The 66799-nt window shown below is 52.6% G+C and overlaps 7 protein-coding genes across 17 annotated transcripts in view; 5 read left to right on the top strand and 2 right to left on the bottom strand.

Annotated features, from left to right (window-relative positions):
• Positions 1-2897, top strand: part of SLC12A9 (solute carrier family 12 member 9) — a 9360-nt gene extending 6463 nt beyond the window's left edge. For 3 of the 4 annotated variants that reach the window (XM_027612567.2, XM_027612566.2, XM_027612565.2), the window contains one exon: positions 1599-2491. In XM_027612567.2, the coding sequence (XP_027468368.2) occupies positions 1599-2491 (893 nt within the window). Of the gene's footprint in view, positions 1-1598 lie in introns of all 4 variants that reach the window. The other variant, XM_027612564.2, reaches the window with a different exon arrangement.
• A 107-nt stretch (positions 2898-3004) lies between these two features.
• On the top strand, positions 3005-7595 carry TRIP6 (thyroid hormone receptor interactor 6). Its single transcript, XM_027612577.2, has 9 exons — positions 3005-3449; positions 3703-3830; positions 3915-4040; positions 4341-4718; positions 5022-5115; positions 5229-5398; positions 5872-6050; positions 6323-6443; positions 6555-7595. Exons 1-9 carry the CDS (start codon positions 3341-3343, stop codon positions 6684-6686), a joined length of 1437 nt encoding a protein of 478 aa, XP_027468378.2. The 5' UTR covers positions 3005-3340; the 3' UTR covers positions 6687-7595.
• Positions 7596-7760: 165 nt separating this feature from the next.
• Positions 7761-20697, top strand: SRRT (serrate, RNA effector molecule). Of its 7 annotated transcripts, none has more exons than XM_027612574.2 (20): positions 7761-8019; positions 8292-8431; positions 13121-13249; positions 13504-13650; positions 13912-14100; positions 15960-16129; positions 16255-16439; positions 16647-16745; positions 16830-16947; positions 17089-17243; positions 17591-17652; positions 17765-17843; positions 18098-18286; positions 18610-18783; positions 18876-19029; positions 19336-19529; positions 19695-19851; positions 20070-20159; positions 20277-20403; positions 20504-20697. In XM_027612574.2, exons 2-20 carry the CDS (start codon positions 8310-8312, stop codon positions 20577-20579), a joined length of 2616 nt encoding a protein of 871 aa, XP_027468375.1. In that variant the 5' UTR covers positions 7761-8019; positions 8292-8309; the 3' UTR covers positions 20580-20697. The 7 variants fall into 7 exon arrangements, with proteins under 7 accessions (XP_027468375.1, XP_027468370.1, XP_027468373.1 ...); XM_027612569.2 differs by having other exon boundaries at positions 13888-14100; positions 20058-20159; XM_027612572.2 differs by having other exon boundaries at positions 7762-8019; positions 20058-20159.
• Positions 20698-20749: 52 nt separating this feature from the next.
• UFSP1 (UFM1 specific peptidase 1 (inactive)) lies at positions 20750-21723 on the bottom strand. The gene has a single exon (XM_027612579.2). It carries the CDS (start codon positions 21291-21293, stop codon positions 20865-20867), a length of 429 nt encoding a protein of 142 aa, XP_027468380.1. The 5' UTR covers positions 21294-21723; the 3' UTR covers positions 20750-20864.
• A 203-nt stretch (positions 21724-21926) lies between these two features.
• On the bottom strand, positions 21927-27726 carry ACHE (acetylcholinesterase (Cartwright blood group)). Of its 2 annotated transcripts, none has more exons than XM_027612575.1 (5): positions 27610-27726; positions 24926-26006; positions 24078-24562; positions 23147-23316; positions 21927-22276 (listed from the first exon to the last, which is right to left on the bottom strand). In XM_027612575.1, the coding sequence occupies exons 2-5, from the start codon at positions 25982-25984 to the stop codon at positions 22155-22157; spliced, it is 1836 nt and encodes a 611-aa protein (XP_027468376.1). In that variant the 5' UTR covers positions 25985-26006; positions 27610-27726; the 3' UTR covers positions 21927-22154. The 2 variants fall into 2 exon arrangements, with proteins under 2 accessions (XP_027468376.1, XP_027468377.1); XM_027612576.1 differs by having other exon boundaries at positions 24926-26009; positions 27610-27679.
• Positions 27727-53831: 26105 nt separating this feature from the next.
• LOC113932081 (mucin-3B-like) lies at positions 53832-55586 on the top strand. Its single transcript, XM_027610522.2, has 2 exons — positions 53832-54701; positions 55506-55586. Exons 1-2 carry the CDS (start codon positions 53832-53834, stop codon positions 55584-55586), a joined length of 951 nt encoding a protein of 316 aa, XP_027466323.2.
• A 1822-nt stretch (positions 55587-57408) lies between these two features.
• Positions 57409-62904, top strand: LOC113932082 (mucin-3B; the record flags this gene model as incomplete). The annotated part of the gene is given in 11 exon segments (XM_035722235.1): positions 57409-57655; positions 58682-58797; positions 58911-58969; positions 59598-59746; positions 60141-60206; positions 60558-60626; positions 60629-60719; positions 60913-61047; positions 61095-61249; positions 61536-61588; positions 61763-62904. Coding segments are annotated over 11 exon segments (1221 nt in total), but the record flags the coding sequence as incomplete, so codon positions are not given.
• Positions 62905-66799: the final 3895 nt, after the last annotated feature.

Raw genomic sequence — 66799 nt, 5'->3', positions numbered from 1 at the left:
GCTTGGAAGGGGCGGAGAAGGAAGGGGTGGTGTGACATTGGCCTCCAGAGACTTCAGAGGATGCAGAGGGTGTGTGGGGCTGATGCTTTCTGAGTGAGTGTTCGATTCCCTGCTTTGTTACCCTGCCTTAGTGCCGAGGCCTCCAGCCTCGCACCCCAGCTTCCTGCAAACCCGTGCTGAGCTGCCATCTTTTCTCAATCCCAGGCGGGTGTCAGCCCCCTCCCTGAGTGCATACTCCCTTCTCCACTTAGCTCTGGCTCAGGTTCAAGTGTTGGACAATATCCTGTTCAGTGTAAATCAGAACCCTGGATGATGCTCAGGAAGGGGTGACTAGTTTCATTTGCAAGATCGGCTGGAGTTCACACCTGCACAGGTGTTTTGGGCTGTTGTCAAGCATTGTTAGAGAGCTTGGTGTCTCCTCAGCCCCACCCTCTGTGGGGGAAACCATGCCGGGAGACCACTACTTTCTGCCACATTTATCCTCAGAAAAATGATTCAAATGAAGGGAAAGGATTTCCTCCAAATAGTAAGTCCTCCTGGAGTGCAGAACTTGATTTACTGGTGGATTTTGAGCAACCCGTCTGTTTCACGAGAAATAAGCCTTAGACACGATCTCAGAGTTTTTCTGTAAATTCAGCCCTGTTAAAGTGGGCATGGGGGGGAGGCTATTCAATTTCACATTGGTTGTTCAAAAATTTAAAAGCCAGGAACTGTCAGCAGGGACTTGGGGCATTGTGTTTGCTACACGCGCGCGCACACACACACACACACACACACACACACACACACACACATGGGTCAGAGGCTCAGAGAATAGGCTCTGGTGCTGGGTACCTTGTGTTTACCTGCGGACCCCAGTATCTTCTGACTGTGAGCCTTGGGGCAAGTGACTTCACTGCTTTGTGCCTCAGGTTGCTTATCTGTGAAAAGGATGAGTAAAGAGTCCCTACCTCATAGTGTTGCTTCAAGAATCAGATGAGTTAAAACACAAAGTGTTTTCAACAGGACCTCGCCCTTGGTTAGTGTGTGCAGATGGTAGCTGTTTCTTCCCCGGGGACCAGGCTTTGGACCTGCCATCATTAGGGCCCTGCAGTGGTAGGAACAGATCAGGCCAGTTCTCATCCTCCCCCAGCAGAGGCTGGGGTGCCCTTTCCCTGGGGATTGAGGCCATGAGCTTGACTGTTGCCTACTCAGGGGGTCTGGTCTGCCAGTGCAGTCAGACCCTCATCTCCATCACGAAAAAGGTGTGCAGCTAGGAGCTTGGAGCGGAGGCATCCTACTGCCGTGGACAGGAAGTGCTCATTAGTTAAGAAGAATCGCTGCTGAGGCGAACTTTCGCCTTGTATTTAAGTGGGGGAGATTAGTCATGTAGATGCAACAAATAAATGCATGCAAAAGCATTTGGGAAAACTAAAAGTCATTATGCAAACGTGCGAAACGTTGCCGGGAGAGCCCAAGCATGGTGCGAAGGCCATACCTGATGGCTGACGTGTGTCGCTGTCAGCGTGTCTGAGTGGGTGCATATTAGCGTGGGGTAAACTTGGCCTGCGAGTCTGATTCCTGTTGGTTCCTTCCCACCTCCCCCTCTCTGCCCCCAGGTGGCATGAAGCCCAACACGTTGGTCCTGGGTTTCTACGATGATGCTGCACCCCAGGACCACTTCCTGACAGACCCGGCTTTCTCTGAGGCTGCTGATGGCATCCAGGAGGGCGGGTCCCCAGCCCTGAGCTCCCTGTTTCCTCCACCCCGGGCTCCTGGGAGCCCCCGGGCTCTGAGTCCCCAGGACTATGTGGCCACGGTGGCAGATGCCCTCAAGATGAACAAGAATGTGGTCCTGGCCCGGGCTTGTGGAGCGCTGCCCCCTGAGCGGCTGAGCCGGGGGTCTGGGGGCACCTCTCCGCCACATCATGTGGACGTTTGGCCCCTCAACCTGCTGCGGCCCCGGGGTGGGCCTGGCTATGTGGATGTGTGTGGCCTTTTCCTGCTGCAGATGGCAACCATCTTGGGCATGGTGCCTGCTTGGCATAGCGCCCGGCTCCGGATCTTCTTGTGCCTGGGGCCTCGAGAGGCCCCCGGGGCGGCTGAGGGGCGGCTTCGGGCACTGCTGAGCCAGCTGAGGATCAGGGCCGAAGTGCAGGAGGTGGTGTGGGGCGAGGGGGCTGGGTCTGGGGAGCCCGAGGAGGAGGAGGAGGAAGGGGACTTTGTGAACGGCAGGCGGGGAGAGGCCGAGGCAGAGGCCCTGGCGAGCAGTGCCAACGCCCTGGTTCGGGCCCAGCAGGGGTGCAGCCGAGGAGGAGGGCCTGGGGGGCCTGAGGGTGGGGATGGCGAGGGTGGGCCTGCCACGGCCCTCACTTTCCTGTACCTGCCTCGGCCGCCAGCCGATGCTGCCCGCTATACTCGCTACCTGGCGCTGCTGGAGACTCTGACCCGTGATCTGGGCCCCACGCTGCTCATTCATGGTGTCACCCCCGTCACTTGCACTGATCTCTGATGCCCGGGGCCTGAAGCAGAGGGTGCCTGGGTCTAGGGACCCACCTTGATTAGTGGATGTGGAAGGGAAGGGCAGCCTCCCGCCTGCGCTGCATGTGGGGTGTGGAGCCTGGTGGAAGGACTAGGGGATCCTGGGCTGGGCATCCATCTGTCCCTGGGAGAGGGGCTTCAGGGCACTCATGCAGGACAGCGGTCCCGTCCCCACCACGCTGGGGGAGGAAGCCAGCAGCCCTCCCCACTGGCCTCCCTCCCTTCACTGGTGCCTTGATGGAGGCTGGGTCTCTGCTTTGACTCTCAGCTACCTCAGTCTCCCCTCGCCCAACAGATTCGCAGACCCCTGAGGTTGTGATGTTTTTGTTGTTTTATTTTTCTAACCGCTGAACGTGAATAAAAGACCGAAACACTAAGGGCTGACTGAGCACTGCTGGCGGGGAGGGGTAGGTGGGGCAGGAAGAGGGAGAGACCTTGTATGGGGGAGTGTGGGAAGGAGCGGAGCTGGAGCGTCCCAGCGGCGAGGTGGCCATGTGCAGGACTTGGGGCGCCAGTCTGGGGGGACGGGTAGAAACGGAGGCGGCCGTGGAAAGCACTCCCTGCTCGGTAGGAGGGGGCTGACTGGGGGAGGGACGGCGGTTTAGGGCCTAGGGGGCCACGTGACCCTCCCCCAGGAATGCGGTGACGTCACCGGGGGCGTGGCTGTCCCCAAAATTGGGGAGGAAGGGGAAAAAAAAAAGCCAGAAAAAGTTTCTTTCCCGGAGTTCCAAACGAGGTGTGGGGCGGAAGAAGGGGTCAAGACTACAGGCTTGGGGCTACACGGGGCCTGACCGCTGTCTGGAGACCCCTGTTCCAGGCCATGTCGGGGCCCACTTGGCTCCCCCCAAGGCAGCTGGAGCCTGCAAGAGCCCCTCAGGGGAGAGCACTCCCTCGAGGCGCCCCGGGGCCGCCGCCAGCCCACGGAGCAGGTAAGGCAGCCCCAGTGCCGCCAAGGAGGCCACTGGCCATTCTGCGCTCACCTCTGCCTTCTGGCTCCTGCCTCCCGCCTGTCCCTGCCACCCCTTCCCTGAAGCCCTTCTGGCTTCCTGCCCCTCCTGCTCTGTTCTCGGACCCCAGGTGTGTGGGGGGGGGGAGAAGAGGGACCCAAGAGGGCAGCCTCCACACGTGCCACCCTCCTCTCCTTCCCCATCCCCACCTTGGCTCTCTCTTCCCTCACCTCAGCACTTCAGCCCCACCCCAGGGTCAATTTTTGCCCCCTCCCATCTGAGCAGTGTTACCAGGCCCCCGGGGGACCGGATGATCGGGGGCTCGCCTGGGTGGGGTGCCATGGAGCACCCCAGCGCTCACAGGTAAGAACTGGAATTGGGGGGGTGGGAGGTGGGGGCACCCGGGGCAAGTGATTTGAATTCTCCCTGCTTTTGCTTCATCCCCAGGGGCTCCCCCCAGATAGGGGGGCCTTGCGTCCAGGGAGCCTGGATGCTGAGATAGACTCACTGACCAGCATGCTGGCTGAGCTGGATGGAGGTCGTGGGCATGCCCCACGGCGGTCGGACCGGCAGGTGACGCCATCCCCCCCCCCCCCCCGCCCCCGCTCCTTATCTCCTGCTCTCCTCCCTACTCCCCAGCCTGGTCCCTCTCTAGATTCTCAACCTAGGCCCCCCACCCCCACCCCCAGTGGGAGTGACACACACAGGAGCATGGAAGAAGCTGGACCACCAGAGCTTACTAGGTTGTCAGCCTCTTGAGTGTGAGCCCTTGTCAAAGACCAGCGCTTACTTTGGGGTCACACACACGGGGGGTTCCCACAGGTGTGTGTCCTGGAATGGGCCTGCTCACTCCTGATCTGTGTTTCTCCCCAGGCTTATGAGCCCCCTCAGCCCCATGCCTACCGCACGGGCTCAGGCTCCCTGAAGCCGAATGGAGGGGGTGTTCCTATTCCTCCCCAACAGCTCTCAGCATCCCCCTATGGGGGCCCCACTCCGGCCTCCTATGCTACAGCCAGCACCCCTGCTGGCCCTGCCTTCCCTGTGCAAGTGAAAGTGGCACAACCAGTGAGAGGCTGCGGCCCTCCCAGGCGGGGGGCCTCTCAGGCCCCCGGGGCCCTCCCGGGCGCCCACTTCCCTCTCCCAGGCCGAGGTGACGTCTGGGGGGCTGGCTATAGGAGCCACCGTGAGCCAGGGCCAGGGGGTAAAGAGGAGGCTGCAGGAGGAGGAAGAGAACGCGGGTACGGGCCCCAGGTAAGCCCAGGTACTGGGATTTGGGGGTCCTCACAGACACTGATTGGGTGGGGCAGGGGTGGTGTTCAGTGTCCTGGTTGTCAGAGGCCTGGGGTGTTGGAGCTCTGGATTCCCCCAGGGATGTGTCAGGAGATACAAGAGGGAGGTGTTGGAGCTGTATGGGCTCCTGGCGGTGCGCCCCTGGGCCCTGGGCTGAGACCTCCTCAATCAATCTTTCCGGGTGGAACTGCCTGGTCCCCTTCAGGAAGTTTGACAGCACAGGCAGCTAGAGGTAGGACCGACCCCCTGATTCCACCCTCACAGGTCCCCCTGAGCCAGCCTCCTGAGGAGGAGCTGGAGAGGCTGACCAAGAAGCTGGTGCACGACATGAACCACCCTCCCACCGGGGAGTACTTCGGTGAGCTGACCTGAGGTGGGAAGAGGTGGCAGGGACAGGGGACTGGAGAGTCAGTGGGACCGCGACTCCGTCCTCCTGATCTGCGCCGATTGACCCTGTCCATCCGTCCCCAGGGCGCTGTGGGGGCTGCGGAGAAGACGTGGTTGGGGACGGGGCTGGCGTTGTGGCCCTGGACCGCGTCTTTCACGTTGGATGCTTTGTGTGCTCTACATGCCGGGCCCAGCTTCGGGGCCAGCATTTCTATGCCGTGGAGAGGAGAGCGTACTGTGAGAGCTGTTACGTGGTGAGTGGACGTGCTTGGAGGGGGGGTGCTGGAATCAGCAGCCGGAGGCAGGGGGCTTCCAGCTGAGGTGGGGACTAGATGTCCAAGCCCCAAAGAGGAGCGGAGCTCTACGCCGGGGGACTAAACTGAAAGGAAGGAAGGGAGGAAGGTAGCTAAATGACCGGCTGCCGGAGGGAAAGGACAATAGTCCCTTACAAACGTGAGATGTTTATTTCAGAGTTAAGGGGATATATGTTAAATTCCCACACTGCCACCCCTGTGAAGCAGCTATTCCTACTGAAGGAAACCGAAGCTCAGACACTAAATCACTTCCCTAGGAAGCTGTGGTGCTGGGACTCATACTCAGATCTGTTCAAGGCCACTTTTCACTGAATCCCTTGCAGGGAGCTACAAAAACAGATGGGTGGGCCAGCAGGGTGTCTGCCTGGCCTGGGCTGCTTGAGCCCCGAACTTCCCACCCTCCTTTCTAATAGGCCACTCTGGAGAAGTGCTCCACGTGCTCCCAACCCATCCTGGACCGGATCCTGCGGGCTATGGGGAAGGCCTACCATCCTAGCTGCTTCACCTGTGTGGTGTGTCACCGTGGCCTCGATGGCATCCCTTTCACAGTGGATGCCACCAGCCAGATCCACTGCATCGAGGACTTCCACAGGTCGGGCCGAGTCTCCCATCTTTGTCTCAGGATGTCTGACCCTCCCCAATTTCCTCATTTCTCCTTCATACCCCAGTACCAACCTCTCCAGTTTCCCACCCCTGGCTTTGTCTCTTTCTTGTTACCCATCACTCTCCCTTCTAAGATCCAAGACCATACCTCTGGCCTCTCCTGTTCCCTCGAATATCTCACCTTCTCTGGGCTCCATTGTTAGTCTCCTCCAACTCGGGTTTGACAACCTCCTTGGTTCCCTTCTGCCCCCCCCCCCCCAGGAAGTTTGCCCCACGATGCTCAGTGTGCGGTGGGGCCATCATGCCTGAGCCAGGTCAGGAGGAGACTGTACGAATCGTTGCTCTGGATCGCAGTTTTCACATTGGCTGTTATAAGTGCGAGGTCAGGGGGCCTGGGCAAGGGGAAGGGGAGGTTCTTGGGGTCTGGGGTGCTGGGTATGGTAGAACCCAGGGCTCCGCGCCTGATAGAAATTTGTTGCTTCCGTCTTAACAGGAGTGTGGGCTGCTGCTCTCCTCTGAGGGCGAGTGTCAGGGCTGCTACCCACTGGATGGGCACATCTTGTGCAAGGCGTGCAGTGCCTGGCGCATCCAGGAGCTCTCTGCCACCGTCACCACCGACTGCTGAGTCTTCCCAGAAGCACCTGTTACATTCCCCCTTCCCATCAGCTACCCTCCCTGACAGCCACCTTTACAACTTTGTCACCAAATGCTGTCTCCTCTTCCTCCAATCATGAAATAATAACCCCTTAGGAGTATACAAAAACACTTTCAAGTGTATTGTTTCATCTGATTCTCACAGCAGCCTCACGCAAGCACAACTGTTGCGACTGTCTGCGTTTTTGTAGGAGAAGTGATCTCAGATTGCATGCTTCCCAAATGGCAGTACCAAGATCAGAACCTGGCTGGGTCTTCTTAGACCTAGTTTTTTGTAACTCCACTATATACTCTTGCAAACGTAGTTTGGTGTAAAGACACCCCTCCTCTCCGTGCTTGGAGTAAAGCTGCAGCATGCTTCAAGGAGGCAGCGTTTCCTATTAAGCCTTCACACCCCACTCCCTGAACAAGGACTTGGGTGTTATCTCCGGGGTGGTGGTGCATTTAATCCGGCACAAGCCAGACTCCGCCTGTTGATCAAGACCTCAACCTGTAACAGCCCGACCAAGTACTGGTTGGGGATAAGACAGATTTGCCGGTTTCGCCTACAAGACGGGGCGCCTCTGTTGAAGGACAGCAGTAACGGGTTTGCAGGTGGTAAATACTGAGGCGGCAATAAAGCCTGGCTCTCTGGTGCAGCACAAAATGGTGGGAGATACTTTAAAATGGTTGCTCTATCCTGCTAAAGGCCTGCATTCCCCAACTCCGTGCCCTGCGCCAGAAAGGGAAAACAGCCCTGGATGAGGGCAGGAGGCTCCCCGAGCAGGGTGGTTGGGGGTCAACAACTGGACACGAACTGGTTCAGGCCCCGGACACATCCGAGGGGCCGCGACCTTCGACCTCAGCCAGACGAAACTCTCCTTCGCGCCCAGAGGGCCCTACCACCCTCCCGAGGCCTGGCTCGGTCCACCTCGGCTCCCGTAATTCCCCTCGTCCGTGCAGTTCTCGTCCCGGAAAGCGCGCGAGACTTCCGGGTTCCCGCCCCTTCCCATCATCCCCGGGGGCTCCCAGCCTCTGTCTCTGTGCTTTAAGTTCCAGTTAAGGCCGCGGGGGAGTACTTTGTGGCCGGGGCCCCGTTCCGTCGGTGACGCAGGCGCAGCGCGAGGGGCGCGCGCCGACCGCCCATTCCCGGCTGTCCCACTTTCTCTTCGTCTCCTTGGCCCCCTCGCTTAGAGCCCCGCGTCTCCTTCTCATCGTCCGCGTCGTCCTCGTCGCGCGCCCGAAGCAAGAGGCGGGCCCAGGTCTCCCGGAAAACTAGCCCGCCGGAGCGCGAGGCTAACGGCCGCGACCGCGACCGCTCCCAGGTGGGGGAGGGGCGGGGCCTGGAGAGCCGGGGCTGCGGTGGGCGGGAGCGGGTTCGGGCGGCCGGCGGCCGGCGGCCATGGGCAGGGAGACCCACTGGGGCCCGCACAGTGTAGGAGCCGTCCACCTGCGCGGGGAGAGGGCTTAGGATGGCGGGGACCGCGGAAGGCTGGCCTTTGCGGAGGGAGGCGGGCGTGCTGCTCCGGGGCAGCTCTGGAGCCTTTCCTCCCCTCGTCGTTGTTTTGCACCCTGACCACCCCTGTCCGGGCTCCAGGCCCCCTCAGACCGCGCCATGGGTGACAGCGATGACGAGTATGACCGAAGGCGCAGGGACAAGTTCAGAAGGGAGCGCAGCGACTATGACCGTTCCCGGGAAAGAGATGAAAGACGTCGAGGGGACGATTGGAATGACCGGTAAGACTTCTTTTCCTCATTTTTGTCCCCCTGCCTCATTCTGTGGCACTCCGCCCTCATTGCATTGCTTTTATTTATTAGTTTTATAGGGTGAACCACAGGAAGTCGCTTATACTTGACCGTTTCTGGTCGGGAAACCTATTCGCTGTTGGCCAGAGATTTTTTTTCCGCTATGGCTCGATTTTTGACATGTCCACATGGTCAAAGCAATAGACCTAAGAGAGTTTGAGAAGGAAGACGTAATATTTATGCACGTACCTTAAGATGCATGAGTTTTATTGTTTGTAAGTTACTCCTGAAAAATTTGATTCACAGAAAGTAATGTTTTAGAATTGAGTCAACTGGAGAGCTTGTCAGACCAGACCTGTTCCCAAAGAGAATATGGTTAAATTTCTTGTAGTTGTCTTCCCTAAAATCAGAAAGAGTGCTTTGGACAGTGAGGGTTAGGTTAATTGATTAGGTTTGACTCAGCTAGTCATTAGCATTTTGGGATGTCCTTGAGTTAAATATCATTAAGGTGTTTCCATTGAGAGAAATATGTCGTTTCCAATAAACTAATCAAGAGAAATGATTTTTTTAAATCTAAAGGACATCACAAAACATTATGGGAGGGTGTTTGAGGTGACTTACTGTAATAGCATTTATTCATTCAGTGTTATTTTTTTATTTTTTTTTTAAAGATTTTATTTATTTGACAGAGACACGGTGAAAGAGGGAACATAAGCAGGGGGAGTGGGAGAGGGAGAAGCAGGCTTCCCGCGGAGGAGGGAGCCTGATGTGGGGCTCAGTCCCAGGACTCTGGGATCATGACCTGAGCCGAAGGCAGACGCTTACCGACTGAGCCACCCAGGCGCCCGCATTCAGTGTTATTTTGAAAAATGAGCTTAAGTAAAGCCATTAGTCTGTAGTCAGTGTATTTCTTCAGTGGGGAGACCATATGGCGCTTTTTTCCGTTAGTGTTTTGTAAGAAAAGAAAACCAAAGGTGTTCTGAATTCTGGAAATGGGTAAGAAGTAGTTACTGTGATTAAGTAATTTATAGTCTGGGGCTTGGAGTGGAGGACAAAATGGCCTTGGGTGAGTATATATGAGAAATCATCATAAAGATGGTGAAGTGTTGAAGGAGCAGATCTAAGGTAGGGTAGTAGTGGTGGAGGTGATAATGTTGGAGAGAAGCACAGGAAAGTGACACATAGCAGGACTTGGAAAGATGAATGGGAATTCCTGAGGCACAGGTGGAGTCAACAGTTTGGACTTGGGGACATAAAATTGTATGTAGAAAAGAGCCCATATTCTAGTTTGTTTTTTTTTTAAGTAGTGGTTGTCAGGGGTGCCTGGGTGGCTCAGTTGGTTAAGCGTCAGACTATTGATTTCAGCTCAGGTCATGATCTCACGGTGTCGAGATCTGTCCTGCACTGGGCTCCTTGCTGGACATGGAGCCTGCTTAAGAATCTCTCTCCCTCTCCCGCTGCCCCTCCCCTCCTCTAAAAAAACAGTAATAAAGTAGTGGTTCTCAGAGTGTGGTCCGCACACCCTAGGGATCTAGGGATCTGTGGTGTTAGAAGTATTTTTATAGCAACTTTAAGGTAGGATTGTCCTTTTCACTGTATTGATGTTTGCATTGTTGGTGCTATAGCATTGGTGGGAAAACTGCTGGTGTCTTAGTGCAAATCAAGGCAGTGGCACCAAGTAGTTTAAAAAAAAAAAAAAGCCAGTTTCACTTAATGTCCTTAATGAAGCAGCAAAATTTTTTAAATTTTATTAAGTTGGATTCTTGTCTATACATCTTTGTAATAGGCATGATGAGTGGGAAGTATGCATAAAGCACTTATATTGCATATAGGAGTACAGTGGTTATCTTTTTTTGTTTTTTAAGATTTTATTTATTTATTTGACAGAGAGACAGCGAGAGAGGGAACACAAGCAGGGGGAGTGGGAGAGGGAGAAACAGGCTTCCTACCAAGCAGGGAGCCCGATGCGGGGCTCGATCCCAGGACCCTGGGATCATGACCTGAGCCGAAGGCAGTCACTTAACCGACTGAGCCACCCAGGCGCCCCAGTACAGTGGTTATCTTAAGAGTGTGGGATTGAATTTTGAGTTGAGCTAACAGGGTTGTTTTTTTTTGTTTGTTTGTTTGTTTTTTTGGTGGGATGCCATTTTTACCTGAATGAAAGATTGTCAAACGGTAGTTAATCCTACTTGGGTATTTGATACTGTCTTGAAAACAGACTAAGAATCTATTACATCAAGGAAAATTGTTAGCTTTGTTGCTAGTGAGGAAGTGGAACTTTCCAGTAAAAACTAAAATTTTGGAAAACTTGTACTACTAGTGTGAGTTTGACAGTTTCCCATTTAAGATTTCTCTGACGAGATAGGTAGTGATGCTAATGAATGTGATATTTTGATATTGTATAATGAGATATGTCAAGATCCACTCAGATTGAGGTAGAACAATGGATTTAAATGTAGCAGAGTATAAAATGTTCATTAATATGGTTTCAGATTCAATGCTGCAACTTAGCTTTAAGACACTCTCTCTTGTCAGGTTTTGGGTAGTATCAAAGAATATCCCCAGTTACCTGAAAAGACTACTTATTAAAGTATTTCTTTTTCCAACTACGTATCTGTGAGGCTAGATTTTCTTCATATTTTTCAACCAAACGACATATACAACAGATTGAATGTAGCAGTAAATATGAGGCGGTGCCTGGGTGGCTCAGTCAGTTAAGTGTCTGTCTTCATCTCAGGTCATGATCCCAGGGTGCTGGGATCTGGCCCTGCCAGGCTCCCTGCTCAGTTGGGAGTCTGCTTCTCCCTCTCTCTCTGCTCGTTCCGCCCCCCCACACCTCGTGTGCACTCTGTCTCTCAAAAAAATAAAAGTAAAAAATAAATAAATATGAGACTCTAGCTATCTGGATTAGCCAGGCCTTGAAAAGATTTGTTAGGGGCACCTAGGTGGTGCAGTCGTTAGACCAAGCCTTTGGCTTGGGTCATGATCCCAGGGTCCTGGGATCAAGCCCCACATCGGGCTCCCTGCTCAGCGGAAAGCCTGCTTCTCCCTCTCCCACTCTCCTTGCTTGTGTTCTCTCTCTCCCTGTGTCTCTCTCTGTCAAATAAATAAAAATCTTAAAAAAAAAAAAAAGATTTGTTACATGCAAAAATAAAGGCACTTTTTTTTTTTACTTTTTTTTTTTAAGGATTTTATTTATTTATTTGTCAGAGCATGCGCACAAGCAGGGGGAGTGGCAGGCAGAGGGAGAAGCAGGTTTCCCCACTGAGCAGGGAGCCTGATGTGGGGCTTGATCCCAGGACCCTGAGATCATGACCTGAACCGAAGGCAGACGCTTAACCAACTGAGCCACCCAGGCACCCCAATGACACTTTTCTCATTAAAGATTTTTTTTTTGAAAATAGCTATTTTTTTTTTTTTAAAGATTTTATTTATTTATTTGAGAGAGAGAATGAAAGGGGGCAGGGTCAGAGGGAGAAGCAGACTCCCGGCTGAGCAGGGAGCCTGATGCGGGGACTTGATCTTGGGACTCCGGGATCATGACCTGAGCCAAAGGCAGTCGCTGAGCCAACTGAGCCACCCAGGTGCCCAAAAATAGCTATTTTTCATAAAAATGCAAGTTATGTTTATGTATCAAAATTAATAGATATTGTTTCTGTTTTGAGTATAGTAAGTATTGATGTCATCCACATAAGCAAAAACTCTTTAATCTGCTATAATTTTATTTTTTAAAAAATTCACTTATTTTGAAGATCTTATTTGAGAGAGAGCATACGCACTTGCATGTTTGCGAATGAGCGGGGAGGGGGGTGGGACACAGAGGAAGAAGCAGACTCCCCACTGAACAGGGAGCCAGATCCCAGCACCCTGGGATCATGACCTGAGCTGAAGGCAGATGCTTAACTGAGCCACCGAGGCGCCCTGCAGTAATTTTAGAGTGTGAGGTGGGGGTGGCGGTCCCAAGACCGAAAGTTTGAAAACCACTGGGCTAGATAGAGCAAAGGATGTTGTTACTTGGTTAAGGTTGGGATGGAGGTGGCTGGTAACTGGTGGAGAGACTGGAATGACAGCAGGAACCAAGGTTTTGAACAGTGTTGTGTACTGGTATTTAGTAAGGAAGGGCATGGCATGGTCGCATTTGTGTTTGAGAAAGATCACGTTGACAGGAGAGAAGTGGGCGGGACCAGAGATCGGTACACCGGATGCTGCAGTTACGGGAAATGATCAGGGTCAGGGCACATGGACAGGGGCAAGGAAGAGGCAGCTTTGATAGGCTCTGAGGCAGAGGATTAGCAAGCCAGTAGCTCGAGTGAGCAGTGAGGGTGACACTTGATAAGTTGGATACCTGCTGATGGTTGATATCCCCGCTCTCGGGGAAACAGGAGGAGGGAAGCAAGCATGGTCTTGAAGTGGTAGAAATAACAGCTCAGTTCTGACATGTCACATTTGAGGTGGCCATGGCCATCTAGTCGGGGATTGTTAATGCTGGTCTGGAGGAACAGTTGGAGAGCCATCTGCTTGAGGGTGATGGCTGAAGTGATGGCAGTAGGCAAAGTCTTTTTCTGTTTAGAGAATAATTTTATAATTGTAGGCTTTTAGTCTGGTGTCTCAGGATAGGAAGGGCCTGTCTAGGAGCATGCCCGGCTGTGTCCCATTACTGTTACTCATTCTTATCGCCAGAGAGTGGGACCGTGGCCGGGAGCGCCGCAGTCGGGGTGAATATCGGGACTATGACCGGAATCGGCGAGAGCGCTTCTCTCCTCCCCGCCACGAGCTCAGCCCCCCACAGAAGCGCATGAGGCGAGACTGGTGAGGTGGCAACAGTTTCTCTGGCTTCTCTCCTTAGCCTCAATTCCACCTGGCCTCGGCTGTGTTCTTCATTTTTGCTGAGGACTTTGTCACTTCCTTTTCTCAGACTTGTTATAAACCCATCTTTTTTTTATCCCCTTAAACCCTTGGGTGAGAGACCACATTCCATATGCCCCTTCCTCTGTCCCATCCTCCTTCGTCCTCTGGAGACATGATTCTCTTCTCTGTCTGACTTTTGTGTCCCCCACCCTCAGGGATGAGCACAGCTCTGACCCATACCACAGTGGCTATGAGATGCCCTATGCTGGGGGGGGTGGGGGCCCTACTTATGGCCCCCCTCAGCCCTGGGGCCACCCAGACGTCCACATCATGCAGCACCATGTTCTGCCTATCCAGGCCAGGTAAAGACCTGGGGTTCTGGGGTTCTTGGGGAAAGGGAGCTGTTAGGTTTGGGGGATGGATTGGGGTTGCCAAAGACCGTGGCTGGAGTCAGGAAGTGGGTTAGGTACAGAGAGGAGTGCCTGTGGGGGTTGGTAGCGGTTGGTGCCTGGGGTGGTGTCCATGGTGGGCAAAGGAAGGGGGCAGCTGGCTACCTTGGCCCCCCCCATCCCCCCCACCCTCTTCCCCCCACAACCAAGACTTCCTGACCGGGCCCCCCCCAGGCTGGGCAGCATCGCAGAGATTGACTTGGGTGTGCCGCCACCGGTGATGAAAACCTTCAAGGAGTTTCTCCTGTCATTGGATGACTCTGTGGATGAGACAGAGGCTGTGAAGCGCTATAATGACTATAAGCTGGATTTTCGAAGGCAGCAGATGCAAGATTTCTTTTTGGCTCATAAAGATGAGGAGTGGTGAGTGCCCCTGTTTCCCTGCTCTCTGTTCCCTAGCATGTTTCCCCTGGCCCCGCCAGTGGAGCCTGCAGCCCTGTCCTCTTCCCGTTTTCCCCGATCCAGAACTTCCTGGGGGTGGGGGATGGGAAGCACAACAGCATTGGCTGATGGGTTCTCCTCCTTACTTCAGCGTCTGCCACGGCCTCCCACCCCACCTCGCTTCCCCTCTGTCCTCAGTGAGTGGGACACCTCCAGGCAGCTGGCCAGAGCCACCTTGGGGCAGCAGACAGACTGCTTCCCACTTGCTGGTATTGGGTCATTGTCGTCCCTGATCGCCGGGACCCTGTGTGGCTGTGGTGTTCTCCCAAAAGCAACGAGTGAATCCAGACAAGAAAAAGATCTCAGGGTCGTTTGACAGAAAAAGAATTTTAATTTTTTTCCTTTTGTGGATGTTTTAATTTTAATCAACCATCTTTTCCCCCCTTCCTGCTCCTCCTCCTCCTCATTCTCTTTCTGCTCCTCCTCCCTGAAAAGAGCCAGAACTGGGAACTACACCCGCTCATCGACGGAGCTCGGAGCAAACCCACCTCCACCCCCACCATACCCAGCCCATACATGAGCCCCCTGGGCTGAGCTGCGCTGCCCCGGCCAGGCAGACAGGCAGGGCACCGCTGTGCACAATGCAGCGGTTTAGCTGAATGTGATTGCTCAGGCAGCTAGTCAGTCAGGGCCCCCACCGCGGAGTCCCGCGGGGGTGGGGCATCTGGGCCGGGACGCCCCAGCCAGGAGCCAGCCGGTGGCCCACCTGCCAGCATGGGCCCTGGGCGCGGCTAGTTAAATCTTGAGCTCTGTTTGACCAAGCGGCCAAGGTAAAGATCCTGGAGGTGATGCCTGCGGCTTTCCTTTCCTCTCACGCTCAACTTGTGGTTCTGTTTTGTCTGTCGTCGTTTCTTCCTTCTTTATCCGTGTCTTGGTCTCATTCTCTCATGTACTTTTCATTCTCGGTCCCTGTCCTTGCTCCTTGCCTAACCACTTGTTTGCTCTGTTTGGTTTTTTTTTTTCCCCCAGTTTCTCTGGTCTTTAGTTATTCCCTTTGTTTTCGATTTCTGGGACTTTCTCACACTTTCCCTTTCTGCTTTTCTCATACACCTTATTTCTTCTGTTCCCCGCCCCCACCAAGGTCCTATTTTAAATGTTTCCTTTCCATGCTCCACCCCACCCTAAGCCTCCACCCCTTCTCTCTCTCTCTCTCTCTCTCTCTCTCTCTCTCTCTCTCCCTCTCTCCCTGTGGGCAGTACCTGAGGTTATAAGGGCACTTCACTTTCTCCCTTTGGTCTTTCCCTGTCCCTCCACCATCTGCTTTTCTTCCCAAATGGGGAGAAAGCTTTTCTGCCTTTTTTGGCTTTTCCTATCTGGTGCATTTCAGGTTTCCCTCTGTCTTCCACCTAGGGATGGAGGGAGTTGGTGGGAACAGTCCTTTTAATGACTAGTTCGGGGTTGGCAAGGAGAGGGAGGTTCTTTGGGGCCTGCTATTTCCTTAGCCTTCCTCTTGGAAGCTTTGGGAAACTACACTTTTTTAAGTTAGTGTTTCCCAGAGACTCAGGGCCATCATGCTGCCTCTCTAACCCTGGCCTCCCCCTGTAGTCATTGCTTTTCCCAAATCCAGAGCTCGTAGTTCCTGGCTTTCCCCCAGATCTTCTCAGAGCATAACCTCTGGTTCCTTTTGGGGGTATTGGGTGGTTCTGGTGCACCCCTCTCCCCAGTCTTTCTGCTTTCATGGTTTATTGTGGGTGTGAGAGGACTTGCCTGGGCCCCTCCCCATGTCCCGGCCCTGGCGTCCAGTGACTATTTTGTCTCTTCCCTCCCCACTTCCTTCCCAGGTTTCGGTCTAAGTACCACCCAGATGAGGTGGGGAAGCGGCGGCAGGAGGCCCGGGGGGCCCTGCAAAACCGACTGAGGGTATTCCTGTCCCTCATGGAGAGTGGCTGGTTTGATAATCTTCTCCTGGACATAGACAAAGCTGATGCCATCGTCAAGATGCTGGATGCAGGTGTGTGGTTTGGGAGGGGAAGAGGGTGTCTGGTGACCAAGGTCTTGGTTGGGAAATAGATGTCAGTTGATAAGCCAGAAGTTGAAGGCCAGGGCCATTGTGACCTCTGTCCCGTCTGTTGGTAGCTGTGATTAAGATGGAAGGAGGGACAGAGAACGATCTGCGCATCCTGGAGCAGGAGGAGGAGGAGGAGCAGGCCGGAAAGCCTGGGGAACCCAGCAAGAAAGACGAGGGCCGGGCTGGACCAGGCCTGGGGGATGGGGAGCGCAAGGCCAATGATAAGGATGACAAGAAAGAAGATGGCAAACAGGTCAGAGTGTTGGGCTTGGCGGCGCAGCGGTGGCGGGGGCGGTGCTGCCCGCTGGCTGCTGCCTGTGAGCCCCTGGGGAGGAGGAGGGAGCAGCTTCAGTGGTCAGGGCGGGGCTGGAGGGTTGTGTGCTGGGTCCAGGAGAGGTCGGGGGCCAGGGAGGGGCCGGGCCCTCTGATAAAGGTTGAAGGGGATCATCTGTGCCTGCAGGCCGAAAACGACAGTTCTAACGATGACAAAACTAAGAAGTCTGAGGGCGATGGGGACAAGGAAGAGAAGAAAGACGACTCTGAGAAAGATGCCAAAAAGGTAGGGTATCTCTTGCCAGGGGATCAGTGTCCAGTCCAGTGGCCTGCTTATCTGACTCGCTTCCTCTTGCTGTGGCTCTCACAGAGTAGCAAGAAGCGGAATAGAAAGCACAGTGGTGATGACAGCTTTGACGAAGGCAGTGTGTCCGAGTCGGAATCGGAGTCGGAGAGCGGCCAAGCTGAGGAAGAGAAGGAGGAGGCTGGTAGGTTTTATTTTCTGCTTCTAGTCCATTCTCTTCCCACTGAATAGGGGTAGGGGAGGTGGGAGTGTGACTGCTTCTCTGTCTTCCCCTCCAAAATCAACAATAAAAAATCACGAACTCCGACCACTTTCTGCATAGAAGAGGCACTCAAGGAAAAGGAGAAGCCCAAAGAAGAAGAAAGGGAGAAGCCTAAGGACACTCCTGGGTTGGAATGTAAACCTCGGCCCCTCCATAAGACTTGCTCCCTCTTCATGCGCAACATTGCACCCAACATCTCTCGGGCAGAGATCATTTCTGTGAGTGGGGGAAAGTGGTGTTGGGGGCAGGAATGGCACCCAGGCTCCATCTTTGGTGGCAGGGAGGGGGAGCTGGTGAGGCGGGGAGGGGATAATGTGACTCTGCTTCTAACATATACTCCTCCTTCTCGAACAGGGAAACCCCTTCCCATGGGCCCATGCCTTTTGTGGGCTGGCTCCAGTCGCACCATTTGCTTTTAAGTGCTCTTATTCTTACGCCCTTTATTGGTTTTTCCTTACTTGAGTAAAGATTCAAAGGCAGTTCCTAGGGTTCTGAGGACATGGGGATTGGAGGAAGAAGTGAAACGTTGAATTGCTCAGTGGGGTTTCTGTTCTTGTTTTTCCAGCTTTGTAAAAGATACCCAGGCTTCATGCGTGTGGCACTGTCAGAGCCCCAGCCTGAGAGGAGGTGAGGAATGGAGAGAAAAGTGACCCTGGAAACCCTGGAGATATGGTACAGGGGGAGGCAAATGGCCGGTATCCCTTCCACCCCAGGGTTATGCTGATCTTTTCTTCTGTAGGTTTTTCCGTCGTGGCTGGGTGACCTTTGACCGCAGTGTTAACATCAAAGAGATCTGTTGGAACCTGCAGAATATCCGGGTAAGTGCTGGGAGTGGGCTTTCTGTGCTACACAAAACCGGATTCCTTTGTTCTTTTGACTCACTTGTTCTGCCCCTTATCCATCCATTCGGTCTGCTCACATTAAGTATATACTGGGGTCCATGAATAAGACCCTCCTGATCCCTGTTCTCAGGGAGCTCACGGTCCAGTTGCTGGTCCTGTCAGTAAGGCCAGTCCCTGGAGCTGCTGCTGCTTGGGCAAGTGTTGGTGAGCTTTGTGTTCGTTCCCTCTAGCTCCGGGAGTGTGAGCTGAGCCCTGGTGTGAACAGAGACCTGACCCGCCGAGTCCGCAACATCAATGGCATTACCCAGCACAAGCAGATAGTGCGCAATGACATCAAGCTGGCCGCCAAGCTGATCCATACGCTGGATGACAGGACCCAGCTCTGGGCCTCTGAGCCTGGGACACCGCCTCTGCCAACAGTCAGTGACTCCCTGTGGAACTTTTCCAAAAGCAGCCGATACCATGTCGACTGCTGTGGGCACCTCTGGTCTTGTCTGTAGCATTGACCCCTTGTTCCTATCCTCTCTATCTGGGCAGCACCTCCAGCTTTTCCGATAGAATAGACTGGCATTAGTGATGATGTATTGGCTAGGATAGAATAAGAAAAAGACAGAGTGAAGCAGTGGTAACAGGCCAAGTGAACCCTGGATTCCTTTCTGCTTCAGATGAGGAGCTTCCGGGACTACCTACCTCAGAGTTTTCTCTTGTCATCTCACTTGCCCTTCTTTTTCCTCCCTACCAGAGTCTGCCCTCCCAGAATCCAATCTTGAAGAATATCACTGACTATCTGATTGAGGAAGTGAGTGCAGAGGAGGAGGAGCTGCTGGGGAGCAGTGGGGGCGCTCCCCCTGAGGAGCCCCCTAAGGAAGGGAACCCTGCAGAGATCAACGTGGAGCGGGATGAAAAACTGATCAAGGTGCCAGCAAGGGCAGGCGGACAAGGTCCTAGCTTGGGGCAGCAAAGGGGCAAGAAAAGTATGGTGAACTCAAAGATTTTCATTTCCCTCAGGTTTTGGACAAACTCCTCCTCTATTTGCGCATTGTGCATTCCCTGGATTATTATAACACTTGCGAGTACCCCAATGAGGATGAAATGCCCAACCGCTGTGGCATTATCCATGTTCGGGGGCCCATGCCACCCAACCGCATCAGTCATGGAGAAGGTGGGCTCCCAGCTTCCCCACTCCCGATTCCCCTTTGGTTTCCCTTTCTCCTCAGCTGCCTCTGGTCTTAGATCTGTTCTGGTAGCAGTGCCTTCCCACACTTTCCTGTTACCCTCTCCTTTTTCTTTTTTTCTTTAAATATTTTATTTTTAAATAATCTTTATGCCCAACGTAGGGCTCAGAATCAGGACCCTGAGATCAAGAGTCACATGCTCTGACTGAGCCAGCCAGGCGCCCTTATCCCTTCCTTTTTATTCCTTGCTTCTGGCTCCCTTCTTCAGCCCGCTGTCTGTTCCCAAACCACAGTGCTAGAGTGGCAGAAGACATTTGAGGAGAAGCTGACTCCGCTGCTGAGTGTACGGGAATCTCTTTCCGAGGAAGAGGCTCAGAAGATGGGTCGCAAAGACCCTGAGCAGGAAGTGGAAAAGTTTGTCACCTCTAACACCCAGGAACTGGGCAAGGATAAGTGGCTATGCCCTCTCAGTGGCAAGAAATTCAAGGTCTGGGATGTTAGAGAGTTGTGTGTTAGAACTGTGGGCCGAGGGGGTTGATCCAGGAAGCCTCCTCCGGCCTGGGGAGGAATTGGCTCTGGAATTGGTGGGCGGGGAGGTTGATTATCCTTCCACATTGCTTGCTGTGTTCTGACCCTCTCTTTCTTTACCCAGGGCCCTGAGTTTGTACGCAAACATATCTTCAACAAGCATGCAGAGAAGATTGAGGAAGTGAAGAAGGAGGTGGCATTTTTTAACAACTTTCTCACAGATGCCAAGCGCCCAGCTCTGCCAGAGATCAAGCCAGCTCAGCCACCTGGCCCTGCCCAGAGTAAGATACGATCTGAGAGAGTCTGGCACATTCCCTCTCCCTTGACTATTCAGGGATTCCTGGTTCTCTCCTCCTGTCATCCTCTGAAAACTTTCTATCCCACTCTCAGGCAGTACTCCTAAAAGCCAGTGTCATTCCCCATCCTGTCGTCCTCCCCTCCCCCGCCCCCCCCCTCCCCGCAGTAATTCATGTTCCTGTCCATGTTGTACTCCCCCCAGGCCTGACCCCGGGACTCCCCTACCCGCACCAGACTCCCCAGGGCCTGATGCCCTATGGTCAGCCCCGGCCCCCCATCTTGGGTTATGGAGGTAAGTATAGGGGGAGCTTGAAAGGGTTTAGTGGCTGTGAGGGCTGGGAGAAAGGAAGCTTAACCAAGGTGTAGTTGAGGTCACAGGTTTTCAACTGAGCACTGATCTCTTGTGTAGCTGGTGCTGTCCGCCCTGCAGTCCCCACGGGAGGGCCTCCATACCCTCATGCCCCCTATGGTGCTGGCCGAGGGAACTATGATGCCTTCCGAGGCCAAGGAGGTTATCCTGGGAAGCCTCGGAACAGGTGAGAATGAGCTGAGACTTCCCAAGCTTGCCATTTTCAAGCTCCCTTTCAGGGACCCTCAGCTGTCTTCCCATCTTACCGGATCTTCCATCTCTCACAGGATGGTCCGAGGAGACCCACGGGCCATTGTGGAATACCGTGACCTGGATGCTCCAGATGATGTGGACTTCTTCTGAGCCATCTACTTTTCCTCACTCCTGGTATGGTCTATAATTGACTGCCTCGTCCCAGCCAGCTGAGAATTGTTTTTTTGTACGTTTAAGCCTACTGCCAATAAAAGCACTTCCATAGTGATTGATTATCATGTATCTCCCCACATTCTCCCAAAGATTGGCTGGGGCCATAATTAGCTGAGCCTCACCAATTTATTGACTCCAAAGGCCCAGGCAGCTTTTGCCTTGGAGTAAAGGGTTTAGGTGTGTTTGGGGCCAGAGACAAGTCTCCATTCTGGGACCTGAGCCTCAGCCCAGGGCGTGTTGCTGCTTCTGGGAGTTGCAGCTGGTCAAGCACAGGTTGTAGAAGGAGTTGCGGTCAAAGGCTGTGCGTACGTCTCTCCACCCTACCCACCCAGCTGCCTGTAGTTCCCTGGGATTTTTCGGAGCGCCCCAGAAGTGAGGGTCCAATACCAGAACATAGGCCTCTGTGCCTGGACCCAGGCAGACTCCCAGCAAGGCCTTGGACTGGGCATCTGCATCCCCCCCAACCATTACAGGCCCCCCACCCCCTGCGAAGTGGGAGTAAAGCCTCTCCAGTTCCCCCTGAAGCCCTGCTCCACGGGGTACGTGACACAGGCGCCCCTGGGGCCCTCCGAAGTGGTCGAGGCACAGACTGGCTTCTACACAACCGATCCAGCTCCGGGAGCCCCGGAACCCGGGGGGCTTGTCGCCCATGTCCTCCAGGGCCGCCTGCACGGCGGCCAGCCCGGGCACGCCCGCGGGCCGGCCCTCTGGCCACGAGCACAGCGTCTGCAGAGTGCGGTAGCCGCAGCCCCAGCCCCGGTCGTCCAGGCCGTCGCAGCCGTAGTGATAGTAAAGGTAGTGGCCCGAGAGGAGGGCCAGGCGAGCGGGGCCGCGGCCGGGCGGGGCCAGGCCCAGGTGGACGTCCTTCAGCAGCTCCAGGGCGGGCGGCGGGGGGCCGGGCAGACGCGTCCTGGCGGGGCGGACGGAACTCCGGCTCCAGCGTTTCCTCTCGGTCCCGGGTCTTGAGCTAGCCGCAGGCAGAACCGACGGGCGGGCTCCGGGGAGCTTCTCTCGCTGGTCCCCGGCAGCCGCTGAGGGCGAGCCGTAGCCGCGGGGAAGGCGCCACCCGTGGAGCTCCCACAATGCACCGCCGGGCTGCCGTCGCTAGTGCGCAGGCGCGAGCCCCGCCTCGTGAGGCGGCGGGGCGGGGCGGGGCGGGGCGGGGCGGGCACAGGCACGCTCCGCCCGGCTACTGAGATCCGCAAGTTCGGAGGGCTCTCGTACCCGCCCCTCTGTCTACTCAGCCCCGGTGTTTGAGGCCCGCTCCCTAGTCGCGCACACTGCTGTAGCTGTAACAGTTTATTGGCAGCCCAGAGGGGCGAAGGCACCGCGGGGGAGGGGCTCGGCCCGAGACATGCAGAGGACGGGGAGCCTCCGGGGATAGTCGGGGGGGAGTTGGGTGGGCACGGTCTAGGGCTCCTCCGTGTTATACCCCAGCCCTTAGATAAGTATATACAGCTAGGGGGCCGGGCGGGGCGAGCAGGGCGGGGAGACGTGGGGGTCCCGTCTGGGTCACAGGTCTGAGCAGCGATCCTGCTTGCTGTAATGGTCAAACTGGTTCTTCCAGTGCACCATGTAGGAGCTCCAGCGGTGGAACTCGGCCTTCCACTGGCGCTCCGCCTCGTCCAGCGTGTCTGCGGCCAGGGCGCCCGGCAAGTGGGTTGGAGGAGGACAAGGGGAAGGTCAGGGAACGTATATGGTGGGGGGCGTGAGTGCAGGAGGATACAAGAATGCAGGAGGGCACGCAGGACGGTGGAAAGAGGATCAGAAGAATATGCGAAAGACGGAAGACCAGAGGAAGGATGAGAGTGGAGGCGGGGCCGGAGAAGGATGGCGGGAAGGAAGGGGTGGGGGGAGGAGAAAATGACCGTTAGACAGGGGGACAGAAAGGATCAGAAGAGGGAGGACCCGTGGGTTGGTGGGGAAAAGAGAAGAGACAGAAATGTTGACTGTTACAGCCCCACTAGGGGGTGCTATCTAGCTCCCGGCCTTCCCTCTCCCCCCAACACCAGGCTCCGGCTCCAAATAATTTTATAAAAAAAGAAAATTGGCTTTTTCATTTCCATTTAAACAACAAAGGCGTGTGGATCCCTGAGACGGGTCATAGGTCACCATCCCCTCCCAGCCCTGGCCAGTTTGAGTCTCTCGGTTTGAGAAGGGAGGGTGCGCTGGGTCGGAGATCCCTGAGTGGGGCCCTTCCCCACTGTCCGACCACTCATTAGAGGAGGGGGGCCCCCTGAGGCCGGAGGGGTAAGTGGCCGTGGTCAGAGCCGCAGGAGCCGGGCGAGGTGGAGGAAGAGGAGGAGAAGGGGCAGGGGAAGGCCGGGCCTCGGCCTCTGGGCGGCCTCCCCGTGGGCGGGGCCTGAGCAGGTGCTGGGAGCCTTCGAGGCTGGGGGGGTGGAGAAGAGAGGGGTTACACCCGGCCGGCTTCCACTCCCCTCTCTCTCTTCGCGCCCCTTTTCTGCCCTCCTCCGCCCAGCCCCTGCCCGCTGGCCCCTGCATACCGGTGGCGCTGAGCAATTTGGGTAGGAAGCGGTTCCAGAAGGCGCAGGCCTGGGCGCGCAGCCCCCGCCGCACCTCCAGCGGCCGCAGGTTCAGGCTCACGTACTGCTGCGCTCCCGCCGTGTACGGTGGCCACTGCGGGACTTTGGGGTCCCGGGGGTCATTGGGGTCCCTTCGGAAGGAAAGGGAAGGCTTAGCCTCAGGCAAGCCTGCCCCGCCCGCCCTTGGGACTGTGGACCGGAGATGGAGAGCAGGAGGAAGGCTGCTTCCGACCCGTGCGCTCTTCGGCTCCCTGGAGAACACATTCCCTCCTTCCCACCACCTCTTTAACCCCTCTTTCTGGTCTCCCGGATCCCCCATCATCTGGAGCCATCCCCTTCCTCCTGCCCTCCCTCTTTCTGCCTTTCCCTCGGCTTTACTGCTCCACCTTTGTCTTTGTTTCTCCCATTTAAAACATCCCTACGATTTATGAGCCCTCACTATGCAAGCAGGCTCAGTCCTAGCTCTACAAATATCTTGTTTTTGCTTTTGACAACACCCATGTGATGTCGGATTTAGGGTCCCCTTCTTCGGACAGGTAAACTGGTGTGTGAGTACATATGCATGTGCGCATGTCACAGCTAATAAAATCACCACTGGCCCAATTGAATCCAGCTCTCTCCAGTTCAAGCTCCTAAGTACTATGGTAATTCCTTTGTCTCCCTGTCTCTCTGCTGCTCTTCGCTTCCCTCCCCCTTGGTCCCCGATTCTTCAGGACCTGCCATCCTGTTTTCCTCTCCAGTCTCCTTTGTCATTCTGTCTCCGTCTTTGTCTCCTTCCTTTTGTGAACTTTTCCCTCCCTCTCCGGCCCTTTCTGTTAGTCTTCCTCTCTCTCTGTCCCCTGCTCCTGCTTCTCTGGCTCCTGGAGGCCCTCCTCCCCTCAGTACTGCTGACCCTGTGCGGGCGAAGTTGGCCCAGTATCTCATCAGTCGCTGGGCAAAGGTTCTCTCCTCGGCGGTATAGTTTAGCGAGGGTTCCAGAGGGAGCCCAAAGATGAACTCGATCTCGTAGCCATGGGGCACCCCCATCCAGAGGGGCCAGGAGAGCGTAGACGCGCGGTGTTCAAAGATGTAGGCATAGACCCGAGCACCCTGGGCAGCCAGTCGCCCAGCCAGCTGGGCCACGGGGCACACGACGTTGTGGTCGCCCACGACATCACTCATGGCCTCTCTCAGGCGTGCCGGGTCCTCAGGGTGCAGCCAGTCTGTGTAATGCAGGACCACAGCCTCGGCAGCTAGGTCACTCGCCTGGGGGACCCCGACCCGCACCCCGGCCAAGAACTGGGCCCGGCTGATGAGAGATTCGTTGTCTTTGCTGAAGCCTGGGGCCCCGTAAACCAGAAAATAGGAGCCCTCATCCTTCACCACACCCACCAGCACCTGGGGGGACAGGATGGAGGGATGGGGGGGTACAGACAGACAGGCAGACAGAAACAGATGAACAAAGAGCCAGAGAGATCAATAGTTATAGACCCCAGAACCATGGAGGAAGAGAGTATGAGGTTGGGGAAGGGACAGAGAGAAAGAGAAAATGTACCCATGTTTCCTTTTCTCTCTGCCCCACTGACCACCCTGGGATCTGAGCTCTCAGGGAGGAGGGGGCAGCCCTGGGGCCAGAAGCCCAGGCCTTTGGGAGTTGGATCTTGAGGAGCCTTCATGCCTGGGTCCCCGGGGGTGGGGGGTGGGGCGGGCAGGAGAACAGGCCTAGAGGAACCAGCTCCACCCCTTCTAGCCACTAGTCACCTGCAGACCGTGGAAGTCTCCGGCATTGATGAGGGCCTCGGGTGTGTCACTGAGGAAGTCTCCATCCACCACAGGCACAAAAGAGAAGCGGAAGACACTTTCCTGAGGCAGCACATGCCACTCATGGTCCACCAGGTCCTGAGCTGGCCGTGTCCTCAGGCAGGCGACCAGCTCTGTGTCATTGCCACCAGCACCCCCCGGGGGACAGCCTATGAGGCGGGCCAGCAGTGTGGCCCTGCGGCGGGCCTCTCCCACACCCACTGTGGCCCAGGGGCCGTTGGGTGCGCCGCTCTGCAGCACAGCCCTGTGGAACAGGCCCCGGCTGGGGGGGGACAGCAGGTGCATGCCCACTGAGGCAGCACCGGCACTTTCCCCAAACAGAGTCACTGACATTGGGTCGCCCCCAAAGGTTGCCACATTCTCCTGCACCCACTGTAGTGCCAGCCTCTGATCCAGTAGACCCACGTTGCCTGGGGCCTCCCGGCTCCCTGGCAGGGCCAAGAAGCCAAAGGCTCCTACCCGGTAGTTCATGGACACCAGCACGGTCCCCTCAGCCTGGGCCAGGAAGCGGCCGTCATACACGTCCAGGGAGGAGGCCCCACTGTAGAAGCCACCCCCGTAGATCCAGACGAGGACAGGGGTGGGGGACGCAGGCCGGGGGTATGGTGTCCACACATTGAGGTAGAGGCAGTCCTCACTCAGCTCTCGGTTCGGGTTCCACATCTCGGTGCCCTCAAAGCCGGGGTACAAGGTGTCCACATATTGGTAGCAGACACTTTGGAAGGCTGTGGCGTCCAGCACCCCTGGCCAGGGCCGCTTGGGCTCCGGTGGCAGAAAGCGACGGGGGCCCACAGGTGGCTCTGCGAAGGGGATGCCCAGGAAAGCGGAGACAGGGCCCCCAGGGGCCATTAGGCGAATGCCCCGCAGCCGGCCCCCACGCACAGTCACCAGCAGCTCTGGGTCCTCAGCCTCTGCCCCTCCTCCCAGGAGGAAGAGGAAGAGGAGAAGGATTGGGGAAGCCAGGGAGGGCGTGTGCAGGGGACACCAGGGGGGCCTCATGACTGCCAGGGCAGGCAGGCGTCTGCTGGGAGAAAGAAAGGCAGAGGGTGAAGGCCTGAGGCTGCCAGGAGGGAGGAGATTAGGTAACACTCTTGCCCAGGGGTTATCACTGAGCTGCAGAGGAGGTGGGGCAGGTTGGTAGAGAGGAGAGAAATGGAGGGAGGGAGACAGGCACAGACAAGGACACAGGCAGACAGGGAGAAGCAAGAGGGGACAGAGATCAGGCACACTACACAACACCCAGACAGACGGACGGAAGGAACAGAGATGAGGCCTGCCAGGCAATCCCTTCCCCTGCCCCACAGAGCGCCCAGCACCCTCACCTCCTTCCCCTAGCTGGGTGTACTGGGTTGGGCCCAGCCCGAGCAGTGCGGGCACCCGCACCAGAGGCCGCAATCCACACACAGGCCATCCGACAGGGGCGGGGCCCTCACTGACGGGAGGCGCCCCTGGGGAAGCTTGGGGTGGCGTGAAGGCGCAGCCTGTCCTGAGTTGGCCAGGGTCGGGGGCCCTGGGGCGGTGGGTTGGGCGTTCAAGGGTTGTGGGAGCTACAGGTCTCGGGGCACCCCAAATCCTGCTTACTCCACACCCTGCCCCACCCTGCCCCTCCTCGTCCACTGTCTGGCACGGGGCGCTGGTACCCGCGGGTGCCGGTCAGCTGCGCACTCGCCTCGCCTAGCCTCAGAGATCAGGCTCGCCAGCCCGGGTCCCCCAGGACTCGAGTCCCCCATCCGTCCGATGCTGCGGGGAACGCTGCCGCCAGTGGGGGGCAGTAGAGACCGAGAAAAGGACGGCACTCCCCGCCCCGAGTCCGGGAGCCGGGAACTTGGGGCGGGGGTCTGGAGGCTCGCGGGCATTGCGGAGGGGTCTGAAGGGCGAACCGGGACGCCTGTGTTCTTGGAGCTCCGGAGATCCCCGGCTGCAGGGGCGAGGGCGCTATTTTGGGGCAGCAGCTGCTGTGGTTCCGGCATCTCCAGCCAAGGGATCAAAATTCCCCGGGTCGGAACTCCCCCCTCCCGCGGCGGTCACCTCTCACCCAGCCAACCCCCGCCGCCCTGAGGTTGGGGTGGTGGTGGTGGTGCGGGGGATTAACTAGGAAACCCGAGTGGGGCTAATTATAACTCGGGGCTTCCGCTGAGCCTCCCCTTTCCCCAAAATAGAGACGGAGTCCCCGTGGGAGGGGGACGCCTGGGCCTCGGAGGGGGCTTCGGCTGGGCGCTACGCAGGGGCGCCGGGATTGCGGGATCTGGGGGGAGGGGGGAGTCAGCCCGGCGCCAGCAACCTGCGCAGCTCGGGTTCCGCCCCAAGCAGGGGGCGTCTTCCAGTGGCCCCACACTTGGGGGCAGGCGGGGGAAGGGGCGTTCGGGGGTCCCCACAGGAATTCGAGAACAGAGGAGGCGGCCGGCCCTGCGGGGTGCCGGCTCCCGCGCGGACGACAGTAAGTATGCGGCGGCGAGGGAAGAGTTAAGGATGAGTGTGGGGCGGCGGGGGGCGTCGCTGGGCAGGCCCGGGGGCGCGGTGGGCGTCCCGTTTGGGGGCCCGGATCCCTCCGGGAGCGCACATTTTCCCGGACGCGGAATGGGCCGCGGGCCGGGGGAGGGTCCCGGCCGGGGCGGGAGACTCACCTGAGGCGGCCGAGCCGGGCCGGGCCGGGCCGCACCGGGAGCTGGAGGCGGCCGATGTTCCCCGGCGCAGGCTGAGCCGACTCTGACAGCCGCCGCCTCCGGCCCCCCGCACACACCCCCTCCGGGCCGCACGGCGCCCCCGCCCGCCCCCGCCCCCGCCCACTGTCTCCGCCCCCGCCCCTCCCCGCCTCCCCCGGCTGCCACCTCCCCTCCCTCTTCCTCCCTCGGAGCCGAGACCCAGAGACCCCCGGGGCCCGGACGGACTCCAGTGACAGACGCCGACAGACGGACAGACACATGGTGACACGACCGAAAGACCCGCAGCGGCGGAGCAGGCAGACATCCACAGTGACAGACAGAAGCCGCGGAGACAGACGCAGACGGACAGTCGCAGGCAGTGACAGCTCCAGACAAACGGTGACCGACATTCACAGACGGACGGACACACACTCGGACACACTGACAGCCTCAGTCAGGACTGGGGGCCGAATAAATGAACATCCTTGGCCAGGACACAGCAGGGGTGGCATGGGAGGACTGGCACGTGAAAGTGTGGCTGTGGACCCCGTTAGGGGTCCGGGTGGTACTGGCGGAGAAAAGGTGACGTGGGACACTCCTGGGGGATGAGGGCACACCTGTGGGAATGAAGGTGAGAACATGAGATCACGAGTGGAAATGAAGGGGGGGCCCACGGAAGAAGACCCCCGGGGCAAGGGAGAGGTGACTCGGGGACACCCCAGAAGGCAAAACGTGGTGGCACGCGCAAGGCTGCGGGGCGAGGCCGCACTCCGCTGCCGCAGTGGAAACTTCCGGAACCCCCGCGGGTGGGTTTGCACTGGTTCCCTGACGGGTGACCTGGGACTTTCGTCACCAGGGTCCGGTCGGGGCATGACATCACCAGACCAGGCTTTCATTGGCCGCCGCGGCCGGCAGGTGGGAGCGGCCTGGCCCGGCAGCCCCCAGGCTGCTCTGAGGGGCCTGGGCCGCACGGGCCCCCACGACCCCCCGCTCCAGGGGATCACCCATAGGAACAGTGCGGCCGCGTCCCCACGCCCGAGGTGAGGGTGCAAAAAGCGTGCATCGGTGTGGCCGCAGGAGCGCGCCCCTCGGAAAGGCCTTCCACGCCCGAACAGTGGGCTCCGGCGCCCACGGCCCGCTCGCTGCGTGTGAGACCGGCCGGCGCGGGCAAGCGTCGGGGTGTGCGTGCGCGCACGCGGCGGTGCGGGATGCTGCGTGGGGCGTGCGTGGGGCGTGCGGGCGCGCGCACGTTGACTCGGGCGCCCAGCGCCCCGCAGCGACCTGGCCTGCGGCCCCGGGTGTACGGTGGTTGGGGGCCGGCGTCCCCGGGTCTTCTCGGGGCCTGGTGGGGTTCATGGAGTCCGTCCAAATCCAGAGACGTTCCCCGCCCCGGGCCGCGCGGTCCCGGCTCTCCAAGCTGGGCGCTCCCCAGCCCATACGCCCCGCGGGAACCGGCCCCCGCAGGCCCGGGGACCCGCGCTGCGTCCACTCTCCGCTCGCGCGCGACGGCCGCCAGATGGCGCCGAAGGGAGCCGCTTCGGGCCTCGGAGACTGGTATGGGGTTTGGGCGTGCTGAGATTAACCTCACACAGTCTGTTCTCATTTCCACTTTCCGCCCTTCGCTCTTCAGGCACCCCAAATACCCCGCGTGAACACCGAGGTTTTCTGCATCCTCCTTTCAACGTCCTGGCCGCACTGGTTGAGAGCTCCCCACTGATCAGACCACTTCCCCAGTACCACTCCCTCAAGAGCAGGCATAAGGCTTGTGGGTTTGGGTAGGGGACAGAAAAATGGACAGTTGGTGTTACTGCGGGAGAGAAGGACCTGAGGCAGGTTTCTGAGGGTGGTCATTATGAATTATTAGAATGATGAAAACAAACTGTGAGTGAATGAGCAGAGGCCTGCTCCAGGCCTGAAGCGGTAGGGATTTGGGGCCCGTAAAAGACCCTGGTAGTGATGGGGGCTTGTCTCCTTGTCACTTTCCAGAATGGGCTGTACCACGCGGGTGCCTCACCTGACTTTTTTTTTTTAAGATTTTATTTATTTATTTGACAGAGAGAGACACAGCGAGAGAGGAAACACAAGCAGAGGGAGTGGGAGAGGGAGAAGCAGGCTTCCTGCTGAGCAGGGCGCCCGATGCAGGGCTCTATCCCAGGACCCTGGGATCATGACCTGAGCCGAAGGCAGACGCTTCACGACTGAGCCACCCAGGCGCCCCTCACCTGACTTTAAATCATGAGCTCCTAGGGAGGATAGAGACAGCTTATAGCCCAGGTAGTCATGAACTAGTGATACCTTACATGGCTTAGAAGGTGAAAGGACAAGGCATGCTGTAGGAGCTGGCCCAGCAGAGACCTCCTTGGAGAGGTCAATGCTGACCTCAGACTGGACCCGCCTTTGAGTCAAGGACAGGGCATCCAGAATGGGCTGGAATCTCCCAGGGAAAAAGACCCTATATTCAGCTGGGTGGGAGTAAACGGATTTTGCCAAGGGAAAAGGTGCTCGGTTGTGTCTGTAGGGGCTGGAGTTGAGAGCAAGGACAAAGGTAGTTCCCGCCTGCTTGGGCATGGCATCAGTGGGGCAGTACCTGTGGGGTATCCATGGGAGGTAAGGGCAAAACAGGTCGTGCAGTGTTCTGAGCAGTCAGAGCTTTATTCTTTCCAGGGGAGGGGGTGGGCAGTGGAAGTTCAGCCAGCAGGAGAGGGAGGGGGAAGGGGCATCTGAGGATGCTTGAGAATCTGGGGCAGGAAGAGATGCAGCCATTTATGTCAACACCATCCTTCCCATCCCCCAGGCACAGGGAGGGCAGGGCAGGGCTGCACGGGGGAAATGGGAGGAAGGGCAGCAGGTCTGGTAGGGCGTAGGTTGGGATCCCAGGAGGGTGTCCTGCTTCTGGAGAGCCCCTGATGTGCTTCCCCAGGCCCTGGCTCAGGGAGGGGTCAGTTGAATGTCCAGGCAGATGAATCTGCAAGTCTGCATGGAGTCCGAGGGCAGGCAGGTCCTGTTCCTGCTTAGTAGGTGTGGCTGGGGCTCTGCAGCTGCAAGCAAATTTGAGAGATGTGCTGAGGGGCCACAGGTGTATCCTCAGCCTGCAGTTTGTCCCAGGATTGTGAGGATGGAGGAGGCCGTGCAGATCGTGTCCCATCTCAGTCTTTAAATTAGCAAGGGACCACCTGAGAGAGCCAGGACAGAGGGTTCACATGGCATTGGAGTAAACCCTGGACTGGGGGACCTGATTAGTGGGTTCTTGCCTAGTGCTCTGCTGTCAGACTTCTGGAGAATTCCACCCCTTTCCTGGGCCTCAGTTTCCCCACAAGTAAAATGGTGGATTGGACTTGAGTGTCTGTCGGAATCATGGGGACCACTGGAGGGACTGATCCATCTGGTGTTGGGCAGAGTCCTTAAAGTCTGCAGTTTTAGCAAGTCGTTAGGGTAGTCTCATGAGGGTGGTCTGAGGATCACATGAGGAGCCATGCTGGACTAGGTGTCCCCACAGTCAGTCCAAACTGACCTCCTGAGACTGTGTGGACCAGAAGAAGGTGCTGTGGGCAGTCATCAGGCACAAGAACTAACAGGGACCCCCTCTGGTTATGAAGGGAGATGGTCAAGGATTTGAGCCTGTTCTTAAAAATGGATAGAAATTTCAGGGACAGTCCTCTTTTTACCTTGAGCTTCTCCTAAACCTTTGTTAACACAAGGGACCACTACTTCTGTTACATCCTTGCTCCACTTCTGCCGGCAAAGAGGATTTTTATCTCCTCTGTTTGTTGGTTAGGATTCAGTTCAGTTATGTGAGACAGAAAACCAAACAATAATGGTGTGAATGAAATATAATGGAAATCCATTTCTCTCTTATGTAAAAGAGATACAGAAGTAGACCACATAGGATGGGCAGAGTACCCTTAGCGTCAGGGACCAGTTTACTTTGCACAGAATTGTGTTACTTAACCATCCTCGGCGGGTAGCTTCCACTGCGTGGTGTAATGTGGCTGCTGGTGCATCGGTCATCACATCTGCATTCTAACCAGCCGGCAGGAGGAAGGACTGACAAAGATCATCACTTCTCCCTTTAAGGACATTTCTTGGAAATCAATCATACACACAGCACTTCGGTTTATATTGTTTTGGCCAGAACTTAATCCTGAGGTCATAACTGGCTATGCCCGAAGTTCAGAGATGTAGCTTTTGTTCTGGAAGACTGTGTACTCACCTACAATTTGGCTGTTCTAATACAGCCAAGGGAGGAAAGGGAGAAGGTACTGGGAACCGCCATCCTCTGCCAAATGCCTTCCTTTGCCTCTTTTTGTGCAGGACTGAAACACACTTCTAAAATGTCTCAACTCGGGGACGACGCCCCCCACGCGCTTTCTCTCTTGAACACCACCACGTCCTAAAATTTTAGTGACCTGTGACCCCCCCTGCTCTAGCTGCTTCTCCACGGAAACGCAGTTTCTCGAGCCATCCGCGGGAGGGCGCTGCGCGGAGGCCTGGCGGGGCCGCGGCTCCGTCTGGTGCTGCTGCAGGTGGTGGCGACGAGAGTCTTCGTCGTGAGCTGCCAGAGGAGGGGAGGCCAAGGCGGTGACCGGTGAGCGTGCTGGGGTGGGGGTGAGGGTGGCGGTCCGGCTCTGGCGGCGCAGCGCCCCGACCCGGGTCCTCCCACCGCTCCCGCGTGCAGAACAAGGTAGGGACATTGGTTCCGGATGTCCTCAGGGGATTCCCTCCCCACTTAAGGCTGGAGGGCTCCTGGTGAAGCCACTGTCCCTATCCCCATCAGGCGGGGTCGTTGACCTAAAGAGTTGGGAGCGTGAACTATGCAAGAGACTCTCCTCCCCTTTCTCCACTCCATCCTCTGACCCCTTCTGCAGGTTGGGCTAAAATTCACACTCGATCCAAGTTACGTAGTTATGCATGATTCCTGCTCGGAATCACCCACCCATCCTATTTGTACTCCCCCCGCTTTTTTTTGCTAGTTTTGAGCATTTCACCCAACTTTTAGCCTGTCTCTGGATAGACTTTTTTTTTTTTTTTAAGATTTTATTTATTTATTTGACCGAGAGAGACACAGCGAGAGAGGGAACACAAGCAGGGGGAGTGGGAGAGGGAGAAGCAGGCTTCCCACTGAGCAGGGAGCCTGATGCGCGGCTCAATCCCAGGACCCTGGGGTCATGACCTGAGCCGAAGGCAGACGCTTAACGCCTGAGCCACCCAGGCGCCCCCCCCTTTTTTAAAGATTTTATTATATTTATTTATTTGTCAGAGGGAGAGAGCACAAGCAGGGGTAATGGCAGGCATAGGGAGAAGCAGACGCCCTGCTGAACAGGGAGCCCTGTGTGGGACTCGATCCCAGGACCCTGGGATCATGACCTGAGCCGAGAGCAAATGCTTAACTGATTGAGCCACCCAGGCATCCCTGGATAGACTCATTTTATTTTCACAATTCTGTTAAATATGTAACCAGTTTACAGTATTCCCCATGCTGTTCATCAAACATCCTTTGGCTTATCCTCACCCCATCTTTGGCTGGGGAGAGGGTCGAGTGGGTATAGGGTATGGGCACAATATGATTATCCTTGTGCCCCAGATTGATTAATGACAGACATCAGCGCCGTTCTCAGGTTGATCTCTGCACAGGAGCTGTAATGGTCCAAAAGGAGTGAATTGTATGCTGTAATTCACCGGGAGTGCGTTTAGCCCCATGTTTACCATTTATCTGCCCTGGGTCAGAACCTCAAAGGAACTCAGGATCCTGGAGGAGAGCTCAGCGCCCACCTGACAGACTCTCTGGTGTGCTGACCCGCAGTCTGCTCTGATCCTGTTTCCACACAGGCACCAGCCTATGCTGATGCTGGCTTTGGTTGAAATGTTAGCAGTGCACGCTGGATGACTTCTCGGAAGCAGCTGGTGAGGTCGCACTAGGTTCTCTCTATGTTTGACACCCAGGGAGCTCCTGAAAACATTGCCAGTCGCTCCGGGCTGCCCTGTAGGTATCAGCCAGCCAGGGAGAGCCATCCCAAAGTGGACGTTCCCCTTGGATGAACCTGGCTGTGGTTGCAGCGACAGGAAGCATCCGACACACACGTGGTGCAAAGGTGGGGAGGGTGTGTCTGGGATCCCCCAGCTTGCCTGGGGACAGTGTAGGCTGGCTGCAAGATTGGCTGTTTGGCCAGCGGTCCTGTAGACGGGTGGAGCCCCGAGGTGAATATCCACACCGTTGGGGACACCAGAGTGCAGTTGGCAAGGAGCCCAGACCCAGTGTCAGGTCCACGGTAGCGTTACTGGGCTCTTGTAGTTTAGCAGCTGCTGGCATGAACGCTTTGCTAAGTGTCATCCCATTGAATTCTGGCTCCAGCCTTGCAGTGGGATGGGTGCACCTGTTCTTTCATCCTTATGACGTAACAGTCAGGAAACCGAAACTGACGCACGGAGAAGTTAAGTTTTTGCTTGCTTCCTCCTCAGTGGCTACGTGGTGGCCCTGCATGAGAACTCTGACCTGTAATAGTGTTGACAGGCTTTGGAGTCACTCACTTTTTTATCTGTGCCTTCCAGAAAATTAACCCCTAGAGTTTGAGACAAGAAAAAGTGTGGGGCAGGTCTCCTGTGCTTCCTGGACAGCTTTGTCCCTGCCTCCTGTTCCCCCCACTGCCCTTCTGTCCCTCCACCCTCTCGGGCCTCACTCAGGTCTGGGCCAGAGGTGCTGGGCATTGCTCCAGCATTTTGAATGAAGAGAGCAGGTGCAGAACACCCAGCTCTGGGGGAGAAGAAGGATGTGTGACGGTCTCCGCAGTCTCCAGGGGACCGTCCTCCTCCCCATTTGGGACCTCATACCTTCACCGGACTCCCATAGCCAGACACCTGTCCCAACGGTGAGATACGGCCCTCCTGAGCCAGGCCAGGGCCTGAGGGTGTGGAATGCCCAGCCTCCACCGTGGCCAGAGGAGCTTAGTGCCTCCTGAGGCTCCCCATTCTGTCCTGGACCCACAGCCTGGCACAAGGACCTCTCAATCCCAGGCCCCCTCTCCCCGACTCTTCCCTGACCACCTCCCATCTCCGGGGCCACTTCTGGAAACCCTTCCACCCAGACCACTCCATTTCCTGGGCCTCCATGATTTTCATGATCAAGACTGAAGGGCAAGGGCACCCTGTCCCCTAAGTCCTCTTCTCCAGGTTGGAGGGCTGGCGGGGGTGGGGAGCATGAAATCCAGAGGGACCCTGGGGTTGGAGGAAAGTGGAACACGTTTGTTGTGAGGTGGCAGCATTCTAGTTCCTTCCACGCCCCCATTTATCTAGCCTTCCTCTCCTTCCTTGCCTCCCTTGGGTGGTGCTTTGTCATTTCTATCACCCCACCTGTCCTCTCCCACCCTGGCCTGAGGCAGAAGCCCCTGATTCTCAGCACAGGTGTACTACTTCTTTTTTTTAAATTAATTAATTATTTAAAATTTTTTTATTAAGATCTTATTTATTTGACCGAGAGAGACACAGCGAGAGAGGGAACCCAAGCAGCGGGAGTGGGAGAGGGAGAAGCAGGCTTCCCGCGGAGCAGGGAGCCCGATGCGGGGCTCGATCCCAGGACCCTGGGATCGCGACCTGAGCCGAAGGCAGATGCCCAACGACTGGGCCAGCCAGGCGCCCGACATGTGCACTTCTTTGAATTGTCAGAGGGGCTGCTGGGTATCTCTTCTCTCCCTGGCAGCCTGTACTTGGTGGGGAGCAGGTATACTCTGGAGAAGCCATGGGGGAAGTGGGGTGCATCTGGTTCTCTGCGAGGAAGGGGGGCTGGCAGGGCCGAGAGGCTGGGCTCTGTCTCAATAACAGGGGTAGGGCAGCACCTGTTACTTATACCAGGCCAAGGGAGGGGCTGGGACTGTGGGGGGCAGGGTTTGGGTCACTGACAGATGGATTAGCTTGAAGCTTCTGGGGCTTTTTGGATTTAGGACAAGACCTCCGCCTCCTTTAGTTCAGCTGTGATACTATTCCCCTCCCCTCCCGGGCACCCCCACATGTCTGCAGTGCTGGCCAACGAGATGCCCAGAAGTGAGAGCTGAAGGATTTCAGAAGGGGGGGAAGAAGTTATTTCCTGGCTGGGGATTTATTTTGAAGTTAAACTTTATTTATTTGAACTGTTAGTGAATTCATAAAATTCGAAAGGTATAAAGTGCAAAGTCCCCTTCTTACCCCTGCCCCAGACACCCAGTTCTCATCCCTAAAAGCAGGGGTATCTATTGGTTGTGCCTTGGGATTATTGGCAATAGATATCTTCTGCTCCCCCCCCCCATATTTTCACATAAATTGTAGCATCTTCTCTTTCTGCACCTGGACATTTTTTTTAACCAAACAATGTAACCGAGGGATAGTTCCACATTGCTACATAGACTTCTTCATTCTTCCTTGTTTTCCTTCTTTTTTTTTATTTTAAAAGATTTTATTTATTTATTTGAGAGGGAGAGAGAGAGAGAGACCACGAGCGCGGTGGAGGGGGCCAAGGGAGAGGGAGAAGCAGACTTTTACTGAGTGGGGAGCCCGACGTGGGGCTCAATCCCAGGACTCTGAGCTGAAGGCAGAAGCTTAACCAACTGAGCCACCCATGTGCCCCATTTTCCACCTTTAAAAAAATATTTATTAGAGAGAGAGATATTGGGGGAGGGGCAGAAGGAGAGAATCCCAAGCTGACTCCATGCTGAGCGTAGAGCTGATGCCGGGCTTGATCTCACAACCCTGAGGTCAAGACCTGAGCTGAAATCAAGAGTCAGACACTCAATAAACTGAGCCACCCAGGTGCTCCTGTTTTCCTCCTTTTTAATGAAAAGCTGCATACTTTACATTGCATGGACATTACTCAATTTAATATGTCCCCCTCTAAGGGATACTTAAATTGCTTTCAGTTTACTTGCTATTATAAACTTTGTACATAAATCCTTTTGCAGTGTTGCAAGTGGATCCTGGGATAAATTCCTAGACTTGTGTTGCTCTAGCAATGAAAGTTACAGGTTTCCTACAGTCTTGCCAACACAGCCTGTTAGGTTTTTTTCTTTCCTTCTTCTTCTTCTTTCCCCCTTCCTCCAAATTGTGACTCATTAAAGAGGCACATGGTATTTCAGGATAGCTTTAACTTATATTTCTCTCTCTCTTTTTAAAATTTTATTGTATTATGTTGTTAGTCACCATACATTACATCATTAGTTTTTGGTGTAGTGATCCACGCTTCATTGTTTTTGTATAACACCCAGTGCTCCATGCAGTACGTGCCCTCCTTAATACCCATCACCAGGCTAATCCATCCCCCTGCCCCCCTCCCCTCTAACACCCTCAGTTTGTTTCTCAGAGTCCATAGTCTCTCATGGTTCATGTATTTCTCTTATTATGAGTGACTTTCGGCGTCTTTTCATTTGTTTAAGGGCCCTCATTTTTCTGAGTTGGATATTTAATTCATTTCTTTTCATTTTTTATTTATTGATGTAATTACTTACATGCTATGAATTTTCCTCTGAACATTGCTTTAGCTGTATCCCATGGCCTTTTGTGTATTCTTCTCATTATTTCTGTTTTCTAGATGCTCCATAATTTGGGTTTATACCTCTGCTTTGTCTCGAGTTTTTAAGAAAGGGTTTTAAAATTCCAGGTGATAGGGTTTATTTTTTAATGGGTTTGTTATTAATTTCCAGACTTACTGCAATAAGATCAGAGAACGTTGTCTGCTCTACCATATTCCATTGAATCTAAAATGTTCAAGTTGTAAGATGTGTCATTATTTCATTTCTAAACTCTTTGATTTTGGAACTTTCTTTTCTAAAGAAAGCATTCGATGCTGTAAGTTTCCCTCTAAGCACCGTCTCTGCTGCATCCCACAACTTTTGATAAGTTGTGTTTTCATTTCCATTAGTTAAGCATATTTTAAAGTTTCTTTTGAGATTTCTTATTTGATTCGTGTGTTGTTTAGAAGTATGTTGTTAGATCTCCACATATGTTGGGATTTTTCCAGTTATCTTTCTGTTATTGATTTCTAGTTTAATTGCATTTTGGTCTGACAACAGACGTTTATGATTTCTATTTAAATTTGTTAACGTGTGTTTTATGGCCCACCATGTGGTCTATCTTGGTGAACGGTCCATGTGAGCTTGAGAAAAAAGAATTTGCTGTAATAGTCCAATCAACAATGTTTTATTTAAAACTCACTGGGCTAAATTCCCTGTAGTATAAAGTATAAGAATAGTACTGGACCTGGTAATATTTTTTAAAAATATGCATTCATTCTCATTATCAAAGTAGAACTACATTATAAAAGCAGTTTCTAGGAAAGAAAAATGTTACATAAATGTTACCCAGAACAGTTAGTGATCCAACATTGTGCTCCACAAACTAAGTTTTCTAGGTCTCTATGTGTATAGTATATATTTTATCTTAGATTTTACTTCAAAATAAAATACACAGTTAAACAAATTCACTAAGATGACATACTGTCGATACATAAGATTGCAGTTAAAGAATAGTACTTAATAGTATTTTAATTAAGTTTTAGCTTAGTAAATAAAACTGCTAAGCATACTTTTTAAGATCACCAACAAGGAAAAACCAGTTTTGCTTTCTAAAACATTCCAGAGATTTGGGTGCAAAAGCATTTACCAACATGGTTTGAGTTGGAGGTTGATCTAGATATCAGGATAAAAAAAAAAAACAAAAAAAACCCCCAAGAAAACCAAACCTCAAACTCAGCAAGAACTGAGGTCCTCCAAAGGAAAAGGTGAATTGTGCGTTAATTTCTTCTTCTTCTTTTTTTTAAGATCTTATTTTTAAGGGGAGCCTGAGTGGCTCAGTCGGTTAAGCGTCCGCCTTCGGCTCAGGTCATGATCCCAGGGTCCTGGGATCGAGCCTTGTGTCAGGCTCCCTGCTCAGTGGGGAGCCTGCTTCTCCCTCTGCCTCTGCCTGTGCTCTCTCCCTCTGCCAAATAAATAAACAAAATCTTAAAAAAAAGAAGAAAAAAGATCTTATTTTTTTAAGCAATATCTACACCCAACATGGAGCTTGGACCCACAACCCTGTGATCAAGAGTCGCATGCTCTACGGACTGAGCCAGCCAGGTACCCCACGAATAATGCTAGGAGAAAACATGTGCTTTACCCGAGTAACCTTTCCAACCAGAAACCAAACCAAACCAAACCAAAGCCAACTTTGGAAGCAGCAAGACTGTAACTTAGGAAGTAAAACCTGAGTGGCTGCTTATGGTCTCTGCTACTCAGCAAATGGTCCAGCAATCCCACTTCTGGGGATTTATCAAAGGAAACAGTAAACATTATCTTGAAAAGGTATCTGTAATCCGTGTTCACTGCAGCAGTATTTACAGTAGCCAAGACATGGAAACAGCCTGGGTCCATTAATGGATGAATGGATAAGGAAAATGTCACACACACACACACACACACACACACACACACACACACACACACACACACACACACACACACACACACACACACACACACACACACACACACACACACACACACACACGTTCAGTCATAGAAAGGAAGGAAATCCTGCCATTTGCAATAACTCGCCTGAACCTTCTGGCCATTATGCTAAGTGAAATAACTTAGAGAAAGACAGGTAACATATGATCTCACTTATATGTGGCATCTAAAAAAACCATCAAAACAAAACTGATCTCATTGATACAGAGAACAGATTGGTGGTTGCCAGAGGTGGGGGCTGGCGCTGGGTGAAGTGAGTAAAGTGGGTTAAAAGGTACAAACTCCTGGTTACAAAATAAGTAAGTCCTGGAGATGTGACTATGGTTAACAATGATGAACTTCATATTTGAAAGTGGCTAAGAGAGTAGACCTTAGGAGTTCTCATTACAAGAACGAAATTTGTTCAGCTCGGTGTAGGGATGGACTTTAACTACTCTTATTGTGGTAATCATTTTATGATCTATATCCATATATCTATTTTGTGGGAAAAGCAGCCAATGCAATGGCTAGTCTTTACTGGAAAGAAAAAACTTAAAACCGCATGTTTTGAGTAAGTTAGTGCCAAGGCTCAGTGGGGCAACTGGTGGGGCCCCAGCTTGTCATGGGTTCCATAGCTAGGGCATCGCTGGGTCTCACTTTTGTGCAGCCAGAGCGGATAATGGCAGTGTTGTCCTCCTTACGGATGCAACCTACTTTTCACTTGTTGGTGAGAGATGGGGACTGAGTTAGGGTCCTCCTTGGTGCCCAAAGCTGCCTTTGGGGCTAGCAGCTTGAATGGGTCCAGTCCCTTCTGTGTAGCCATTGAAACCTCTCCCTCTCCAGCCCAGTCACCTGCCCGTCATCAGTATATACATAGACCAAATCATTATGTTGTGCACCTGAAATTAATATAATGTTGTATGTCAATTATGTCTTAATCACAAAATGCAACAAAACAAACATACTACAGAACATTTAAATAACCAACAAAAGCATACTGTTAAGATACTGAAAGCATCTTTGGAGACATTACATATACAGTGCCCATGAGGATAGGGTTGAACAATTTGTGTGCTTTTCTAAAAAGATTAATTTATTTGAGAGAGACAGTGGGGGGGCGAGGGGTGGGGAGAGGGAGAGAGAGAATCATGTAGCAGACTCCCCACTGAGCATGGAGGCCAGCAGGGGGTTCCATCCCAGGACCTTGAGATCATGACCTGAGCTGAAATCAAGGGTCCGCCGCCGCTTAACTGACCAAACCACCCAGGTGCTCCCGATTTGTTTTTTTTTTTTATTTTTATTTTTAAAAAGATTTTATTTATTTATTTGGGGGGGCACAGAGGGAGAGTGAGAGAGAGAAGCAGACGCCCAGCTGTGCAGGGAGCCCAACGTGGGGCTCAATCCCAGGACCCTGAGATCATGTCCCGAGGTGTAGGCAGACGCTTACACTGACTGAGCCACCCAGGCATCCCCCGATTTGTGTTTTTTAAATATAAATTTATAAATGCCTTTTGTATATTACAGATACTAACCTATTATCTGTCATCCACATTGCAAAAATTTCCCCCAATCTATTCTTTTTCTACTTTCTATTGTTGCTTTTTTTATGTAGTAGAAATGTGGAATTTTACTTTTGTACTTTTTGGGTTTCTCATTTTGATTAAAATAATTTCCTCAGCTCCAAAGTTATATGAAGAGCCTCCTAGATTTTTCTCTAGAGAGTTTTTTCTTATGTTTTTGATTGAGTTTGCCTTAAAATTTAATGTTGTAAGATAAAGATCTAATTTTATTTTCTGCTATGTGGATATTCAGTTGCATTATTAAATTAACCACCTTTTTAAAAATTTTTTTAAAGATTTTTTTTTAAGATTTTATTTATTTGACAGAGAGAGACACAGCGAGAGAGGGAACACAAGCAGGGGGAGTGGTAGAGGGAGAAGCAGGCCTCCCACGGGGCGGGGAGCCCAATGTGGGGCTTGATCCCAGGACCCTGGGATCATGACCTGAGCCGAAGGCAGATACTTAACGACTGAGCCACCCAGGCGCCCCTAAATAAACCATCTTTTCATCTGAATTAAATTTCACCTTTGTTGTATGTGAAAATGGTTGGATTTATTTCAGACTTTTCCATTCTGTTTCATGCATGGGTCTATTGCTCATTCTTATCATAACATCATACTGTTCGATTGCAGTCATTTTATGGTATGCTTTTAAAAAACTTAAAAAATGTGGATTTGGGTTTTGTTTTAATTTTTTGTTTTTGTTTTTTTGTTGTAGTAAATTTTAATATATGACAAGGCAAGCCTCCTCACAATTATTTTTCACAATTTTCCAGTGTATCCTTAGACATTTATTCACCCACCTGGACTTTAAAGTAATTGTGTCCATGAAGAAAATTCAACTCTGTTGGTGTCTTCGTTAAAATTGCATTAAATGGGGCGCCTGGGTGGCTCAGTCTGTTAGGCATCTGCTTTCGGCTCAGGTCATGATCCCAGGTTCGTGGGATGGAGTTGGGCATGGGCTCCTTGCTCAGCGGGGAATGTGCTTCTTCCTCTCCATCTGCCCCTCCCCCCCCACTCATGCTCTCTCTCTTAAATAAATAAATAAAATCTTTAAAAATACAAAATTACATTAAATATATACATTAATTTTGGGAGACGACATATTTTTATTGTAAGTATCTTTTATTTATTTTATTTTTAAGTAATCTCTACACCCGACATGAGGCTCGAAACTGCAACCCTGAGATCAAGAGTTGCTGGCCCTACTGACTGAGCCAGCCAGGTACCCCGTAAAAATCTTAATACCCAGGATCTTGGTACTTCCTTTCCATTTGTTTAGATCTTGCCTTATGCCTTTGAATAAAATCTTGCATGAGTTCTTCATTGTTAAATCTGTTCCTAAATAGTTTTCCATTTTGAGTTTCTATTGTGAATGGAACATTTCTTCCAATTTCCATGTCTAGCTGATTATTTATAGAATGGAGAAAATTATTTATTTTATGTAAATATATATTTTATATTTTATATAAACCTTATCAAGGTCTCTCATCTTTCTTTTTAAGATTTTATTTTATTTATTTGACAGAGAGAGAACGCAGGGGGAGTGGGAGAGGGGGAAGCAGGCTTCCTGCCTGATGTGGGGCTTGACCCCAGGACTCTGGGATCATGACCTGAGCCGAAGGCAGATGCTTAGTGACTGAGCCACCCAGGTGCCCCAAGGTCTCTCATCTTTTTTAAAGATTTTATTTTGAAGTAATCTCTGTGCTCAATGTGGGGCTCAAACTCACAACTCCAAGACCAAGAGTCACACACTTTACTGACTGAGCCAGCCAGGTGCCCCGAGGTCTCTCATTAATATAGTATTCCCCCCGCCCACTAGCATTTTTGGATTTTGAAATTACATAACAATTTCATTAGCCAAAATCGGGTCATTTAGCTTTTTTTATTGTTTATGCCCAGTATTTCTTTTTATTTTTTGTCTCATTACATTAGCTAAAACTCTCAATGAGCATCTCTGTCTTGTTTTTGCCTTCAGTTGATTGATTATTTGATTATTTTGAATGTGTTATGTTACTGTCTATCCCTTAAGTTATTTTTGATTGAGTAATATATTACTCATGTGAATGTGTGGAAAACACACACACACACACACACACACAATTAAAGAACAATGATAAAAGAACATCCATGTACCCACTATCCAGCCTCGGAAATTGAACATCACATCCTTTAAGAACTCCCTAGATGATTCTCACTGATTGCATACACCTCTTTCCTCCACCATAACTCTCTCCTGAATTTTGTATTAATGATTACTTTTATTTTCTTCAGAGCATTGCTCTACATGTGTGGAGTCCTAATCAAAATATTGTTTAGATTAGCCTTTTGGAGTCAAACTGTATATATTCTTCTGTGAATTGATTGTTATCCTCAATATTACCCCACTTTAAGATGTGAAAGATCAGTGTTCTACGAGCTCCCACCAGTACTAAAATTCTTTCCATCGCTTTTTTTTTTTTAAAGATTTTATTTATTTATTTGACAGAGAGAGAGAGACAGCGAGAGAGGGAACACAAGCAGGGGGAGCGGGAGAGGGAGAAGCAGGCTTCCCGCCGAGCAGGGAGCCCGATGCGGGGCTCGATCCCAGGACCCTGGCATCATGACCTGAGCCAAAGGCAGACGCTTAACGACTGAGCCACCCAGGCGTCCCTCCATCACTGTCTTATCTCTTCTATGAAGTGCCCAGAAATGTCACCAGGTGCTACCATCTCTGCTTCTCACACCATTTCCTGTGTTGGCACAGGACCCAATATTGAAAGTAAGTCCTTCCCACTGATAGTATTCACTTCCTGTGCTTCCATGAGCACTTTGTCAAATCTCCTCAGTTCTGGGGGGACCCTCCCTCTCCCCACTTTTCAAACAGAACTGCAGTGCTTAGTTTCTCTATTATAGGACTTTCCTCTCTGCTCAGCAGGAGCCTACTTCTCCTACACTCCCCCTACTCGTATTCTTCTTTCTTTCTCTCTCGCTCTCTCATGCTCGTTCTCTCTCTCTCTCGAATGAATAACATCTTAACCAAAAAAAGAAAAGGAAAGGAAAGACCCACCAGGGGTCTGATCCTGTCTGCCAATGTCACTGATGGCTCTTTAAAAAAAAAATTTTTTTTTTTTTTTAAAGAGGACAAAGGTGGGGGGAGGGGCCTAGGGAGAGGGAGAGGGAGAGAGATGGAGAATCTTAAGCAGGCTCCACGCCCAGTGCAGGGCCCAAGCCAGGGCTCGGTCTCACGACCCTGAGATCACAACGCGAGCCGAAATCAAGAGTGGGATGCTTAACTGACTGAGCCATCCAGGCGCCTCACTGATGGGGCTTGATTAGCATAAACCATAGCTACTGCCAGGATCCCAGCTGTGGTAGGTTGTGTTATTGTTCAGTATGTTTGCTTTCCCTCCCTGGGATGGATTAGATCTCCCCGCGCCACTGAGAGCAGGCCTGGCATCAGATGTGTGGTGCCTCTCCCCGATGAAGGATTTTACGTTCTTGTCCATCAGACTCAGGGCAACCCTGCGATTTGCTTTAGCCAACAGAATGTGGGTGGAAGGTATGCGACGTCATGTCTGGAAAGAGGCTTTAGGAGGCAGCTCATGGTTTTGCCATCTGTCATTTCCCACTGCTAGGAGACTGGCAGTGTCCCAGATAGGGGCTGCTCCGTCAGCCTGGGTCCCTGAATGAACAGCGCAGATGTTGGGATGGGCAAGTAGCATGAGTGAGAAAGAAACGTCTGCTGTTGCCAGCCACTGAGTCTTTAGGATTGTTTATCTCAGCACTGCCTGCTCTCCTGACTAATATGCCAACCGTCACTGGCTCCCACTTACTGTAAAGCCAAGTATCAGCTTTTCATCTGCCATCATGCAAATCGATGCCCCCTCCCCCACCTATCATGACTTCAGAGACTACTCTGGTCAGCACCCTGACTCCTATCACCTGACACCATCCATGATAACTGCTACCACAGTTCAGGTTATGACGCGGTGGAGGAGACGGTGAGCACACTTGTCCTAAACTTTCCTGCAAGCTTGACTCACTCGTGAGGAGAAAAGGAGTGACCTGCCCCTGACCTTATCTTTACACTTTGTCCTTAAACCTTGGCTTTTGAAGGACGGTCCCAGCCTGTATTTTCCTGGGTTTGCGTTTCCCCCAGCAGTTTTAGATTGACCATCTCCTCTGTTAGTCAGGTGGGCCTCTGCTAGTTCCAGGGGCAAAGTGGCCACTGCCCCAGCTCAGGGTGCACAAGGTGTCACCTTCCCCTCCCCCTTCTGGGCAGGCATTCAGATAACTAATACCTGCCACTAAATGATAATTAAGTGCCACGGGAGAGATGTCAGCAGTAAGCACCATTACATTCCAAGAGTGGGAGAGGTCAGCTTCCTGACCACGCATGGCTTCCTGGTGGAGGAGAGAAAGAAGCAAAGCCATGAAGAATGGGTAGGATTTTCACAGGCTGAGGGAAAGAGAAAGGGAGGCAGACAGGGCAGTCCTAGTGTGGGAAAAAGTTCAGGCAAAGGCCGGAAGGTAGGAGAACCCGAGACAAAGAAGCCTATTGGCTGGAATAGAAAGTTTGTGTAGGAGAGGGAGAAGAAATTGAAAGCGTGGATGGGGAGGAATCAGGGAACCTGATGTTGGGTTGAGATCCATCTCCCCAGGAGCCTGGTGACCCCTTGCAACGGGGATCCATTCACATCTGTGTCCTTGGCATCTTGTGCCTTGTTTCCAGCATCTTGGCCAACACTGGTGCTTGACCACATAGCTCCAGTCCCGGGGAGACTCTTCTTTTTTTTTTTTTTAAAGATTTTTTAAAATTTATTTATTCATGAGAGAGAGAGAGAGAGAGAGAGGCAGAGGGAGAAGCAGGCTCCCAAGGAGCAGGGAGCCTGATGTGGGACTCGATCCCAGGACCCTGGGATCATGACCTGAGCCGAAGGCAGACGCTTAACCATCTGAGCCACCCAGGCACCCAGGGAGACTCTTCTGAAAAACAAGAACAAACCTTTCTGAAAACAAACACTTTAATATCGTGCAACTGGTCAAAGGTGTTAAGAAATCAAGGTGGAGGATCCCAAGAATGGCCCAGCTCCCTGTGGACTCCTTCCCCTGAGCCTCCTCTGTGGGGCTGCTGTCGGCTCTGGGTGCCACCTCATCTTGCTGATTTATGTTTTCCTTCCTTTGCTCACGTCCCCAGCTTGACCACACACCCTCTGAGGCCAGAGCAATATAAGGTGTCCCCCAAATTTCGGTGAGTCCAGGTGCATGTCTGGAACTTAGCTAGCACTGCTTGGTGAGTATTCACAATGCCTCTTGTTTGCAATTCCTTCAATGGCTCTGGATAAAAATGTGTTCACTCACGATATGTGAGAGGCACAGAGCCTCAAGGAGCTCCCAGAGGGTCTGGCATAGGTGAGTTTGCCAACTACCTTTCCACTTTGCAACCCCCCTGAGGCCTCCTGAGTCTTGGGCCTCCCAGGAAGAGGAGGATTTATGGAGTTCCCCTCTGCAAAAACTCCAAGGCCTTAGGCATTGCTGTATCTAATTTTATAGTCATAATTTTTATTCTTTTTTAAATTTTATTTATTTATTTATTTGAGAGAGAGAGAGCACATGAGAGGGGGAAGGGTCAGAGGGAGAAGCAGACTCCCTGCTGAGCGGAGAGCCCGATGCGGGACGCGATCCTGAGACTCCAGGATCATGACCTGAGCCGAAAGCAGTCGCTTAACCAACTGAGCCACCCAGGCGCCCTTTATTCTTTTTTATAAAGAGAAACCCCCAATTGTGATGAGTGGCACTTTGACCTCTGCCTTCAAATATTCCCCCCTGGACTTTAGTCCTTCCCACACTTATCTCTGCCTCCTCCAAGCTTTCTGGGCCTCCTGCACTCTTCAGTTCCCCTGGAACGGAAGCACCACATAACTGTGTCACCCTGTGCTGGTGCTGATGTCACCTTCTGGTCTGAATTCATATGTGACATCCATTTCTTGACTGAATGGGGCTTCCATGATAGACTCCACTTTCCTGGGCAGCAGCCTGCATTACCCTACGTGTATGTTCACATTACTGGGCAACCATCACCACCATCCATCTCTGTAACTCTTTTCATCTTGTAAAACTGAAATTCTATGGTCACTCAATAACAGATCTCCATTTCCTCCCCAAGCCTTTGGTAGCCACTTTCAACCTGTTTGCCTCGTTGTAGTTCAAGTTTCTTGCAGACATGTATAGGTGGACCAAGAGTTTTTATCCATTCTGCTAATCTCTGTCTCTTGATTGGAGAGTTTAATCCATTTACATCTAAAGTAATTACTGATAAGAAGGGACTGTTGTCATTTTGCTCTTTGTTTTCTACATGCCTTATAGCTTTTTTTGATCCTTCATTTTCTGCATTACTTTCTTATGTTTAGTGGGTTTTTTTTTTGTAGTGAAATATTTAAATTCCTTTCTCCTTTCCTTTTGTATATTTTCTATAGCTTGTGTGTAGTCTATAACTTGTGGTTACCACAGGGATTGCATTTAATGTCCTAGGGTTATAACACTCTAATTTGAATTTATACCAGCTTAACTACAATAACACACAAAACTCTGTTCCTTTATAGCTATGTTACCACCCCTTTCGGTTGTTGATATCACAAAAGTTACATCTTTATACATTGTGTGCCCCAAAACACAAGCTAATAATTCTTTTAAATGCATTAGTCTCTTAAATTATGTAGAAAACAAGTTTTGGAGTTTTAAACCAAAGTTACACTAATTAGCTCTTACACTAATAATTGTTTTTTCTAATTTAAATATATTAGTCTCTCTTTTTAAAAATTTTTATTTATTCAAGAGAGAGAGTGAGACAGAGTGAAGGAGAGAGAGCACAAACAGGGGAAAGAGATAGAGGGAGTGGGAGAAGCAGACTTCCTGCCAAATGGGGAGCCCGACGCACAGCACAATCCCAGGACCCTGGGATCATGACCTGAGCTGAAGGCAGATGCTTAAGTGACCGAACCACCCAGGTGCCCCTAAATATATTAGTCTCTTAAATCATGTGGAAAAGTGTTAGTTACAAACCACTGTTACAAAATTGGTAGCTTTTATAATTGCCCAATTTTTTACCTTTATTGAGATCTTTATCACTCCATACAGATTTGAGTTAATGTCTAGTGTCCTTTACCTTCACCTTGGAGTACTCCTTTGAGCATTCCTTGAAGGACAAGTCAGTGGTCATGAATTCCCTCAGCTTTTGTTTATCTGAGAATGTCTTGATTGGCACTTTTGAAGGACTGGTTTACTGGATATAGAATTCTTGGCTGACAGGTTTTTTCTTTTAGCACTTTGAATATATCAGCCATTGTCTTCCGGCCTCCAAAGTTTCTTTCTTTCTTTCTTTCTTTTTTAAATTATTTATTTATTTATTTAAAGATTTTATTTATTTATTTGACAGAGAGAGACACGGTGAGAAAGGGAACACAAGCAGGGGGAGTGGGAGAGGGAGAAACAGGCTTCACGCTGAGCAGGGCGCCCGATGTGGGGCTCGATCCCAGGACCCTGAGATCATGACCCAAGCCGAAGGCAGATGCTTAACGACTGAGCCACCCAGGCGCCCCATGGCCTCTGAAGTTTCTGATGAGAAATCTGCTGATAAACTTATTGAGGATCTCTTGTATTTGACAATTTGCTTCCCTCTTGCTGCTTTCAAGATTCTCTCTTTGTCGGGGCGCCTGGGTGGCTCAGTTGTTAAGTGTCTGCCTTCCGCTCAAGTCATGATCCCAGAATCCTGGGATCGAGGCCCACATCGGGCTCCCTGCTCTGCAGAGAGCCTGCTTCTCTCTCTCCCACTCCCCCTGCTTGTGTTATATATAATCATATATAAATATGGTTATATTTATGTCTTTCATCAAATTCAAAAAGTTTTCAGCCAGTATTTTTTCAGATATCTCTCTGCCCCTTTCTCTCTCTTATCATTCTGGGACTCCCAGAATGCATATGTTGTTCCATTTGATGATGTCCCACAGGTTCCTTAGGCTCCATCCACTTTTCTTCAATCTTTTTTCTTCCCATTTCACCAATTTAATAATCCATGATCCTATCTTCAAATTTGTTGATTCTTCTGCCTGCTCAAATATGCCTTTGAATCCCTCTAATGAATTTTTCACTTCAGTTGTTGTGCTTTACAGCTCTTTCTTTTTGATTTCTTTTTAGATTCTGTCTCTTTATTAAATTTTTCCATTTTGTTCATGCATCTTTTTTTATTACTCTCTCTGTATCTTCCTTTAGTTCTTTGAACATCCTCAAGACAGTTGTTCTAAAATCTTTGCCTAGTATATCTTCTATTAGGTCTTCTTCAGGAATAGTTTCTATTTGATTCTTTTTTCTTTGAATGGACCATACTTTCCTGTTTCTTTGTATGCCTGGTGATTTTTTTTTTTATTGGACACAGAACATTTGAGTCTAATAGTGTTGTAACTCTGGAACTCAGATTCTCCTCCTTCCCCAGAGTTTTTGCTTATTGTTTTTGTTGGTTATTGTAGGGTGTTTCTGTGCTGAAGATGGGCATAAGGTATAACTAAGGTCTTCTGAGGTTTGTTCTGATTCTTTTCCTGAGCATGCTTGGTCACTTTCTAATTTTTTCCACATATGCAGTTGTTTTTGAAAGTCCTAGTCTTTAACGTGCAACTCCCAAAGGGGGAAAAAGCAAAAACTGAAGGGGAGGAAAAAGGAGGTCAGCCTTTTAAATCCCCTGGAATTCATTTCAAATGGAGGGGGAAGGGCTTTATAAGAATGGCTGCCTCTTTGTCTGAACCTTTGTGATCAGAAGCTATAATCAGCGACCAAAGTATGTTACGTCAGACAGATTTTGCTAGTGCAATTGCAATTGTCGTCTAGGTGGGGAGATGGATTCCTGGTTCCTGCTCCACCATCTCTCTGAAATCTTCCTCTTCCTCCTCCTCCACTTTTCCTCCTCCTCTTCCTTCTTCTTCCTCTTCTCCTCCTCCTAAAGGATTTATTTATTTATTTGAGAGAGAGAGAGAGAGCACACAAGTGGGAGGGAGAGGCAGAGAATCTCAAGCAGACTCCCCACGGAGTAGGGAACCAGATGCGGGGCTTGATCCTATGACCACAAATTCATGACCAGAGCTGAAATTGAGTTGGATGCTTAACCAAATGAGCCACCCAAGTGCTCCCAGAACCCTCTTCTAAATTCTTTTACATTACCTTCAAAAGCATAACATCATCTTCAAATTGTCAAGGATAAGCAAAGCCAGACCCTAGTTGAGGACAGATTTTAATCAGTAACATACTGTTACAATAGGAAAGAGTTCAGCATGAACTGAAATCTGGTTTGCACAGAGGTCGAGGGAGAGTGAGGGAGGGGGGTGGGAGGGAGCAGGGCTCGGGGGACTGGGGGAGTGAATAGTTACAGGAAGGGTAGGGGATGTTGTCCATGTGAAACCCATTTGGGTAATAAGCACCAGCTAACTGGTGCTTATTAAAGTTAGGCTCCTACCCTTCCCCAGAGGCTGGGAGACAGAAGCCTTATATTCAGGTGTTTGCTGGGACAAATAGTAAATTCTTTTGGAAGCCTTGAGTTTTCTCAGGCAGGCACTTTAAGGGAGGCTGAGGTCAGCCTAAGTATGTGGCCTTGAGCTCTTAGAACTGTGTTAGTGATTGTTCAAGTCTTTATAGGCCAGGACTGAGGATTAGTTGGAAACAGGGCTCAGGGGAGGCTTGTCAGAGTTTGGTCAGGGAGAGAAATCTTTGTCAAAGTAAAAAGTAAAAACTACAGATAGAGCTAATGTTCCCTGACTATCATTCTGAACCCTAGTTCCTTCTCGCTTCTCTGAATTAATCTTACCCTTGTTATTGGGGTAGGTGAGCTTTTTTTTTCTTTCAAAAAATTTTTTTTTATTTGAGAGAGAGAATGAGATAGAGAGCATGAGAGGGGAGAGGGTCAGAGGGAGAAGCAGACTCCCCGCCGAGCAGGGAGCCCGATGCAGGACCTGATCCCGGGACTCCAGGATCATGACCTGAGCCGAAGGCAGTCGCTTAACCAACTGAGCCACCCAGGCGCCCTCTTTCAAATTTTGAATGCACTTACCCGTGTGTCTGTGTGTGCAGTCATAGGAAATACATATGTATGTGTTTTAACAAAACTGTGTCTCTTGGTTTCACTGAACAAGCCATTTTGAGAGTCTTTCCATTATGGTGCTCTTCCTTTTGATTCAAGCATGGTAGTCTATAGTGTGATGATTCCATAGTCATTCTAGATTCCTACTGAGGGAGATTTGGGTTGTTTCCAATTTCTGCTGGAATCACAATAAGCTGGATGGCAATAAACATCCTTGTGAATACCTTTGTGAAGTGCTTCTTGAACACAGAGACGCAGTGGTCGAATTACTGGGTCCTTGAGCATGCATTTAAAATTTTAATAGATGTCACCAAATGGCCTTTTCAGAGCAGCCCAACACACTTACACTCCCACCAGCTGGGTGAGAGTGTGTGTTCTTCACACCTTTCCCAACACTGAAGGGACTCAAACTTCCTAATAGTTGCTAATCTGCTGTGTCAAAACATCCTTTTGTTTGATCATTTCCACTGGCCATCTGTATCTTCTTTTCTAGGACCTGGCCCAGATCCTCAGATATTAAAATAACTTCTGATTGAATGCCGCATTGCTCCCATGGCTTTGGTTATGGGGTCTCAGCCCAAGTCATGCTAAGGGCAGGATGGAGAGAGGGAAGAACAAGGGGGAGAGGGAGTAAGGAGAACAGGTTTTCCCCTCCCTCTCTGAAGCTGGGACTGAAACTAAAGAGAGGCTGTGAGAGTCAACCCCAGACTCCAGAGTCCAAGGTTTTGACCAAGTGTATTCTCCATCCAGTTTTCCTGGTTCTTGGTGGGGGACAGGGGAGGGGAAAGGCAGGGTCCTAGGAACTCCTCTGAGTGGGCCACCAGCAGCAGTCCCTGTCTGACACCTCCTGGGCTAGTCCTACCTTCTTGGTGTCCTTCCAACAGCAATGAAGTCAGATACCTGGAGAAGGGGGGAAGAGAATTGAGGTAGGCGGTGCAACGGGGAGCCTATGCTTAGCCCCCACATCTAGCAGGGCAGACAGCCACACCTTTCAGTCCCAGCTGGGTGCTGCTGTGTACATAGTGGCTGCCTCCTGTGGCCGCCCCCGGTGCTGGCACCTGCTCTACCTGCTGCACCGGGCCCATGCAGCTGCTTAGGCTCCTCGGTTTCCTCTGGATGCTCAGGGCCTCCACGGGGGCCAGAGGTGAGGGGGCAGGTGGGAAAAGGGCTGATGTTTTGGGGCAGGGGTGTGTGGGGAAGTGGCTCTGAGGCCTAAGGGGAGACTGAGGAGAGATTCCTCCGAGCTTTGGGTGCGGGAGGCATCGAGGAGAAAGGAAGCTGGGTCCTGCTGGTGCTACTCCCCACCCAGGACCAAGCAGGTTGCAAGGGTGGGTGCTTGCATCGGGAGAGTGGGCATAACCTCTTTCCAGAGGAGTGCTCTTCCCTTTGATTTGGTTTTCTGAGCCCTCCCTTCTCTTCTGTCCCTCCCCTCACCAGCCCCGGTGCTCTGTCCACTCTGGACTCTTCCTTAACTTCCAGGGGTGCTCTCTCCATGACAGCTCCACCTCTTCCCCTGGGGTTCTCTCCTCTCTCTGGGGCATCTCTGCCTTTGGTCCCAGTCCCCTCCTCTAGCTCTGCCTCTATCTCTCCCTGCCCCCACCCAGCCCATGTTTCTGGGCACAGTTGTCATTGGCAGGGCTGGGCTGGGGAGATCCTGACTGTTCGCAAAGGGTGGGTGTATACTACCCGGCGTGTGGTCCAGGGCTTTCTCTTTCCTGTCCCTTAGGAATCCCATAATTCCTCTGTATTTCCCTTCCCTCTGTCTCTTGGTGTCTGTTCCTGACCCTCAATCCTACACCTTCCCAACCTAGAGGCCCATGGACCACCCTCTCACTTACCTCTAGGGCCACCTCCTGGCTCTAAGGGCTCTAACCCTGGACTCTTCATAATCCCCCCTCCCACCTCCCTGACATACCCAGCTCGGCTGAGAAATGAAATCCCAGCTCTCAGAACAAAGATGTTCTCGGTCCAAGGTGAGGAGGAGGCTAATGCTGAGTGGGCAGGAGGTCTGGGCACTTCCTGCTTGCAAATCCTGTGGCTGCAGGAGTCTCTCTGCCACTCACCCCAGCATTATGAGATCTCTGACCCTCACTCTTAAGTGGGGTTGATGATATCTGTAGAGTGAGGGGTTCATGTTTGTAAACTAATTAACCCAGTGGCCAAAATAGAGTGGGTGATAGAAAATACGTCTGTTTTTATTAACACTCACTGCTAAACCTTAAGGTCTTTGGAACTCATGCCTATCTTTTTTTTTTTTTAAGATTTTATTTATTTATTTATTTATTTATTTATTTATTTATTTATTTATTTGAGAGAGAGCCCACAAGCAGGGGGAGTCGCAGAGGGAGAGAGAGAGAAGCAGGCTCTCTGTTGAGCAGGGAGCCCGATGCAGGGCTCGATCCCAGGACCCTGGGATCATGACCTGAGCCGAAGGCAGCCGAAGCCATGCCTACCTTCTGACTTATCACTTTCTGGAAGTTTCCTTTTCTGTCCTGTCCCTCAGCCTGTCAGTGTGGTCCTCTCTCCCTGTCCCTCAAACTCAATAGAGTCTGAGCCTCAAACTCTGGTTTTCCCTTTGCTTTTCTCTATGCAATTTTCCCCTCTCTGACCCAATGGCTCCAGTGTCCATGACGTGTTCCCCCCCTAGACCCCCAAGCCCAGACTTGGCGGGGTTCTCCTGGAAGAGGAGAGTCAGCCCAGACAGCAGTGCGTCATAGGGAAAAGGGCAGAGGAAAGCCAAAGGGCAGGGACTTGGGGCAGCAGGTGGGGAAGAGGAGGGAGCAGAGTAAGGGAAACATGTATGTGTGGAGAAAGGGGTGAGGTGGAAGGACCCTCAGCTGAAACTGCATGCTCAGCACAGCCATCCCGAGGGCTGGAAGTCCCCACTCAGAAGAGGGGCCAAAGGACTGAGGGCATCCCCTTCAGAACCTGAAAGGCCCTAGCCCCAAACTGCCTCTGATGGAGGGATAAGCAATGGAACTTCCTACTTTCTGTGATACTATCTGGAAAATGGGGTAGTGAATAAGCTACATGGTGTTTATGGTGTCAACGCTATCTGCAAATGAATCCCTCTCTTCTATCCTCAATATAGGCACTTTCCCCATGGCTGCATCCACCTCTACTGAGCTTTTTCCCAGAGCAGAAGCAGCTCACACTGCTCTCAGCAACTCCCCACGCTCCAAAGGTGCGGCACGGTGGCCACTCAGCATTCCCAGCAGGGCCCTTCCAGCTCCCAACAGTAGGGAACACACACTTACCACTCCTACCACTTCCCCTCACTTTAAACCTATTTCTGAGGCATTGCTCAAAACTACAGTCAAGTCCAACACCTCAACAATCCCAATGTCCAAGGTTGTCCTCAAGGTGGAAACCACTCCACCCACCCTCATTTTCTACAGGAGCACCACAAAGTGCATCAATCCCACAAACCTTATAATCACAACCACTTACCCCACCACCTGCATGACTCTGACCACCACTGAGAGACTCACCTCAGCCATAACCTCTCCTCCCACTACTACCACCACTCTGGGGAAAATTCCCACAACCATGGCCCTACTCTCTTCCTCTGTCTCAACGCCCCACACAACCTTCCATACTCTGATATCCTCTACAACTGGTACCACAAAAAGGGCTAGCCAGACCACAGCAAGCATTTATACACCCAGGTCTCTGACCCCAGTCATCACTCCTACCTCTGTTCCCCCTTCTCTAACTGCCACGAACATCTCAGCAATCGTAACTGATAACAACTCTTCACCCATCACCAGTAGCACCTTGATTACAACCACAGCTTCATTTCCCAACACTGCCAGTACATTCAGAACAGCAACTGCCACCACTTATGATCCCACATCAACAAATATATTAACAACACTTACAACGCAAAGTATATCTGCTTCTACTGAAGTGACTGCTGCACTCAGTACACCAATTACTTTGAAAACAATGAGTTCTATGGAAACAAAACTAGTTCTGGGGAGTGACACCCCTAAAGAAACTCTCACAACAGGAATTACTTCGATTTCTCCAATCACATCATCAATCACTCCAACAAACACAATGGTTTCCACCACATCCGCCACCTCTGGACCCACCCTGGAACCCACTACCACCAATATTTATACAACATTCACAACCACAGAACCACACTCCTCTACTGTAGCCACTACACACACAGGCAAGATGACCACCTGGAAAACTACACTTATTCCTACAAAAGACATTTCCACAGTGTCTCTCATGACAGAGATTAATTCTCCTCCCTCAACTACGTCCTTAATTACGCCGAGGAATACAGTCAATTCTTCAGCATCAGCCTCTTCTATTCCACTGAACCCCAGTACCTTGACATCAGCCACGAGTATGCGTCTGTTTTCTCCACCTGCTCCATCCACAGAACCAGTCTCCAGCTGGACCACAAACGTTACCCCTATATCCACCTTGATTACTACACTCCCTACAACCCATGTCACGTCCACCCCTATATCTCCCACTAGTACTGGCACCGTGGCCACAACTGAAATCACCACTCCCGCCAACATTTCAACCATGGGCCACCTTGAACACAACCTCTTTGCCCACTGCCTCCACTCCAGAAACCACTACCACGATTGTGGTAACAACACCCACTCCTGCAATACCACATAGTACCCCAGGTGTCACTTCTTCAAACATCTACTCTAAAGGAAGCACAACCACATCAGCAATAACCCCAACTCCCTCTACCACTGGAACCCCGAGGATAACCACCGCCATAAACTCATCCTCTGTTAGTACAGGCATGCCTATCTCAACACGGACAACCATCACCCCTACAGCCAGGGCTACCACTGGTTCATTGACTACCATTACTGACCTCACCTCCACAATCACTGCTTCCAGCATATTGGCAACACCCACATACATCATCCCATCTATCCCCACTGTCCAAAATACAGACATATCATCCAGTGTCATCACAACCTCTACCACAATGCCTACTATGGCAGCCATGCCCACAAGTACGCACAGCACTCCACCTCCTACCTTTGCTACAGACACTCTAGTTGCATCTGCAGGCTCCTCTCCCATGTCTACCAGCAGTACTGGGACCACACAGACAGAGAGTACCACCTCATATGCAACAGGCACAGATACATGGCACATAAATGCTGAATCCACCCCAGCACCCACTACCACTGACACACACACAACATCCCCGACCACTGGGCTACCCTCCTTTATTACATTTACTGCATATACACACAAGATGACTGTCACACCCTCTCATGCCCCATCCACCTGGAAAAACCACACTAACTCCCACTGGGGTTGTTTGGACGCAGTCTCTCACCACAGAGATTACTTCTCCTCTTGCAACCACATCATCAGTCACTCCCACAAAAAGAGTTGATTCTCTGACATTTACCTCCTCTACTCCAGTGACCACCAATACCTTGACATCAGCCGTGGGTATGCATCTGTCCTCTCCACCTGCCCCAACCACAGAATCAGTCTCCAATTTGACCATAAACACTACCCCTTCATCCACCTTGATTACTACACTCCTTAGTACCAGGGCTGCATCCACCCCTATAGTCACAATGGCCACAACTGACATCACCACTCCCACCAACACTTCAAGCTCTACCCCGATCACAGCCACTTCGCCCACTCCCTCTACCCCAGAAACAGCCATGACTGTTACTACAATGTTGGTAAAAACACCCACCCCCACAATACCACCCAGTACTTCTTGTGTTTCTCCAACATTATCGTTCCCTAGTCTGAGTACATCTACAAATGCAATAACTACTTCTTTTGGTACCGTTATCTCTTCTTCAATATCCACAACAATAATGTTGTCTTCTCTATCCTCCACCAGTGTAACTTCAGTGCTCACCACCACCACGACCTCTCTTTCTACATCCTCACCTCTCTCTAGAATGGAAAATACAGGCTCTTCTGCTACTGCTTTCACTACTCCTTTTTCATCTGAAACTATTAAGAACGTCTCCAGTCACATATTCTCTAAAGACCTCTGCTACTGAAACAACCACCACCTGTTTTATTTCTTCTACCACCCCATGTCCAGAATCTATATCAGTTACAATAGCACCTGCCTCTCCCACTACTTCATGTACGGAAATGGGTCCAAGTAGTGAAGTTACTTCTATGGCCACCATCCCAATGTCAGTGTTTACTTCTACTACTGAGATGGCCACCTCTCCTAGTTCCACCAGTATGACAACTGTGTTTCCTATGCCTACGGACGCTTCTACTGTTCTGGAAACTCATCCTATCAACAGCATAACAGATGCTCCTAGTTCTAGTTCTGTCAGCACTGGGACTGTCCCCAGTTACACAGTTTTGACAAGCTCTCCAAGACCCACCAGTGGAAACTGAATGGACACCAATTCTATAAGCATATGCCTGGATTCACTAGCCTCCCACTGACGACGAAACCAAGCAGTAGCTTTCCAACTGCCGTGGTAACTGCAATCAAGTTGACTCACTCCACCCCAACCACTGCCAAGACTCCAGAAACACCGGTGATTACCCCTCACAGTACTACCACCCTTAAGTCACCCAGGACCACTTCAACCACTACTCAGATGACCACACAGTCTAGGTTGACCACCACCCCAGGTTGGACCTCCTGCTTCCCTGTTCCCTCTTCTCTCTCCTCTGATAAATTTCTCTGTCACCAAGGGCAAGCCCTGTCCTGAACTTCCTTTTTTTCCTGTGCTGTCCAGGCACCTGTGACAATGGTGGCACCTGGATGCAGGGCCTCTGTCACTGCCCCCTGGGGTTCTCTGGAGACCACTGTGAGCTCCAGGAGATCAGGTGCCAGAATGGGGGTAAATGGGATGGCCTCACGTGCCACTGCCCTAGTACCTTCTCTGGCTCCTGTTGCGAGTTTGTGGTGGGACAGGTGGATCTGGGTGAGTTGCCAGAGCCCTGCCTTTTGCACTTTCTCCTGGGAGATGCCACTGACTCTCCCTGGGTCCAGTCCTGTGGTTCGCCTGTCAGCACTCATGTCATTTTGCCTAATTCCTCCATCCCTGCCTTCTCTCCCATGCTTTCCTCTACCCCATGTCATGCCTCCTTTCCACCCCCACCTCCAGGAGGTGGTTGGGATCACACTCCTTCCTGTGGTCTCCTTCCCAGTCTGGGCTGCTAGGAGCTGTATTAGCTTCTAAATGCTGCTGTAACAAATTATCATAAACTTAGCAGCTGAAACAATGCAAATGTATTGTCTTACAATTCTATAGATAGGAGTCTGACGTGGGGCTAACTGGGCTAACGTCAAGGTGTCGGTGGGCCTGTGTTCCTTTCTGGGGGCTTTGGGGGAGAATCCATTTCTTTGCTCTTTTTAGGTTCTGAAGCCTCTCACATTCCTTGTCTCAAGGCTCCCTCTCTCCATCTTTGAAGCTGGCAACATTACATCTCTGCGCCTTTCTTCTGTAGTCACATCTTGTGACCAATTTTGACCTCTTCTGCCTCTCTTTTCCACTGCTAAGGACTCTTATGATTATGTTGAGCCCATGTGGTAATCCACGTTAATTTTCCCATTTTAGTCAGCTGATTAGTGATTTAAATTCTATCTGCAATCCTGATTCCCCCATGCCATGTAGCATAACATATCCGGAGGTTCTGGGGATGAAGACACAGGCATCTTGGGGAGCCATTATTCTGCCTGCCACCGGGCCAGACAAGGGAGAGACCACAGGCCTGGCTGCCATGCCTCCTTACCTCTAATCTTTCCCACATCTCGGCACAACAAATCCTAGAAATCCTATCTTCCGGTTGTGGGGGGAAAAATCCTATCTTCCTTCTTGCTACTGTTCAGTCAGTCCTCAGGGAACGTGGAGAGGGGCAATGGGAGGAACCTCTGGGTTGCGGTGGTGGTGGTGGTGTCAGATGGGAGTGGACGGTGGAGTGACCAGAGCAGGGTATGCTGTGCGCAGACACTGTGGATGCCGAAGTGGGCATGGAGGTGTCTGTTGACCAGGAGTTCTCCCCGGACCTCAATGACAGCACTTCTGCGGCCTACAAGGATTTCAGTGACACCTTCCCAGATCAGGTGATGGGGAAAGGGAGGGAACTCAAGGGTGCTTCCCTGAAGCTGAGCTTGGGCGCCTGGGTACACACACGTCATGAGGTTCAGGTGTGAGCCCAAGGATCTTGGCATTTCAGATGCAGAAGATTTACCAAAATGTGCAGGGGTTCAAGGATGTGGAGATCCTATCATTGAGGTAGGAGACCCTTAATGGGGCTGTGGAGGCAGTGTTGGGTGGGGGCAAGGGGCACAAAGAAAAGCTGGAGAAACCATCTTTTCCTTTTGGAATCATCAGATTTTATGAAGAGAGAGGTGAAGGAAGGAGATGGGGGAGCCAATCACTTCAGGGGGGATTTTTTTTCAATCATCATTTTCTGTGGTCATTTCTCTATAGAAGAGATGCCACCCCTCCTTTTAAAGCATGATTTGGAAGGAAACAGATTACATGGGACATGCAGGGAGGTGGCGCATGAAGACTTGTGGGAAGCCTGGTGTCTGGACAGTAGCTAGTTTTTCTCTGGCTGGCACCTGGCCTACTGAGTGGGTCAGCATGAGTGAGGCAGAGGGCTAAAGAGGGCCTGGTTTGGTAACGGCTTGATGCAAGGCAAGAGAATGTCAATCATTCCTTGTCCTGCCTCTGGGCTGATTAAATCAGGGATGCTGGTGGCTCCTGCAAATAATGTTCCTGGAATCCCAACTCATTGCTTCTGCCTTCCTCCCAATACCAGTGCACTTGTGGTTGGTCCTGGAGGTGCCCTCCTAAAGACTTACGTGCCCTAGGCCTGAGCACCCTGTAAGACCCCTGACCCTCTTGGCCCCCTCAGGAGTGGCAGCATTGTGGTGGACTATCTGGTCCTGCTGGAGTTCCCCTTTAGCCCCCAGCTGGAGACCGAGTATGAGAAGATGAAGTCAATCCTGAAGGAGGAGCTCCAGAATGTCAGCCATAACGGGGACAGCTGCCAGCATAACCAGAGTGAGCCAAAGCTGGAGGGATGGGTCAGGGCCAGAGCTACCAGCTTTGATAGCCTCTGGGCTCAGGTGCCATCCCTGGGGTCCTTCCAGCCGATTGGGAGAGGAAGGGGTAGGTTTATAGCCAATTGGGTCAAGAATGGGGCTAAGGAGGGGCCTGCCAGAACCTGGGTGCTGGGGAAGACCCCTTGACAGTTCTCCAAATTTTCAGGATGGCTGAGGACGCTTGCTTATTCGGGGGGAGATGAGGGAGGCAAGAGGAGCCTTCCTTTGTGGCCCCTCCACATCTCCCCCATAGGGACAGAGCCCTCTCTGCCCCTCCCTGGGCTTCCCTGCTCTGCTTATCTGTCCCTGAGCCCTTAACTCCCCCAATTCTACCTGTGCTTGTGTCCCCCCAGCCCTGTGTTTTAAGCCTGACTCCATCAAGGTGAACAATAACACCAGGAAGGAGCTGACTCTGGAAGGTAAGGGTGGGCAAAGGGCTGAGTGGTCCCAGGAGGCCATGACCCTCCCACCAGGAACATTTGCCCATTGAAACTCCCTGGGGAGGCGGAGGAGACCTTTCATGGAGGCAAGTAATGTGACCCCGGGCAGGGCTGCCCTTCCTGGCCCTTGTTAGTAGCTTCCACCTGAGGACTAGCAGAGAAGGTGAGGAGAGGGTAAAGGTCCTGGGGATCTGCCCTCCCCTCAACTAATCCGACACCCCATCCTCGGAAATGTAGTTTCCCCCATCTATTTTCGGAGCCATTATAACCAGGCCCCTGAGTAGAGGGGATGAGGTCCCTGTCTTTTTGCAGCCCCTTACCCACTCCCAGCCATCTGTCGCCGCGCCACTGCCAAAGGCTATGAGGATTTCTACTTCCCCTTGGTGGAGGAGAACCGGCTCCCTGCGTCACCAAATGCACTTTGGGCGTGGACGGCCCCATCAACTGTCACCAGGGCCAGTGCCTTGTGGAGAGGAGCGGTCCTGCTTGCCGGTGAGACTCAGCGCACACGCGGGAGCCCCGCCCACAGCCCGCCAGGCCTACCAGCTGGCCGCTCACCCCGGCCCCGCCCCTCGGCCCACGGTGGAGCCCCGCCCACCTGCCAGCACCCGAGGGGTCCGTGTGCACGAGTGGACCCGGCGGGGAAGGTGGTGAGGGTCTGTGACCTGTGACCCCCCTGCTCCAGCTGCTTCTCCACGGACACGCACTGGTTCTCGGGCCCGCGCTGCCAGGTGGCCGTCGCCTGGAGTGCTGCTGCTGGGGCTGCTGGCGTCCCTGAGCCTCTTCGTCGCGCGCTCCCGCTCCCGGCGAGGTGGCCAAAGTGGAGGCCGGTGAGCGCACTGGGGGGTGGGGGTGAGGGCGGCCAAGGGGTCCCAGCTGGGGCGGCCCTGCTCTGACACGGCGGCCGGCCGGCGCGTTGCCCCGACCCAGGTCCTGGGATGACGACAGGAAATGGTTCGAGATCTGGGATGAGGACACTGTGGGGACTTTTTCAAACTTGGGCTTGGAGGACGACCAAACAGGTGAGTCCCGCCTCCTGGGGAAGGGGGACAGGGGCTTTCCTGGGCACCACTGCGGCCTGGGAAGGACCCAATGTCCTCCCTTGCCCAGGGCGGACACGTACCTCGTGTCGGGAAGCTCCAGTCACCGCTTCCCTGGGCACCTCCTGAGGAAGGCGAAGGTCCTGCCTGGGCCATCCCTGCAGGGCAGGCCCTGGGGCCCAGGAGCCCCCCCTGCCAGACCTTGCCTTCCCCACCTTTCCTGCCCCTTCCCACCTCTTTCCTCCCCTTCTCTTTTCTCTCTCTCTAGTCAAGGAAGAACACTTCCAGGTGGCCTTGGAGACTGTGGACACCAATGTGAGGGTGAGGGGGGCAAAGAAAGGATGGTAAGGAACTCTCCCAGATCCAGGTCCACGCCCTCCCTCCACCCACCAGGGCAGGGCACTGAGCTAGGACCAGGAGGCAGTGGCCTTCCAGCCAGCCTGAGCAGGGTGGCTCCCTGTTCGTACCCCTTCTTTGGTACACACTCTGTGGCAGGTGCATCTCCAGAGGCCTGAGGTTGGCTTCGTCCTTGCTGTGAGCCCGGCACCTCCCCCGCTGCCCTGCCCCAGACAGTGAGAAGAAACCGTCTGAACTGCATCCATTTTAAGGGATGGCCCGAGGACTTGGGCAACTCTGTCTCCTGGTTTCCTTGAGCAAACTCAGACCATCTCCCTGACCCTCCTCCTTCTCCGGGCTTGGGTGAAGCTCACTGGAGACCCAGTTCAAATCCAGGCTCTTGCACTGTGGGGCCTTGGCCAAGTCAGTCACTTTTCCGAACCCTGTTAAGATGAGTAGGGCATCTTTGTCCTGATACCCCGTGTGGTTAGTGTGAAAACCAGACGCGCTCTGTCAGATCTCTGTCCCAGTGCACCTTCCTGTGTCTGCCCTTGTGCTTATGTGGTCTCTCGCAGATCCCCGCCCCCACATCCTTTGGGGGTCTCTATTCTCCTGTGAGCATCCCTACCCCCGTTCCCCACCTGAGCCTGTAACCATCCTCCGACCAGCTCCTTATGTAACTCCTTGCTGCACCCCTGGCTCCCTGCCTTAGATCTCCCCCTAGGAACCCACTTCTTAAATCGCTCCCCAGCCCAGCACTCAGCCCCAAGTCTCCCCCAGCTTGTCCCCTCCCCCGCCCTTATAATCTCAGCCCTAAATCCTTAGCACCCCCCATCCCAGGGCCCCAGTCTTAAATCCTCCCTCCTCCCTGCACACCCCATTCCCAGCCACGTATGGATGTCCTCTCCCTCTCAGGCCCCCCAGCTGGTGCTCCTCAGGCCCTGGTCCCCCATTCTGAGGCTCCATTCCTTCTTCTCGATCCCAAAGGCCCAGGATCCCAATTTTCTGGGGCCTCAAGGAGGAGCAGAAGCAGGGCCCTGAGGTGGAGAAGCTCCCTCAGCCCTTTGTCCTCACTGCCCCCTCTCCCCCATCCCCTACTACGTCACCCTCCCAACACTCCCCCCACCGTGCCCCTTTCTTCTCTGGCTTCACCCCCATCCCTGCAGTAACCTCAGAGGCCAGAAGTCCCCAGCCTTCTTTTTTTTTTTAATTTTTATTGTTATGTTAATCACCATATATTACATCATTTGTTTTTGATGTAGTGTTCCATGATTCATTGTTTGTGCATAACACCCAGTGCTCCATGCAGAACGTGCCCTCCTCAATACCCATCACCAGGCTAACCCATCCCCCCACCCCCCTCCCTTCTAGAACCCTCAGTTTGTTTTTCAGAGTCCATCGTCTCTCATGGTTCGTCTCCCCGTCCGACTTACTCCCCTTCATTCTTCCCCTCCTATCTTCTTCTTTTTCTTTTTTCTTAACATATGTTGCATTATTTGTTTCAGAAGTACAGATCTGTGATTCAACAGTCTTGCACAATTCACAGTGCTCACCATAGCACATACCCTCCCCAATGTCTATCACCCAGCCACCCCATCCCTCCCACCCCCCCACCACTGCAGCAACCCTCAGTTTGTTTCCTGAGATTAAGAATTCCTCATATCAGGGCGCCTGGGTGGCTCAGATGGTTGGGCGTCTGCCTTCGGCTCAGGTCATGATCCCAGGGTCCTGGGATCGAGTCCCGCATCGGGCTCCCTGCTCCTTGGGAGCCTGCTTCTCCCTCTGCTTCTCTCTCTCTCTCTGTCTCTCATGAATAAATAAATAAATCTTTAAAAAAAAAAAGAATTCCTCATATCAGTGAGGTCATATGATACATGTCTTTCTCTGATTGACTTATTTCACTCAGCATAACACCCTCCAGTTCCAACCACATCGTTGCAAATGGCAAGATCTCACTCCTTTTGATGGCTGCATAATATTCCATTGTGTATATATACTACATCTTCTTTATCCATTCATCTGTCGATGGACATCTTGGCTCTTTCCACAGTTTGGCTATTGTGGACATTGCTGCTATAAACATCGGGGTGCACGTACCCCTTCAGATCCCTACATTTGTATCTTTGTGGTAAATACCCAGTAGTGCAATTGCTGGATCGTAAGGTAGCTCTATTTTCAACTGTTTGAGGAACCTCCATACTGTTTTCCAGAGTGGTTGCACCAGCTTGCATTCCCACCAACAGTGTAGGAGGGTTCCCCTTTCTCTGCATCCCCGCCAACATCTGTCATTTCCTGACTTGTTAATTTTAGCCATTCTGACGGGTGTGAGGTGGTATCTCATTGAGGTTTTGATTTGGATTTCCCTGATGCCGAGCGATGTTGAGCACTTTTTCATGTGTCTGTTGGCCATTTGGATGTCTTCTTTGGAAAAATGTCTGTTCATGTCTTCTGCCCATTTCTTGATTGGATTATTTGTTCTTTGGGTGTTGAGTTTGGTAAGTTCTTTATAGATTTTGGATACTAGCCCTTTATCTGATATGTCATTTGCAAATATTTTCTCCCATTCGGTTGGTTGTCTTTTGGTTTTGTAGTCCCCAGCCTTCTTCACAGGAGCATCTTTGGGGAAGAAAGTCTGTCAGCCTCCATTGTCCCACGAACACAGTATAGCATTTATTGTAGAAGAAGTTGCTCTGTGTCTTCCTTATCTTATAGTACATCCACTTGGAGGACAGGGGCATCCAGAGGATGTGTGGGAGCACCTGGGAGCACCAGCTTCTCCCAGCAAGGGAGGAAGGAGTCTGCAGGAAGCCCTCAGGGCCATGACTGTCCTCCTAGAGACTGGGGGCCATTTTGTTATGGAGTGGGTGGTGGCAGGCGAGCCTCCAGATCAGCAACGGGTGGGGGCCCTGCTGGGTTTTTCATCTGTGCCCTTTCTCCCTTGACATAGGGAGCTCGGGGCCGGGTCAGGGGGGTGGGTGGCCCGGGCTGGGTCAGTTGCCGTTCGCACCGATGGGTAAAGCTGGGCCGCCCCAAAGACCTCGAGCCTCCACAAGCCTGGGTGGCAGACACGCTCATGCCAGGGCCTGCCACTCTTGGGCTTGGGCCTCTGGTTCCCACTACTGTGGGGGCTGAGGGAGGTTGGGGCTGACAGAATGAGGTTCTTTGGGTGGGGTTTGGGAAAAGCCCCTGGGACCTTTGCCCTGGGACTACCAGCGGCTGGGGTTGAAGGCTAGGACCATAAAGCCTCAGGTGTGAATGGGACTCTCACCCAGAAGGGCTGGTGGTCGCAGGCCTGGGGGAAGGCACTGGAAATTTGCCAGGGGCCAGCTTGAGATGGATGAGTGGAAGGAAGGCTGGAAGAAAGAGGGGCTTCTCAGGGGTGGAGGCGCAGGGTCCCTCAGTCAGCCTGGCCTGTGGCTGGCTACTCCCTCCAGGTGTCCTCCCTCCCTCCATAGTTATTCTCTCCCTGGCATTTCTTGGCCCCCGCCCCTTGCTAACCACCACCCACACGCACATCTCCGGCCTCCTGTCCCTCCCTCTTGCCTGGCCACACCCATGGCTCTGGCTTCCGCTATAGGGACCCTGGCTGTGGGCGGTCAGCTTTCGTGGAGTTAGAAGGGAGGGTTGACAGGCTGCTCTTTGGCCAACTCCCTGTGGTCACCACACACCATCCACCCAGACTCATTACCACACCCTTAGCCCCAAGGCAACGGTCTCTGGGGTCCTTTATATAGCTGGTCCTTCCCTGGGAGCTCTCATTTCTTGGTCCTTCCTGATGAGGGGAGACCCCGCAGCCAGGGCCCCATCTGGAGATGCTGCTGGTCTGGATCCTGACCTTGGGTCTCTGGCTCTGGGCACCTGCTACAGTGACTCAGGGTGAGTGGGATCGGGGCTGGCACTCCCTGGGGATCCCAGGTGTGCCAGCCTCAGGCAGGGCTCCTCCTTCTTTTCCCCCACTCCCTTTGCAGGGGAGGGGGCTGCCAAAGAGCTGGACACCTGGGCTCTGACCTCATTCTGCTTTGGGGGTGCTAAAGGGGTCACCCTGGAGACGGGTGGGAGCAGGGCAAGGGGTGTGGCCTGTGGTTGTGCAGCTGATGGCCTACACCAAGCCCCTGGCCCAGGGCTGAGAGGGGCTGGCATCCTGCAGCTCCCCCTCTCCAGCCTTCTCCCTCAGGGGAGCAGGGACTCTTTCTTCAACTAGATGGTGGCCTCTGCCTCCCTTCGTCCTGTGGGCTGCATCTGCCCAGAAGGCCGGGTCTTCCCAAACCTCTCAAAGGCACGGTATAGGCTGTCAGCCCTGGCTGGGGAGGGAAGGACGGAACATCCAGCAGCTTCTTGCATAGGGAAGGCTCAGGGGGTGCCTCTAGTTAGAAACAGCTGAAGGGCTGAGGGGGAGACTCAGGCTCTGGGGTCCTTGTTGAACCTGTCATGGCCATTTCCCTGGGAAGCAACCAGTTACAAGCTGATTTCCTGTGGCTTCCCGACTTTCTGATCCCCTCCCCCCAACCCTGGAGACCAGGAAGAACCGGAGGGAACGGGTGGGCGGGAGAGTCACTGGGGTGAGGGGTGCTGGGAGTGAGTCCAAGGCCCCAGGTGGAAAGGGGGGACCCCTGAGTTGAAGGCCCCCTAAGGTTGTGGGGGAGGGGTGGTGAGTGGGCAGGGGGTGGTGGGGAAGGGAATCTTTGGTGCCCTGCAGGGCGGCAGAGAGATTACCCACGCAGGGAGTTCTGAGACCCCAGTCACAAACAGGGGCCTTCAGGTGCCACCTCAGCCCACCACCGTGCCCTCGAGTACCTCCTTCTCCCCTGCCCTGACATGTTCAAAGCCCAGCAGCGCAGCCTGGCAGTGGCTGATGGGAAAGGATGAGGGGCTGGCTGCAGGTGTGAACTGTGCGCATCTAGGGACATGAAGAAAGTGCATTAATTCTAGATGGATTAGCTTTAAGGTCAAATACAGACACTAGGACGCTATGGGCAGGGTCAGCCTTAGGAGGGGTCCAGCCTGTCTCTGCCCCCCAGGCCGACTCTGGGCCTCTCTCCAGTCAGGCTGTCTGGGGACAAGGAGGGGGGTGGTGATGATGATGAGGATGAAGGGCCCCCCAGCTAGCAGGGCTGTTACCTCCACGTGCCTTGCCGTGAGTTAGAAACAGCCACCAGTACAACCAGAGACCCCTATTCCTAAGGCGCTCGGTATCGT

This window comes from Zalophus californianus, chromosome 10, assembly GCF_009762305.2.
Source record: "Zalophus californianus isolate mZalCal1 chromosome 10, mZalCal1.pri.v2, whole genome shotgun sequence".
NCBI classification, from domain to species: Eukaryota; Metazoa; Chordata; class Mammalia; order Carnivora; family Otariidae; genus Zalophus; species Zalophus californianus.
Note: the sequence above shows the minus strand (reverse complement) of the source record. Positions and strands in the feature narration are given on the sequence as shown.

Coding starts and splice junctions, on each gene's coding strand:
- TRIP6 (XM_027612577.2), top strand. CDS start 3,341: ATGTCGGGGCCCACTTGGCTCCCCCCAAGGCAGCTGGAGCCTGCAAGA. Junction 4,719..5,021: donor AACGCGGGTACGGGCCCCAG/GTAAGCCCAGGT, acceptor CCACCCTCACAG/GTCCCCCTGAGCCAGCCTCC. Junction 6,444..6,554: donor TTGGCTGTTATAAGTGCGAG/GTCAGGGGGCCT, acceptor CCGTCTTAACAG/GAGTGTGGGCTGCTGCTCTC.
- SRRT (XM_027612568.2), top strand. CDS start 8,310: ATGGGTGACAGCGATGACGAGTATGACCGAAGGCGCAGGGACAAGTTC. Junction 16,130..16,254: donor CGTCAAGATGCTGGATGCAG/GTGTGTGGTTTG, acceptor GTCTGTTGGTAG/CTGTGATTAAGATGGAAGGA. Junction 16,948..17,085: donor GGAAGAGAAGGAGGAGGCTG/GTAGGTTTTATT, acceptor CTTTCTGCATAG/AAGAGGCACTCAAGGAAAAG.
- UFSP1 (XM_027612579.2), bottom strand. CDS start 21,293: ATGGGCGACAAGCCCCCCGGGTTCCGGGGCTCCCGGAGCTGGATCGGT.
- ACHE (XM_027612575.1), bottom strand. CDS start 25,984: ATGAGGCCCCCCTGGTGTCCCCTGCACACGCCCTCCCTGGCTTCCCCA. Junction 24,563..24,925: donor GAGACTTCCACGGTCTGCAG/GTGACTAGTGGC, acceptor CTGTCCCCCCAG/GTGCTGGTGGGTGTGGTGAA. Junction 23,317..24,077: donor GCCAACTTCGCCCGCACAGG/GTCAGCAGTACT, acceptor TTCCTTCCGAAG/GGACCCCAATGACCCCCGGG.
- LOC113932081 (XM_027610522.2), top strand. CDS start 53,832: ATGGCTGCATCCACCTCTACTGAGCTTTTTCCCAGAGCAGAAGCAGCT. Junction 54,702..55,505: donor GTTCTATGGAAACAAAACTA/GTTCTGGGGAGT, acceptor ATCCTCTGTTAG/TACAGGCATGCCTATCTCAA.